This window comes from Pseudonaja textilis, chromosome 6 (genome assembly GCF_049901715.1).
Source record: "Pseudonaja textilis isolate UNSWEBS1 chromosome 6, rPseTex1.2, whole genome shotgun sequence".
Taxonomy (NCBI): domain Eukaryota; kingdom Metazoa; phylum Chordata; class Lepidosauria; order Squamata; family Elapidae; genus Pseudonaja; species Pseudonaja textilis.
The window spans coordinates 55,692,780-55,764,868 of NC_141995.1; the positions used below are offsets into that span (position 1 = coordinate 55,692,780).

Sequence of the window (72,089 nt, forward strand, 5' to 3'; positions counted from 1 at the left end):
TCTCATCCCTGGTTAACAAGTTACCAGATCCATGTTATGTGCCACTCAGACTTTTCCTAGCTTCTGTAAAACAAGAATTTCAGACTTGTAAAATTTTGTTAATACCGTATTTCCCCATGTATAAGCACCCCCTTTGTATAAGCCACCCCCAATTTTGGACTGTGAAGTTTTGAAAAAAATATTTTATTAGAGAAACAAGTTATGAAGAAAGAAAATTTACAAAGAAACAAAATTCGACGTCTAGATCTACAACCGGTCATGACGCCTCGAAAGCGGTGCGGCAACGCTAGCAATCTACGCATCGGGCGAGTAGGAACGAAGCATTCAGGCCGATGCCTAGCGTATGCATTTCTATCGCAGTGACTCGCACTCGTAATCGTATCATCACGCACAATTTTTACAAAAAAGTATAGCATACTGCTGGAAAACCAGTTTATTCCTACTTTATTATTTTATGAATTTTTCACGTATAAAAAGTGTACCTGCTTTGTATATGCCACCCCCCTACTTTTTGGGCTTGAAAATTTTGGAAAAAAGGGGTGGCTTATACATGGGGAAATACAGTACTTGCTCTTTCAGAAGAACTCCAGCAAAGGTAGTTGAATGAGGAAAAACATTCCCTTGAGAGCAGAGGTGGGTATTCAGCAGTTTCTGACCAGTTCTGGAGAACCGGTAGCAGAAATTTTGAGTAGTTCAGAGAACCGGCAAATCCCACCTCTGACTGGCTCCGCCCCCATCTATTTGCTGCCTCCCGAGTCCCCTCTGATTGGTTAGATCTTCTTTGGTTACCCTGCACAGGAGAACAGAGCTGGAAAGCAGGTTAGTGGGGGTGGGGAGGGAATGGGGATTTTGCAGTAACCTTCCCCCAGGACTGGGGAGGGAAGGGAGATTTTATAGTATCCTTCCCCTGCCACGCCCACCAAGCCACATCATGCCCACTAAGCCACGCCCACAAAAAAATTGAATCCTATCACTGCTTGAGAGTCAGTTTTGTGGCAATCTGATTTTAGCAGAAACTAGACATATTTGAGGAAGCTAGAAGTAAACAGTCCTGTAAGCAGGATCAAGCCATTCTCAGTACAGGTAAGTCCTCGACTTAGAGTCACAATTGAGCCTGCCCATTATGGTGGTAAGTCATGATGGTCATTATGCAGATCCCCATATGACTGTATTCGTTTTTATGACCTTTTTTGTGCCAGTCATTAAGCCAACATTTCGGTCATAAAATGTTCACTATATGATTCACTTTTGCCAAAAACCAAGTAAATGATAATTTTGAGGGAAAACATTATACAGGTAGTCTATAACTTGCAGCAGTTCATTTAGTGACCATTCAAAGTTCAACGGCACTGAAATATGTGACTTACGACCATTTTTCACACTTACAACCTTTCCAGCATCCCCATGGTCATGCGATCAAAATTCAGATTCTTGGTGACTGGTTCACATTTATGACCGTTTGCTGTGCCTCAAGGTCATGTGACCTTCTGACAAGCAAAGTCAATGGGGAAGCCAGATTCACTTAACAACCGGGTTACTAACTTAGCAATGGCAGCGATTCATGTAATAAATAAGGCAAGAAAAATTGTAAAATGGGGGCAAAACTCACTTAACGAACGTCTCACATAACAAGAGAAATTTGGCGTTTCTCATTGTGGTTGGAAGTTGAGGACTACCAGTAAAACTTGGTCACGTGACTAAGGGACCCTGCAAATTTCTGCAAAGATAGGCCATGTTCTGACCCAGGCTTCCTAAACCACAATTACATACACACTTATTTTTAAAACAAGACTTATTTTAATGCAACGCTGGGAATTGTTTTCATTCCCAGCTGGAACTAAACAGTCCCCCGAGATAAGCACCCACCTTTCAGTTCTGTGAAGTGCTGCCAAAAACAGAAGCGTCAGATGAACTAGAAAAGAAACCAATCGAAGTACAAGAAAAAACAACCTAAGTACAAAAGAGCTTCAAGGATGACTTGGAACCAATCAAACTACTTTGCTTCCTGCAAAGGTTTCCTCATCTTAGTCTGACTTTTATCCCTTATGGGAAGGGCAATCACCTCCCAGCCTTACTCCCGAGTTGCCCCTTCTGCTTCAGCTACTCTCGCCTTCTAGTAGCTCTGCACATACGCACACTGGTAACAGGCTCCCCTTGTTCCTCTGCTTCGCTGCTGCCAGACTCCTAAGGCTCCAGAGTCAGCACATAACTCCCAGATGGTCCTGGCCCCATTTCTGCATCGGATGCAGGACCTCATCCGAGTCCTTTCCAGACTCCTGGACTGGTCCCTGTTCTTCCCACTGTCTGATTCTGCTGCCGTCTGCACCGGCTGCCGATGAACCACAACAGGCCAGTGCTCGACATACAGTTATGTGACAGGGAGTGGAGCAGTCAGAACTTTGGAACTGGGCCATAAATACTTTGGAGAGCATGGTTGCTAAGCAACTGTTATATCAACTATCTGTATTGTACATGCAATTATTGTTTCTAAATATTTAATGCAGTTTAAATGGGTCGATGGCTTTGGCAGCTTTTTTCCTAGGTTGCAGAGCAGGGAGGTAAGGGGTTCAGCATTTCTGATCCTTTTTCGCGTATTTTAGTATTTTGATAGGGCAAGTGGCCAAACAAAAATGAATGAAAAATGAAAAGGAGCAATCCTTTATGTATTTTTTTCCTTCTTTCAGTGACTCTCGGGCTAGTTGTAATCCTGACTTTTCCACTGAATGGGATCTCAAAAGGATGAGGTCACACAAGTTACTACAACGTTAGGCAAGGTTTAGCACCACAGAAGGCGAGGAACATATCCTAACCAGCTAACAGCTGTAATGAAGACAAATATTATGTACACAAGGCAAGCTGAGCTCTGCTTCTTGGTGACTATTTCTGCCAAGGCGCTAATTTGCACAGGGTTCACTCCTTTAGGAAAGGCAATTAAGCAGCATGGTAGGAAAGAGCCATGCTGGATAATATAATCAACATTCCAATGAGTTATTTATGCAGAATTGAACTCACTGTGGAAAAAAAAAAGAAGAAGATCTAGCTGTGAATGAAGGCCAATCAATTCTTATCTGCAAAATAGGTTAACCCATTTTGCAAATTCAGCGATAGCTGGCTCAGTTGGAGAGATATGGGCCAGAGGTGGTATTCAGTAGGTTCTGACCAGTTCTGGAGAAACGGTAGCGGAAATTTTGAGTAATTCAGAGAACCGGCAAATACCCCCTCTGACTGGAAATATTACAGTATCCTTCCCCTGCTACGCCCACCAAGCCACGCCCACAGAACCGATAGTAAAAAAAAAATTGAATCCCACCACTGATATGGGCTGCCACAGATGTTTCAAACCCTTGAATTTCTAAGCTAATCAAAAGCAGAAACATCTCTGGCAGCTCTCCTTTAATGTGTGTTTTTTTTTAAAAAAATATATGAGCGGGGATAACAAAATGGCGTAGAGCCGTGGTGGGATTCAAATTTTTTTACTACTGGTTCTGTGGGTGTGGCTTGGTGGGCATGACAGGGGAAGGATACGGTAAAATCTCCAGTCAGAGGTGGTATTTGCCGGTTCTCTGAACTCCTCAAAATTTCCACTAGCGGTTCTCCGGAACTGGTCAGAACCTGCTGAATACCCACCTCTGGTATAGAGGCAATATGGAAGACCATTGGTATTTTAAGGCAGGGGTATCAACCTTGATTTCATTTAGGGCTGCGTCAGATACATGTTTGACCTCGAGAGGCGTGGCCAGGGTGGGCGTGGCCAGTTCGACGTCACTCATCGAGACTCTGTTTTCAGCCACAACGGCTTCCTGCAACCCACTGCCAGTGAAAACGGAGCTCCAGGAGGCCACACACAGCCTCCCTGAGCTCAATTTTTATTGGTAGAGGGTTGTAGGAGACCATTTCAGCTGAAACGGAACCCAGGCAAGCCTGCGCATAGCCCCGAGCTCCATTTTCGTTGGCAGAAGCACTGCAGGCCAGTTCTTTGCTACTTCCAGAGCGGGCCCACAGGCCATATCTAAGCACCCTGCGGGCCAGATCTGTCCCACAGGCCTTGCATTTGACACCTCTGTTTTAAGAAGTTTAGTGGCATATTTTGATTTCTCCTTTGTACTAAGAAAAATAAATGAATAAAATCAGGCCATACCCACCCCAGCTCCGCAGAAAAAAACATTATGATACATTACAATACGGCCCGCGATGCGATCGGGTTTGACACCACTCTAGATGTTTATCAGTGGTGGGATTCAAAATATTTTACTACTGGTTCTGTGGGCGTGGTTTGGTGGGTGTGGTGTTGCTTGGTGGGTGTGTCTTGGTGGACGTGGAAGGGGAAGGATACTGTAAAATCCCCATTCTCTCCCCACCTCACTAACCTGCTTTCCAGCTCCATTCTTCTGGGCAGGGCAACAAAAGAAGACCCAGCCGATCCGCTGGGACTTGGGAGGCAGAGAATTGATGGGGTTGGTGGGGCCTGTCAGAGATGGTATTTGCCGGTTCTCCGAACTACTCATAATTTCCACTACCGGTTCTCAGAATTGGTCAGAACCTGCTGAATACCACACGTCTGATGTTTATATCTTGTTCCTTTTTTCCTCTTGCTTGCCGAATAAAGGAAAAGGTGAGAGAACCTTCGTATAGCTGCAAACCCATGAAATCATAACACTTTCGGTTCCAGAGTTGTGTCACTCAATCAAGATCAGATCTTGAAGCCTGGTGACTACAGCATATCTTTGCTACCCCTGGGGTATCTCTGCTGTCCTGACAAGTTGCTCTTGACAGCTTGTAAGAGATTTGGATATCATCCTGCTTGGTCTGTATAATTTTTGTGTTATGCTTTTAAATCTGTTTGCCTGAATTCATAACAAAGCTTAGAAACTCTCGATTCACTGGAGTGCTCATTGTCTTTGGATCCAAAAGAGCCAATTAATTCCTTGGACACTTGATCACTGCCCTGACCTTGGCAAAGTAAGTGGATGTGGAACAATAGAAATTTCACTAAAAGGGAGCAAGAAAGATACTGTCCTAGGATGCATAATACAGGGAAAGTGTTCATTAAACTCAGCTGATGAATCCATGAATAGAACCATATTGCTTTCTTATTTTGGGATGTTTTCCCAACTAGCCAGTCCAATTGTCAACCAGGTTCAACCTGACTAGGTGTTTTGTTTATTTATTTGTTTGTTTTTTTGAGATCAGCCAAGGTTGGCTGAGTGCTGCCACCTTTTGTAAAAGAAAAAAACTCAAATCAAGGCCAAACCTGGGTTTTTAAAAGTGTGACCAATGCTGATTTGGGTTATTTTTTAAACTAACACATCAGAACAGGGCTTATGTAAATTCACTACCAATCACTGAGGAGTGAGTTATTCACCTTATTTCTTTCTGTTGTTTTTTTTACAAGCTCTATATATAACCTAACTGGATCTGCCATTCTCTTCTGACTTGTCAATCTCTGCCCCTGGTCAATCAGGGTGATGGATTGATAAATTAGTGGGATTTATTTATACATCACCTTTTGTGGAAGCGGCAAATAATACACTGTACTATCTCTTACTTTTCTCCACAATAACCAGAGGTGGGATTCTACAGGTTTGCACCTATTCGGTAGAACGAGTTAACATTCTAAGCAGTTCAGAGAACCAGTTGTTAGAAGAAATTACTGGCCTAATCCTGTAAGGAAGGCAGGAAGGAAACATTCTGGTATTGCTTACAGAAATTGCCTCTCCTTCAACTCTTATTACATTCTTGGCAGGACTAGACTTCCTGTCTCTGGAACTTATCTGGAGGTGTTTTTCCCTCCTTTGCTGGTACTTTGCTTGTGTGGAGTGACCATTCAAAGTTACAATGGCACTGAAAAAAGTGACTTATGACCATTTTTCACACTTACAACTGTTGCAACATCCCCACAATCATGAGAGGCCAGGCGAGAAGATGCGTGCCTCGATGTGAGTGATATTAAGTTGGCCACACCCAGCCAATAACATGACCACCAAGCCACACCCACCAATTAAGTCTCACCCACTGAACCAGTTGAATCCCACCCCTGATATTTGATATTTGATGGGATGCCACAGAGAGGAAGGGGTCAACCTATTTTCCAAAGCACCTGAAGGCCTGACAAGGGATAACAGATGCAAACTGATCAAGGAGAGATTCAACCTGGAAATAAGGAGAAATTTTCTGACAATGAGAACCATCAACCTATGGAACAGTTTTGCCTTCGGAAGTTGTGGGAGTTTCATCACTGGAAGTTTTTAAGAAGAAACTGGACTGCGATATGTCAGAAATGGTGTAGGTACTCCTTCTTGGGCAGGGGGTTGGACTAGATGACCTACAAGTCCCTTCCAGCTCTGTTATTCCATTCTGTTCTGAGATCAATAAATGGCTGGAGTAAATAAGTGATTGGTGAAGGATGGCACATCAATTGGGGGTCGATTAATTTGAGGGGGTCTCTGTAGAGCTCCATGCCAATCTATAATCCTGAAGGTGAAATGGCTGGCAGCAAAACAGTTGCCTGGGGTTGAATGAAAATGACCTTGAGTTGTCTCTACTCTAACATTATTATGGTTAGTCACACAGCCAAAGGTCTTGGGAGAGGCAGATGTTGTTCAATAATATTATTGTCATATGATGCAAGCTATTCAAAATAAAGCTGCCTTTTGCAATTGACTGGTAGTGATTTTATCAATGCTGGTAGAAGTAGTCCAGGTGTTTTGAGTGCCATTCCAAAACACTTGTTACTATTGCAACTTTGCTTTCTTTTGCCAAATTGTTCTCCTCCTTTTTACAGTTCCTTATACTTTGTGATTTTTCTCCAATTCTTTCTCTTTTCTTCTGCTGTCGCTTCTCTTCTACTGAAAGCTGAGGACTTTGAAGAACCCTGCTCCCATTTAGATATAATGAACTTAAAACTTAAGAAATTCCAGGCTAGTAAGATCTTTGGGCATGCTGGCTAAATTTTGGGAATTGAAATCCATTCTATCTGCCTTATAATCTTGTCCTCCATTTCCAAGTTAAACAACTTTTTTAGTATTTTTTATTTGATTTGTCAATCGCTTACGAGATACAGGTATAAGGATAAATATAGTTTTGAATACATGAGATAGATACTTATAAGAAAAATAAAAAACAATAGGACAGGGACGGTAGGCACGATTGGTGAGCTTATGCACACCCTCTACAGGCCTCTTAGGAAGGAGATGAGGTCAATAGTAGACAGTCTAAGGTTAAAATTTTGGGGGTTTGGGGAGGAAACCACAGAATCAGGTAGAGTATTCCAAACATTGACCACTCTGTTGCTGAAGTCGTATTTTCTGCAGTCAAATTTGGTGCGGTTAACCTTGAGTTTGTATCTATTGTGTGCTCTTGTACTGTTTTGATTGAAGCTGAAGTATTTGTTTGCAGGTAGGACATTGCAATGTATGATTTTATATACTATATTTAGATTGGACCGGAGGCAGCGTAGTTCTAGATTTTCTAGGTCTAGAGTTTCAAGTCTGGTGGCATAAGGTATTCTGCAATGATTAGAGGAGTGGAGAACTCTTCTTGTGAAATATTTCTGGACTTTTTCAATTGTGTTAATATCAGATACATGATATGGGTTCCAGACTGATGAGCTGTACTCAAGTATAGGTCTAGCAAATGTTTTGTATGCTCTAGTTAGTTAGTGTGATATTACCAGAGAAGGATTAGATTAACAACTCTTAATGCCTTTTTGGCTATGTAGTTACAGTGGGCTCTAGCACTTAGATCATTTGAGATGAGTAATCCAAGGTCCTTTACAAAGTTTGTATCCTCAACAAGGTCTTGACTATTTAGCTTGTATTTTATTTTCTGCTTTTTTCTGCCAATATGTAAGACAGAGCATTTATTTGTTGAGATTTGAAGTTGCCATTTGATTGACCATTCTGATACATAGTCAGGGTCTTTTTGGAGGGTAGTAGCATTGTCTGTGGTGTTGAATAGCTTTACATCATCAGCGAAGAGAACGCAGTTGCTCTTAATATGATCACAGAGGTCATTTATGTAGAGTATGAGTTTGGACCACAATTCTCAGATCCTGCTAGCTACCTTGGAGTTAAAACCCAAATCATCAATGAGCTGTGGAGTTTGGAGTTGTTGCAGCTTACGTTAACCGTGATAAATGATGTCACTTGATTAATTGGAAGAGATGGACTGAAGGCAACCTGAATTGAGCAATACACTAATAGCAATGTCAGTTAAGCTGGACAGCAATCTAAACTGTTGGCATTTCCTTCATCCACAGTATAAAGCAGAAATTTTATGGTAATCATGGTTTGGATTTGTCACCAAAGGGATCAGTAAACCCCTAAAAGGAAGAGCAATACCTTTATTTGACCTTTCAGTAGAATTATATAAGCACTGCTGAGATATATATACTTCTTCTGCCCTCACCGCAGAAACACAGGGCTGTTTGTTTGTTATGAAGGAATACAATAGGAACCATTGTTCCGTGTTCTTAGCCTCCCAACTCTTTCCGAGCATTCATTTCCCAATCATTTAAAAAAAAAAAAAAGAGGAGCAGAGAAAATAGAGCAGTGTAAGTTATGTCGTGCCCTGCCTGTTTTTATCATGACTAGTTATCCAGGGTATTCCTTTGCAGTAAAATTTGCAAAAAGTCATATGCACTCTAAAAAAAAAAAAATGATGGTAAAGTTAATTGCTGTGTAAGCCATTGTAGTCTCCAAGTCTATTTTAACACTTTTGAGATAAGATAAGAAATTATCTCCGGCCATTTTCCCAGTATGGCCATTTTTAAAGCAGCATTTTCCAACCTCATCAGATTCTGAATAAATGGAATTTAACTCTCCAAATTCCCCAGTCAAGAATTCTGGGAATCGAGGTGCACATTCCTAAAAGTTGCCAGGCTTGGAGAATATAGTTTTAGTCCAGTATTTCTCAGCCTCAGCTATTCAACTCCTAGAATCCCCCAGTTAGAATGGCCAGCTGGGGGATTCTGGGAGTTGAAGTCCAGGCATCTGTAAGTGCCTCAAGTTGAAAAATGGTGAGGTAGATTTTATTCAACCATGGTTGTACTGGTGCAAAAGTGCAGCTAGTCCTCAACATATGACCACAATGGAGCCCCAAATGTCTGTTGCTAAGCGAGACAGTCGCTAAGTGAGTTTTGCCCCAGTTTATGACCTTTCTTGCCATGGTTGTTAAGTAAACCACTGGAATGGTGAACTTAGTAACATGGCTGTGAAGTGAATCTGGATTTCCCATTGACTTGGCTTGTCAGAAGGTTGCAGAAGGTGATCACATAACGGTCATACTAGTCAGTTACCAAGTGTCTGAATGTAGATCATGTGATGCTGCAATGGTCATAAGTGTGAAAAACAGTCATAGGTCACTTTTTTCAGAACTGCCTGAGGGGGGCACCAGAAGAGACTATAAGTGACAAGGCAGAGACAAATGACAAGGCTTGAAATACCATCAAACTGATAACAGATAACAGATAATCAGAATTGGAAGGGCCCTTGTAGGTCATCTAGTCCAACCCCCCGCCCATTTCTGACAGATGGGAGTCTAGTTTCTTCTTGAAAGCTTTCAGTGATGAAGCTCCCACAACTTCCAAAGGCAAGCTGTCCCATTGGTTGATTGTCCTCACTGTCAGAAAGTTTCTCCTTGTTTCCAGGTTGAATCTCTCCTTGTTCAGTTTCCATCCATTATTCCTTGTATGGCCTACAGGCACTTTAGAAAATAGCTTGACCCCCTTCCTCCTCTCTGTGACAGCCCCTCAACCATTGGAAGACTGCTCTCCTGTCTTCCCTGGTCCTTCTCTTCACTAGACTAGCCATGCCCAGTTCCTGCAACCATTCTTCATATGTTTTAGTCTTCAGTCCCTTAATCATCCTGGTTGCTCTTCTTCTCTGTACTTTTTCTAGAGTCTCAGCATCTTTTTTATAATGTGGTGACCAAAACTGGATGCAGTACTCTAGGTACGGTCTTACTAAGGCTTTATAGAGTGGTATTAGTACCTCCCTTGATCTTGAACTGCAGAGAGATTTTTCTGTTGTGTTCTTCCAGGAAGTTATATCCAGTATTCATGATGATAAAAATTCTAAACGTTAGTGGAAAAAAAGTCTGAGAGGCCAAATGAACAAAAGAAGTAAGCTCAAAGATTTCCAGAGCTGGCTTGAATCTTTTTTTAAAAAAAATGTCAGATTCATGCTTATTTATTCTTTTGCATAGAGCAAAATACAGATAGCCCTGTTTCTGACCAGAAGTGTGGGGCCTGAACTTCGCCTGTTAAGCAAAGCGGTCACAAAATGAGTCAGATCCAATATTACTTTGCTAGTGGAGTGAAGAAGCAATGGGTGGAAACTAATGAAGGAGAACTAAGGAGGAATTTGCGGACAGAACAATTAATCAGTGGAACAACTTGCCTTCAGAAGTTGTGAATGCTCCAACAGTGGAAGTTTTTAAAAAGATGTTGGATAACCATTTGTCTGAAGTGGTGTAGGGTTTCCTGCCTAGGCTGGGGGTTGGACTAGAAGACCTCCAAAGTCCCTTCCAACTCTGTTATCCTATTCTATTCTGTCCTATTGTATTGTATTGTATTGTATTGTATTCTATTCTATTCTATTCTATTCTATTCTATTCTATTTCCTTTTCTGTTCTGCTCTGTTCTATTTCCTATTCTGTTATTCAAATTCAATTCAGTTCAATTCAGTTCAATTCAATTCAATTCAATTCAATTCAATTCAATCCTATTCTATTCTATTCTATTCCATTCCATTCCATTCCCCTCCCTACCGTACCCTACCGTACCCTACCCTACCCCCCTACCCTACCCTACTCTACTCTACTCTACTCTACTCTACTCTACTCTACTCTATTCTATTCTATTCTATTCTATTCTATTCTTTGTTCTGTTCTATTCCATTCCATTCCATAACTATGTGTTTCTTAAGGAAACCTGGTCTTCCCCAAGAATCTGTTTGTTGGTAGCCCCCTGGAAAGATCACATATATTGATCCTGTGACTCCCAGGATGCTACAACTGACACTATATATTTTGATGACGCGATTGATGTCTGCAATGGTCATAAATGTGTGGACTAGTCACAAATCTCTTTCTGCAGCACTGTCATAACTTTGAACAGTTGTTAAACAAACGGGTTGAGGTTTCCCTGTGGAGAAAAATGCTGTGGGCAGCATATCTTATGTTAACGTCTCAGTTATAAAACCTGTGCTCCGGTTCTACCTGTTGGACTGGAAGGAATGACTAGTCAAACATTTTATTCTGGCGCAACACTGGCAGGCTGAGCCGACAGCATGAATGTATACTCTTGTTTAGCTGAAAGAGGATGGCCGGTGCCCAGAAACTGAAAAAGAAAAAAACTGAATTAGGAATCCCTGGTTATTGAGTACAATTCCAAGTTTGCGTCTGTGACATGCTATATATATGGAAAAGTACAGTAGTCCTCGACTTACAGCAGTTCATTATGTCATGTTGGAGTCTGAATCTGAGGAGGAAGACAATCAACCGACAGGGAGTGGAAGTGTGGCTCAGTTGGCTGTGGAGGAAACTGGGGAAGGGCAAAGTCCGGCTGGGCAGAGCAGGATAGAGGTAGAACAAGGGAGACGGAGTTCAGAGGATAAACCAGGACCATCCCCTCTTCATCCTAGGGCATGCAGGGAGGAACGGAGCAATGTGGGTTGCATGGCTTATGGGGGAGGAAAGGGCCCTGATTCCCTTCATTAGCTGCAGCTGGGAACCCAGTTTATGAAAAAGGCAAGCTGTATGCAGCAGGCTATTGGGAGCAAACACGAGTTTATCTTATGTAGTCGTGGCTTATCTGTATTCCTAGCATCTTCCCAACTGTGCGAGTTTTGCTGTGTTTTCAAGTCTCCAGAACCCAGGGGAGGCCATTTTCACCCTCCCAGAGGCCCGAGGGAAGCCTCTGGACCCTTGGGAAAGCGAAAAACAGCCTTCCCGGGAATGTTCCAGTAGGCCACACCCACCCAGCAACTGGGCCGCGAACCGTTTGCTGGCATTTTTGAATCTCACCTCTGAGCATCTCCGGTGACCTGGCCAGGGGCTCCTGTGCCGTTGTGAGAAAAAATCTTACTTATTCATGCAATCCTGGTTAACAGGAGAGGCTTTAGGTTGCTTCTAAGCGGGAGCTTCCCACGGTTTTCCAGGGTTCGATTCCCAAAAGGCGAATTGCTCTGGAATGTCGGGGGAGAAGCGGGGAAAAACTGTCAGGAGGGATCCTGCCCAGCAGTCAAAACTTCAGCTCCAGGCTTCAGGCGGGCCTAAGGAGCCACCCAATGTGTGCATGTACCAGACAGTCCCCAACGTACAACCCTTCGAAGTTACAACGGCACCGAAAAAAGCAACATTTCGTACACTTGTGACCCATTTTGCACACTTAACGACCGTTGCAGGAGCAATCCTCACGGTCGCACGATTTCCATTCGGATGCTTGACAAACTGATTCACATTTACGACGGCTGCAGCGGCCCAGAGGGTCAGGTGATTTCCCCTTCTGCAACCTTTCGACCAGCAAAGGAGGAAGCCACAATTCACTTAACGGCCTTGCAGTGATCCAGTTTAGCAAACTCCTCACATAACAATGACCTAAATTGGGGGGGAGGGGCGTGCGATGGAGCGCTACAAATTACATTTGTCTGAAATCGTATATAGGGTTTTCCTGCCTGAGCAGGGGGTTGGACTAGAAGACCTCCAAGGTCCCTTCAAACTCTGTTATACTATTCTATTCCAGGGGTCGCTAACCTTTTTTGACCTCAGGGACCACCCAACTCATAATTTTAAATCCCGAGGACCAGAGACCCTGGGAAAATCCCCCAAAAGGTCTGCAGGGAAATTCCTCACCCCATTTTCCACCCCAGTGGCCAGATCAATCATTCTTTATTTGGAATTGTTCTGGGGGGGTGAGGGGGGGGGAACTTTTGGCTTCATCCAAGGAAAGCAGCAGAAGCTGCAGAAATCTTTCTTTCTCTCCCCCAAACTCCGCCAGAAATGACTCTTTGTGAGACTTGTCACACTCACACAGCCTCTTGGAGCAGGAGGCCTTGCAAGGTCCCAAAGACTCATTTCTGGCAGAGTTTGGGGGAGAGAAAAAAAGACTTTTGCTGCTTTCCTTGCATGCAGCCAAATGCAGTAGAAGAAAAAAGAAGCAGAAAGAAGCAGCCCCGTGGCCAGGTCAGGTGTGTGGGGCGAGTGAGGCAAGTTCCCACCCTCCGCCCTTTCCCCCCCCCCCTCCCCTCACTACCTCATGTTGTTTGTAATGCAAGCGACGCAAGCCTTGTGTTCCTGCGGGCCATGTAGGCTGCACAGCCTTGGGTTCCCATGCAGTTAGAAGGCACCCTGGAGGTCTTCTAGTCTAACCCTCCTGCTCAGGCAGGAAGCCCTGTACCATTCCTCTCCCCCCAGCATCGCTTGACTCAGCCTTCTGAGGGGAGTAAAACGAGGACCTCAGATTGTTGGGAGCAAGAGGCTGACTCTGTAAACCCGCATGGAGAGAGAGCTGTTTAAAAAAAGCACTGCAAAGCGGCATATAAGTCTAAGCGCTATTGCTATGGCATCTCTAGGCTGGCCTGGTGGGCGGGCCTTGCCTTTGGCCTTGCCCCCCCCTCCACTTCTCCCCTCCCGCCCGCCCGCATTGGCGTTCGGCGCCGCCATTCCCGAGAAGCGTCGCGGCGATTGGTCGGCGTCCACGTCACCCACGGCGATTGACCGCCCGTTTCTCTCTTTCCCCCCCCCTCCACCTGCAAAAAAAAAAAAAAAAACCCGCCGCGGCCGCCGCTGTCAAAGTGGATCCCGGGCGCTGCGCTGCCATGGAGGGACGGGAAGCGGAGTGGCCGCCGCGAGGGAAGGAGGAGGAGGAGGAGGAAGCGGCGGCGGCGGCGGCGGGGAAGGAGGAGGAGGAGGAGGAGGAGCGGGAAGAAGGGGAAGAACGGAGGAAAGCGGCCGAGTGAGAAGCGGGGCAGGGCAAGGCAAGGCACCCGAAGCGCCTCCGCAGCGGAGCCCGCGTTGTGCGCGCCTCCTGCCGCCTCCGCCAGCTATGCTGTGCCCGGCGCGGGGCAGCTGATCCTCGCCCGGCCAGGCCGATGCCCTTCGGGCGCCTGCCGCCCTCGGCCTCCTCTTCGTTGCTGCTGCTGCTGCTGCTGCAGCCGTCGTCCGCCTGCGGGGCTGCTCCTTCTCCCCCGCGCCGGCTCCTCTCCCGCCTGCGCTTCTCCTCCTCCTCCTCCTCCTCCGGCCGCGGCCATGCCGGCTTTGCCCTTCTAAAGATGGCGGTGGGCGATCGCTGCTGCTGCAACCTTTAGACTCATGACTGTCAGAAACATCGCCTCCATTTGTAATATGGTGAGTGTGGCGGTGGCCCCGGGAGGAGGACGGAGGAGGACGGAGGACGAGGGGCGCTGCTGCGGGCCCGGGAGGACGGAGCCCGGGGCTGGGGGGGGGCTGGGCGTAAGACGGCTGTTTATAGAATAGAGAACCCCGGGGTGGGAAGGGACCTCGGAGGTCTTCTAGTCCAGCCCCCCCCTGCTCAAGCAGGGGAGCCGGACCCCCCACCCCCACCCCAGGAAAGTACCGACTGCCCTCCTGGTCGTCCTCGACTTACAGCCACGGAAGTGCGGCCGTGAAGCGGTTAAAGCGATCCCGGGTCCTCCCCCGTTGACGGTCATTATGCAGAACCTCAGGGGTGGGGGGAGCCCCTGAATCGTTGAAAGAAAGGTCGTAAGAGGAGGATTATCTGTATGTCCTCAATCCACAGGGAATCCTTGATTTATGACCACAGTTGAGCCCAGAATTACCATCGTGAGGTTGTTTCTGTCGTTAAAGTGATCCCAGCTCTCTCCATTATGGTCATTATGCAGAACAAGGTGCCTCGAGGGGGGAGGAGGCCCTGGGTTGCTGCTAGAAGGGTCGTAAATGGAGGATTACCTGTACATTCTCAATCCACAGGGAATCCTTGATTTATGACCACAGTTGAGAGGAGAATTACGGTCATGAGGTTGTTTCTGTCGTTGAAGCGATCCCAGCTCTCCCCATTACAGTCATTATGTGGAACGGGGTGCCTCAGAGGTGGGGGGGGAGGCCCGGTTTGCTACAAGAATGGTCATAAGTTGAGGACCTGCTTGTACAGATGTTGTGCATCCCCAGGGAGTCCTTCACTTATGACCCAAATTGATATTGCTGGTTCATTTGTTAAAGTGAGTTTTGTCCCATTTTCTTGCGTTGGTTGTTAAGTGAACCCCTGTGGTTAAGTTAGGAACACAGTTGTTAAATGAATCTGGCTGCCCCATTGACTTTGATTGCCAGAAGGTTGCAAAAGAGGATCACGTGACCCCCAACACCCGGGACGCTGTACCTGTCATAAATGTGAGTCAGTTGTGCCAAACATTTTTAATTTTGATCCCATGACTGTGGGAATGCCGCAACGGTCATAAGTGTGAAAAAATGGTTAAAAGTCACTTTTTTCAGAGCTGTTGTAACTTCAGTCACTAAACAAACTGTTGCTGGTCGAGAACTAATCCTCTGAGTCATTTAGGGACCGTTCAGAGTTACAACATCACTGAAAAAAGGGACTTACGACTATTTTTCATAGTTACAATCTTTGCAACATCCCCATGATCACATGATTAAAATTCAGGTGCTTGACAGCTGCTTCATATTTAGTGACCGTCGCATTGCGACCTTCTGACAAGCAAAGTCAATGGGGAAGCCAGATTTCACAACCATGCTGCTAGTTTAACAACTGCAACTGATAGAATAGAAATAGAAATAGAATTCTTTATTGGTCAGGTGTGACTGGACACAAAAGGAATTTGTCTTGGTGTAAATACTCTCAGTGTATATAAAAAGAAAAGATACATTTGTCAAGAGTCAAGAATCATAAGCTCCAACAATGATAGTCATAGGGTACAATAAGCGATCAAATCATACTAGGAAACAGTCAATTGTAAATTGTAAGGATACAAGCAACAAAGTTATAGTCATACAGTCACAAGTGGGAGGGGATGGGTGATAAGAAGTAATGAGAAGATTAATAGTAATAGTAGTGCAGACTTTGTAAATAGTTGGACGGTGTTGAGGATATTTGTTTAGCAGAGTGATAGCATTTGGGAGAAAACTGTCCTTGTGTCTAGTTGTTCTGGCATGCAGTGCTCTATAGCGTCGTTTTGAGGGAAGGAGTTGAAACAGTTTATGTCCGGGATGTGAGGGGTCTGTAAATATTTTCACAGTCCTCTTTTTGACTCGTGCAGTTTACAGGTCATTGATGGATGGAAGGCAGGTTGGTAGTAATTGTTTTTTCTGCAGTCCTAATTACTCTCTGAAGTCTGTGTCTGTCCTGTTGGGTTGCAGAACCAAACCAGACAATGATAGAGATGCAGATGACAGACTCACTTAACAACTGTGATTTCCCTTCACAACTGTGGCAAGGCAGGGTCGTAAAATGGGGCGACACTCACTTAACAAACGTCTCATCGAACAGCAGAAATGTGGGGCTCAATTGTGGCTGTAAGTTGAGGACTTACCTGGACTGGGCGCTGGGGGTATGGAGCTGCAGTCAAGGAGCTGGGATGCAAAAGACAGCAATTTCCCCATCGGTCGAATGCAAAGGTTTCCAAGATAAAAATAAATAAGTAAATGAATCATGAACTCAAATTGGACGGTGCGCTTTGACCTCTGCCTCTGCTGCAGAAGGAGCTGACCCCAGACTAGCAACTGGGGTGAGGCAGGAAGGTGGCTTTAACCCCTCTTCGTTTTATGAAATGGCTCCAGGCAGGGCTGAGCCATTTTTTGTTTATTTATTTTAAAAATGACACCTCTCTATTTGCATTGTTAACAGTATTGTGTCATCAATAATACATATATTTACATTTATTCCTATATATTAATCGTTATTCCCAAATTCCGCCCACTTATACCATCTATCCCAAGGGTCGCCAACCTTTTGGACCTCAGGGACCACCAAACTCATAATTTTAAATCCCGGGGACCGCTAACCGGTTTTGTGGACGTGGCCTAATTTGTGGGTGCGGTTTGATGTTCATGTGACTGGCTGGTTTGGTGTTCATGGCTTGTATGTAAATATTATAAATATTTATATAAATATTGAATTTTTTTTATAAAAAAAGAGCAACTTTTACCTAAAATCAGGCTAAGCAGGCAGGCAGATTAAGTTGCTCACAGAATCACAGATTCACTTAGAGATCTGGGTTTCTGCCATCAGCTAGCTCAGTCTGCACTGCTTCAGTCCTACAGAAGGTCTGGCTCATCTAAAGATTAGCTAGAAAGCAAGAAATCCAACAATTTCCTGCTTTCTTGCTAATCTAAATCTCCCGGCACAGCAGAACAGCTGATGGTCGGAAAAAGGAAAAATAGCAATTTAGCAGGCAAGTTTGCCGGGTAAGGAGTGAGTGGACGGGGAGGGTTCCCACAAGCCATGTGCCCACATGGGCACAGCCTTGATTAATTACTTTGGGGGGTGCTCTTGGGGTGGCATTTCTCTGCAGACCACCAAAATTTTCTCACGGCCCACCAGTGGTCCCCGGCCCACCAGTTGGTGACCACTGATCTATCCCAAACCATGTAGTATTCTAATTCCTCCTTGCCTTTCAGTTCTGTTGTAAGTTTGTCCATCTCAGCACAATCTAATATTTTTTGTATCGACATCTCTTCGGATGGTATATTTTCTGATTTCCAACCCTCTGCAGAAACTGTCCTCACCGCTGTTATCATATGCAGTATGATGTATTGGATTTGTTTGCTAAATTTCCCTTTTTCACATGTGGTGGCAATGCCCAAAAGCTAGAAAATATTTGGATGAAGATACAAAGATGGTTACAGGAGATAACAGAACACCAAATAGAATTTAAACCTGAAATATTCTTATTGGGAATAATTAAAGGGAAACTTAGCTTTTTTTTTTTTATTGCCCCTGGCTCAGACTTCACGTTTTGAATATCTGCTCCCCATCATCAAGATGCTCTCCTCTCTTTTTTCGTCCCTTTTCAAATTAGAAACTCCTGAATTTTGCAGCAGGAAACGTCCAAAAGCTTTGCTTTCGAATGGATGAATGGAATAATGAGTCAAAGAGGGCAAGACGCGTCCTGAGAAAATTAGTCACTCTTTAATGACGTCCGGAGTTTTGAACGGAGAGTTTTGAGTGGCATTAGAGTAAAGCGTTAAGCAGAATGTTGAGAGGTTGTGTTGTGATTTTGGAAACTTACTGCCGCATTAAAGAACTTGGATATGTAATGCTGTGGCCTTTCTTTTATTTGGGAGCAATTTGACTGACTTCCAGATGGGTGAACTTTGGATTCCAAAAATTCCCCAGCCAGCAATTCAGTTCAATTTTTAATTTTTATAAATATCTCAAGGCAGTGAACATATCCTGCCTGCCTTTTTCCTCCTATTTTCTACACAACAACCATTGTGTGAAGTGAGTTGGGCTGAGAAAGAGTGAGTGGGCCAAGCCTTCAGGGCTAAGGCAGGACTAGAACTCACAATCTCCTGCTTTCTAACCATTCAAACCAGCATACAGCCACGTAGGGAAATCTTAGTCCTTAACCTTGATTAGCATCATCTTGTTTTATTGATGTCCAATAACAATCGGAGAAGCCCATGTGAATCTTTAGCAATGATATCTGGCTGTGATAAGACTTCTAATCTGAGGCAGTATCAAGTCCAGAGGTTATTGCTAGGAAATGAACACAAGACTGGCGTCCTCAATCTTACAGATATGCAAACATTGGAGAAAATGGAAAAATACTCTCCGGCTATCTGTGATGCAGTTGAAAAATGGATGGTGGAATATATAATTAAAAGGGACTAGTGGAATAAACAGGGGTGGGATTCTACCAGTTCGCACCTATTTGCTAGAACTGGTTGTTAACATTCTAAGCAGTTTGGAGAAGTGGTTGTTAGAAGAAATTACTGGCCTAATCCTGCAAGGAAGGCAGGAAGGAAACATTCTGGTGTTGCTTACAGAAACTGCCTCTCCATTAACCCTTATTACATTCTTGGCAAAACTAGACTTCCTGTCTCTGGAACTTTTCTGGAGGTTTTTTTCCCCTCCTTTGCTGGTACTTTGCTTGTGTGGAGTGACTATTTAAAGTTACAAAGGCACTGAAAAAAGTGACATGACCATTTTTCACACTTACGACTCTTGCAGCATCCCCACAGTCATGAGAGGCCAGACAAGGAAATGCGTGCCTCGATGTGAGTGATATTGAGTTGGCCATGCCCAGCTAATAACATGACCACCAAGCCATATCCACCCACTCACATGACCACCAAGCCACGCCCACCAACTTAGCCACACCCACAGAACCAGTTGTTTAAAAATTTCAATCCCATCCCTGGGCATAAATGTGATTGTACATCGGGATTAGCCTCAGAACTGTTTATAAACAGGGAGTGTAAAACTGCATTCTCTTCATTTTGATTCACTATTGAGCCATTTGTGAAATGGAATTGTAATAGTGTCTGTAGTTGTGGATATGTTCACAATCACAAGCAGGCTTGTTTCAAAAACAGGTTTTACGGTGAGTTACCTAAACATAGCGTTTGAAATCACAATCTTAATTTTATATCTAGAATTATCCTATTTTAGGGTTATGTTCCTTTCATCCAAAAAGTATGTTGATGCTTCTACTAGGAAATTAATAAAAATATAAGGCCAGCTTTGGCCCTCAGTCTGAATTCTCAGACTCCCACAGTTGTATCTAGAACCAATTCATTGATAACTTTTTCCTGTTTTTGGAATTGTTGTGAATCACAGCACATCTGACTATAATGAAAAATATACTTCGGGAAGCCAAACCTTAAAAGTATTTACATAATATTTTTCCTGTAGCCTGAAACCTCTTCTCTCACAGTAATCTTATGACCACTTTAAACAATGGTGGGTTAATGGCTTGCCAGCGCAAATATTTTGCTTTTTCCTTAAATCAGCATCTGTTAACTATAATACAACAGAAGCTTTCATAGACTAAAATCCATTTCATCATGTGTATGGTTCTGCTCTTTACACCTCTTGCTCATGTCTTTCACATACACATGCGTGCAAGTACACAAGGGTATACAAGCACAAACACATAAACAAGCCATAGGAGAGGGAAAAAACCAGTCAAATGGGAGAATTATCTGTCAGATTGAGTTTAAAGGCGGAGATACGCAAAATAACCATGACTAAAAGGAGTAAGATAGTGCCTGCAGGTAATCCTAATATTTCTGGTAGAACAAGCATGCAGATTTTTGTTTGAACATAAATGGGTGGAACCTAATGTGACGTGAAGTACAACAATAAGTGAAAGTCCCTGCTCACGAATGCTATAATTATAATTTGGCTTCCATTTTGCTGCTGTGCTCATACTATACTTATGTCTCTGGGAATTATCCCAGTCTTACAGTTGGGGAGGGGATTAGGTGTTTAATGTAATATAATTGATCATATAACGTATAATATATATCAACTGAAGTACAGTAGACTCTGTAGTCTAGGCCACACAGGTTTAGGATATAATATATTTGTTGATTTTTAAGGGGTTGTCACATTACTCAAAGCCATTCAGAAATATCACGAGAGGTTTAAATAGAATATATTCCACTCTATTAACTCAGCAGAGAGAAATCTGTTATCACGATCGGCTTTATCTTTGGCTTTCCCGATTTCATGGACTTTTTTTGTCCAAGATTCATGTTTTGTATTTCTGGCTAGATAATTCTAGGAGTTGAATGCACCTATCTTAAATTCGCCATGGTTATGAAACACCTTCTTAGGATGCTGACCTTGATCAGAGGTCTCCAAACTTGGTAACTTTAAGAAGTGTGGATTTAAACTCTCAAAATTCTCCAGCCAGAAGAGCTGGAGAATTCTGAGAGTTGAAGTCCACAAGCCTTACAGTTGCCAAGTTTGGAGACCCTTGACCTTGATCATAAACATCCTTCTCTACAGGTGTCATGCCCCTGTCAGAGTCTGAATCCGAGGAGGAAGCCAGAGAGCTAACAAGGAATGGGAGTGGGGCTCCGTTGACTGTGAAGGAGGCTGGAGAAGGGTAAAGTAGGGCTGGGCAGAGCAGGGAACAGGTAGAACAAGGGAGAGGGAGTTCAGAGGACAAACCAGACCCATCCCCTCTTCATCCTAGGGCACACAGGGAGGAACGGAGAAGAGAGCAACGTGAGTTGCATGGCTTATGGGGAAGGAAAGGGCCCTGATTCCCTTCGTTAGCCATAGCTGGGAAGACAGAAAGGCAGGCTGCATGCGAAAAGCTGCTGGGAGCAAATGTGACTTTATCCTGTGTTGTCGTGGCTTATCTATATTCCTGGCGTCTTCCCAACTGTGTGAGTTTTGCCGTGCTTTCAAGTCTGAAATTCTTGCTCCTGCCCTGCTAAACTTCAGTTTGGCTTGTTTGGACTTTAAGTTACAGTTTGTGTTTACCCTGTTTTGGACTTAATTTTCTGCAGTCAAAGGCTGTTCCTGGGAGAGTTTTTCTCCAGCCAGAAGGTAATCATGGACATAGGGGGCAAAGTCAGAGATAATAAAAGGACTCTTATTGCTTATCTGACTGTGTTGCCTTCGTGCCACACCCCGGGTCATCACAACAGGGTTCCTTGTTCTTGTCTGTATATCATCAGTTGCAAACTGTATAATCCTGGTGCTTTAGTGCTTTAGTGCTTCAGTCTTTGGTGTGCCTGGCAGTTTTACCACAGTAAAACAGTCAACTTTCTTCTTTTGAAGCAGAAGAACGAAATCTTTGAAGTGGTAGAAGGACCAAAGCAGACTTCAAGGCCTTCCAGAAGGCCAATAGGATACATGTGCTATAATCACACACATCTCATGTGTATAAGGTTGCATGTAGATTTGAGTGGAGATACTGAATGTTCAGAGCAAGACCCAAGTTTGATGTAAACTCTAAGACTAGTTCGTACCTTCTTCTCCTCTAGCGTAGAAGACTTTCAGATGTGTAGAGCTAAGCTTCCATATCTCCTCAGCCAGTTTGCTGGAATTCTGGGAATTGAATTCCACACATCTTAAAAGAGAAACATTGGTGTAATAGTGGATTAAAATTAAGACATTGTGGGACAGAAATGCCTTTGGGTAATTGGATTTTTTTTTGGCTGATTCTGAACGAGCTGTTATTTCTCAATGTTTCATCCCTTTTTGCTTCTATGAGGTGGCACTGGTTGTTGTTGTTGTTTTTTAATCTGCCCTAAAGGGTTGTACTAAAGCAGCTTTTCCCCAGCCTGGTACCATCCAGGTGTATTGAATCTATAACTCCCAGAATTAATAAGCCAGTATTAATGAGATCATAGATCATTCTAAGGAAAGGGCTATCGAAACTTAACTGGACATTATTAGGCCATGACTAAGTTATTCTGTTGTGTTTAGGGGAGCGTATGCATTGTCTTTTAATTTGCCCAGTGTGTATTAAATTGGTGCAAGAAGAGAAAGACAATGTAATTATGAAGTGTTATAATTGTGCAGTCAACACAGAGCTGTTGAATTCCTTTCTTTAGAAATTTTACTGCACTTGAAGCAGCCTCCAGAAAAACGTTTACTGTCTAGACATTCTTCAGGAAGGTGAGAAAATCACTGTTGTCATCATTGTTATGGTTATAAAATTTAGCTGGCAGAGGGATAAGAGACGGATGCTGAAGCAGGGCAAATACTAAAAGTGTTTAAGCACCCAATCAAGTATTTCTGGCTTGAGGATCTGGTTGGTAGAGTATTTTAGCAACTGAAAGATGACCAACCACCTGGAAGTACTCCACAAAAACTGGATGTTCTCTTCCCTAGAAATCATGAAGCAGTGAAGGGACAGTAATAGTAACAGAGTTGGAAGAGATCTTGGAGGTCATCTAGTTCAACCCCTGGCTCATGCAGGAGACCTGTACCACTTCTGACAAATGGCTGTCCAGTCTCTTCTTAAAAGCCTCCAAGGATTGGGGCACCCAAATCTTTTGTTTGTTCCACTGGTTGATTTGTCCTCACTGTTAGGAATTTTCTTCTTTCGTTCTAGGTTGCTTCTCTCCTTGATTAGCTTTCATCCATTGTTCATTGTCTTTATTCGATTTGTTACAGCCATGACAGACTCTGAGCAGAGTTCAAAAACCATGAGAACATAAAACCACACAGGCCAGATTAAAATTATCTTCCCCTGGCAAAATAATAAAGTTTAACAGAGAGAGCCTGGATCTCTTGGGGGGAAAAGTATATTTTATGAACATCCGATATTTTTTTGTACTGGACTAATTTTAAAATTTATTTTTTGCAAAAAAAAAAAATCTAGGAGGAAATCAACTAGAATAATGAAGTAGTGTGATGTTATCAGTGGTTTCTATAAAACTGAATTCAAATTCAGAGATTTCCATATTATACTTAGTGGTTTTCCAATAAGACTGTTCGGCCCTTGTAGGAAGAGGATTGGAGAGATTGTATCAGTGGTGGGATTCAAAAAATTTTACTACTGGTTCTGTGGGCATGGCTTGGTGGGTGTGGCGTATGGATACTGCAAAATCTCCATTCCCTCCCCATCCCACTAACCTGCTTTCCAGCTCCGTTCTTCTGTGCAGGGCAACAAAAGACCCAGCCAATCAGGTGGGACTCAGGAGGCGGAGAATAGATGGGGGCGGGACCAGTCAGAGGTGGTATTTTCTGGTTCTCCGAACTACTCAAAATTTCCGCTACTGGTTCTCCAAAACTGGTCAGAACCTGCTGAATACCACCTCTGGATTGTATGTGTCACAGTGTTCCATTGTTCCTTGATTATCATCTCTTGCAATGTGTGTGTCTTTCCATCACACATAAGCTTCCAGTTTGTTACCGTGTTATGTGATTGCTGAAGATCAGGAAAATTATATTTCACTGTTACCAGCAATCTCCTCTTGAAGAAATCTGCATGCCTTCCCCATTACCCTCTTCCCTTTGGAATCGGAACTATACCTAAACGTCATTTATTGGAATTCAGTGTAAAAATGTCAGCATACTACCATTAGTTTCAAATGGCATCTCATGTGTTAAAGCTATATGGGGGCTGAGATGAACCATTTGTCCAGCTTCCCACCAGGCACAGCTGTAAATCTCATGACATCTCCAAACATATAATCCCTCATTCAAGATTTGCTCTACTCGACAAAAAGCTCAAACAGAATACTAGTCGGCAAAAATTAGTCTCTTTACTGCAAACAAGAATAGAGCTGAATAAGCACTGAAGATACTGCAGTACACAGAAGTCAAGGCCTATAATAGGACTGGACTCTAGGATGTAAAATTTAGACTTTTTCCTTCCACTTTTCCAGGAGAATAGATACTTGGCTGTTCTCTCGATGGCTTTAGAAAGCATCTCATCTATGTTTTTGTTTTTATTTTATTTTACCCTGGGAAGCACTGATTCCTGCCTCAACAGCCTTGTTCCTACAGTAATGTTTGCCATTTCTCTTGCCCGTGATAGCAATATAAATAAATCCCATAATGTTTTGTATAAGAGACCTAAGGATGGAGTTTGGGGCCTTTGAGATAGACCAGACCAGACAAGCCAAAATTATGAATGCTAATGCTACTTTTATTATAAGGTTATTGTAATAGAATTTTGCAAATCTGAATGCATGTCCCAACCCCTCTCTGTTCTGACCAAGGCTTCCTGAGACCATAATTAAGCACACGCTTAGTCCAAACAACTCTTGTTTTATTTCAACGCTGGGAATTATGTTCATTCCCAGCCCATAATGAGTCCCAAACAGTCTCTCGAGATAAGCACCCACCTTTCTCTCCTTTGAATTGCTGCCAACAACCAACGTGCCAAATTAACTGTAAAAAAACAACCAAAGTACAAAGTCGACACAGAGCTTCAAGGTTTAATCCGAACAGAGTGAATGACTTTGCTTCCTGCAAAGGTTTCTCTACCTTTGCACTTCCTTTATACCTTAGGGGAGGGGCAATCACCTCCAAGCCTTACTCCTGAGTTGCCCCTTTTGTCTTAATTGTTCTTGCCTTCTAGAAGCTCTACGCACACCACACTGGGAACAGGCTCCCCTGGTTCCTCTGCCTCGCTGCTGCCAGAGTCAGCACCCCACTCCCAGATGGTCCTGGCCCCACCTCTGCATCGGATGCAGGACCCTCATCCGAGTCCTCCCCAAACTCCCGGACTGGTCCCCATTCTTCCCCACTTTCCGATTCCGCTGCTATCTGCACAGGATACCGGTGAACCACATCACTCTCCCTTTATGTTTGTGAGAACTAGAGAGGGTCAGGGCTGAGGCACTATCTCAAATTATATTTCTGCCTTGGATTTAAATTGATATTATCCGATTGCTGCCTTATTTGCGACTCTTCCTCCTGTTAAGGTTATATGGAGCCTCTGAATTTTCCTCTCTCTTCCTTGTAAGAATTCTTCCAGCTCAGAAACATCCTTCATGTGCTGCATGTCTAGAACTTAGCAAACCATATTTTTAATAATAATAATAAAACCTGAGGACCGTGAAAGCCATTCTAAAGAGATCTGTTTTTCTTTAAGGACTTGATGGTTGTTTTAGAGCTATGTTTTGGGTTGTTCTTTTGTTGAATACTCTCTTAAACTTCTGTTCATCACTCAGGGAATTCATTCATGCATACAGTTTTGCCATGCAATTCTGCTTCTGCACTAACCGCAGAAGTGGAATGAATTAAGCCTGCCTGGTTCTTCTACCAGCCAATTCATTCACCTGAATCCAATTCTGGATTCTTTGTTTCTTCCAAGCTAGTAGGTAAAAATAAAGCTCACTGTGATTCTTTTGCATGAATGGGAAAGATAGAAAGAAACGGTATTCCTAACTGCATCCCTTCCTCCTTAAAAACCAATCTCTTTCTTGAAACTTTTTTTCTCTTGAATTATAGTGCCCCAAAAGTGAAAAACGTGTTTTCGAGATTAGCAGTCAAGTCTCCAGATGTAGATATTTGTGTGTTGTGTGTTGTTGTGTAATATAGCCATTCAAAAGAAGAGAGAGGGGCACCCAGAAAGGGAACTACTTAAAAAGAACAATGCTGCAAGTGACGAAAAGGAATGAAATAATAAGCTAAAATAGCTGCAGTGCCAGAAAAGCTACAATAATAAGAAAAGGAACAAATGAAGATAGATTGACTTCGATTTTGGTATAGTTTAAGTTAGCTAATGATATAAATGGGACAGAAATGGAAGAAAAGGATGCTAATTTGCAATCCTGATCTTAGGATAGATAAAAATTTCCCCCAGAGGAGTTGTCATAAAACTTATTTTTTTTTGGACGGTATAATTGGATCCATTAAATATTATCCACAGTTGATGATTATATTTCCTCCAGGTCAAAATCACCACAAAGCAATGACAGCAATTATGCCATAGAAATGAACTGTGGTTCTTTTGAAGGTGGATCATTGTAATAAATGCAGCAGAAATGTCTAACAATGGCAGTTAGCCTGACTGCATTAGCTGCTGTTTTTAAATTATTATTGTTATTTATTAGGATGATTATGATGGTTATTATTATAAACTTTTATTCATTAAACATGAAACTCAGTCAACTGAACATTTAAAAATGTATCACAAATATCATTGACCGTGGCTCTGATGGTTGATACTGGTTGCTGCCAGCATCCTAGGTACCAACCATGTCTCTTCTTAAAATGTGTGTTGTTCCGAGTAGTGGAGTCCAATGGTAGGATTGAAATAACAACCGGTTCTCTGGCTGGGTAGGTATGGACGGTTGGTCATGTGACTGGGTGGGTGATATCACTCATCGCACCTAACCCTGCCTCTTGACCACTCACCTCAAAGGCAGAGGTACGATTCAGCCGGTTGGGGCTAATCCCACCTGGCTGGCCCCACCCCTGTCCGTTTTGGGGGACGTTTTCAGGGCGTTTTTCGGGGCATTTTATGTCAGGTGTGTTATGGGCCAGATGTCTATGTGTTTGGATCCAAAAATCCCACAGGATCTTGACTTGCTAATTTTCAAGAACTTTGTCAATTTTTGTTGTTGCTGTTATTGTTGATTTATTATTACCATATACAAAAATAGAAACTTATAAATGCCAGTTTTTAAGTTGGTGTTGGCCTTCATTGGCATTGAGATCTTCCCAAGAATCTAGGATGCTGTAATGTATTAGCATATTATATGCACGGATCTGGCCTTTTGTAATTGACAGATGGAAATTTTATCAATGCACAGATATTTTTAAGTGCTGTCCAAGAATTTTTGGTATGGCATCTAGAGTGCTGATAACCATTAGAATCGCCACAGCCAGTTTATGCCATAATCTTTCAATTTCTCAGATCTTGATAGTTTGGGATCTACCCCAAGTCTTTTATTGTACTATCTCCTGATATGGCTGCATTAAATTATCCATACTTTCTCCTTTTCAACTATAGATAAATATGGTGTGTAATAAACGAAGAAGTTATCGGTTTGTATTTGGAAACCCCCCAATATTTTAACCTGCTCATTCTTGGCTACATTTTCAACTCTGACATTCCGATCAATTAAATTTAACCTTCATTGATGGGAAAGTTATTGTTTTTACAGATAGAATCATTTTGGCGACTGTTATGTCATTGTTAAAATCAGTTTGTGTGATCCTTTTCCACAAACCGTTCGAATTAATACAATCAGGGCCGGAACTAAAAAAAAAAAATCAACAAATAATTTGTTGCTTCGTTTCTCTGATTCATGCCAATTAATGATCATGTTGTGGAACATGGCAACCCAACTATGATAGTCTTATAGGAAGCCAAGCCTACGAAGAATATCCACAATGGGCTGTTTTGGTGTGCTGTCAGCTCTTTGAAGTAGACCAGGCTCAAAAATCAACCCCACAAGTGGCTAAAATTACTTTTACTGAGAGCGGCGATAATGGCAGAATCTTGCAAGTCTTATTGTATTGTACCTCATCCTCCTTCTAACGCTAGTTCAACCAATTGGGGAGGTGCTGTCTGAGCCCATTCCAAATACTATCTAACAGATAACAGATAATCAGAATTGGAAGGGACCTTGTAGATCACCCAGTCCAACCCCCTGCCCAAGTAGGAGACCCTACACCATTTCTGACCGATGGGAGTCTAGTTTCTTCTTGAAAGCTTCCAGTGATGAAGCTCCCACAACTTCCGAAGGCAACTTCCGTTCCATGGGTGGATTGTTCTCACTGTCAAAAAGTTTCTCCTTATTTCCAGGTTGAATCTCTCCTTGTTCAGTTTCGATCCATTATTCCTTGTCTGGCCTTCAGGTGCTTTAGAACAGGGGTCTCCAACCTTGGCAACTTTAAGACTTGTGGACTTCAACTCCCAGAGTTCCTTTGCTGGCTGAGGAACTCTGGAAGTTGAAGTCCACAAGTCTTAAAGTTGCCAAGGTTGGAGACCCCTGCTTTAGAAAATAGCTTGACCCCTTCCTCCTCTCTGTGGCAGCCCCTCATCTTTTTTTGGGCGTACTTAAAATATGTCTTGACTCCCCACTTTGGACTGGGCATCACCCCATCAAGGTCCTCTTCGTTACTTTCTATATGAGGCCAGCTGTGACTTCTAGCAGCCGGGGCTGGGAGGGGAACTCAGCAGAATGAAGATTGTATAGTTTGAAGATAAACTGTGTGTAAAGGCTTTTTTTTCTTGGAACTACTGCAAGCATGGGTGCCCCATCAGGTGCAGAAAATCAAGATCCTGGCCAGAACATTGCAGCTGAACTTCCATCCAGTGGGTTTTTAAATTTTTATTTTTTTTACCTTCCCTTATGGATGGCCCGGTTTAGCACATGTATTTGTTTCTTTTCGTCTTTTTTTTTCCAATTCAGAATAGAGCTGGCAAGAATGACACATGTAAAAGCTTGGGTTAGCCTAGATCTGACAGATCATTTCTGACAGCAAAATGAAATTTAAAGTGACACATGACATCGTATGTTGAGCTCCCACCTACAGGCAAGTTGGTTTTATTTTTTTAAAGCAGCCTGAACGCTTTCTGCAATTATCTGGTTTCACTCTCATTCTGCCCTTCAAGTCTTCTGAAAACATCCTCTTACTGGGGAGGGGGGAAAAAAGTCAGAGTTTCTCTCTTAATCTAAGCAAGAGTGAAAACCCTCCCATTCCCCTTTCTCTTCCCTTGCAACTTAAGACAAACTAAAATAGTAGATAGGAAACAATTTGATAAGATTACAAAACTAAATAAACCTGGATAGCATCGGTAAAACTTGGGGAGTGTTTATTTTGGTGTGTTATTCTGGGAAATGATTGATGGCAGGTTAATGGATTTGGTTGTGGAGGGCAGGCAAATAAACCAACTTCCTTAAGCGATTTATTTCAGTTTCTTTCTTCAGAAAGAACAGATCTCGTTCCCTGCTTCCAATTTACAACTGCTGGCATTCCTGTGCGCTCTATGGTTATGGCAGTGGCGCTTAGACTTATATGCCGCTTTATAGTGCTGTACAGCCCTCTCTAAGCGGTTTGCAGAATCAGCATATTGCCCCCAGCAATTTGGGTCCTCATTTTACCCACCTCGGAAGGATGGAAGGCTGAGTCAACCTTGAGCCTGGTGGGATTTGAATTGCCAAATTGTACGCAGCTGGCTGCAGAAGTAGCTTGCAGTACTCACTCTAACCAATGCGCCACAGAGGGTCCTTGATTATATCATAACATTGTTATGATGTGGATAAAAAGCCCGCTTCGTGAGTTTTTGGAAGATCATCTTTTCGAGCATCAAAAAGGATGAGAGCATCCATAACGTTTGCAGCAATGTGCATTGCAACTCCAATGGAGTCGAGGGAGGGTGTGAATTTGCACAGCTCTCTAAAGCCTTGCCTGTGAGAACCATAATGTTTATTTATTTTATTTATTTATTTTGTCAAGCGATTATTAGATAACAAGTATAACTATAAACGTGGTTATGAATACATGAAATGGATACCAGTAAGAAAGAAAAGAAACAATGGAACAGGAATGTTAGGCACGTTGGTGCGCTTTTGCACGCCCCCTACAGACCTCTTAGGAAAGGGGTGAGGTCAATAGTAGAAAGTCTAAGGTTAAAACTTTTGGGGGAAGAAACCACAGTCAAGTAGAGTATACCAGGCATTGACCGCTCTGTTGCTGAAGTCGTATTTCCTGCAATCAAGTTTGGTGTGGTTTACCTTGAATTTGTATCTATTGTGTGCTCTTGTATTGTTGTGGTTGAAGATGAAGTATTCATTGATAGGTAGGACATTGCAATAGAAATTTTATGTACTATACTTAGATTGGACTGAAGGCGGCGTAGTTCTATGTTTTCTAGGTCTAGAATTTCAAGTCTGGTGGCATAAGGTATTCTACAACGAGTAGAGAAGTGGAGAATTCTTCTTGTGAAATATTTCTGGACTTTCTCAACTGTATTAATATCAGATATGTAGTGCGGGTTCCAGACTGATGAGCTGTATTCAAGTATTGGTCTAGCAAATGTTTTGTATGCTCTAGTTCAGCGGTTGCCCACTGGTGGGCTGTGATAAAATTTTGGTGGGCCGCAGAGAAATCTCACCTCCAGAGCACCCTCCCACACAAAGCAATTAATACAGGCTGGGCAGAAACAGACGGCTGCTCAGCCCACATGGCCCGTGGGCACCCTCCCCGCCCACTCACTCCTTACCCAGCAAAGTTGCTATTTTTCCTTTTTCCAACGATCATCTGTTCTGCTGTGTCGGGAGATTTAGAATCGCTAGGAAGCAGGAAATGGTTGGATTTCTAGCTAAGCACAGCTGAACCTCCCTTATGACTGAAGGTTTGCTTGCAAGCAAATTCAATGCAGACTCACGTCAAGCAAATTTGAGAGACTGAGCTAACCGATGGCAGATAGATAGATTTCTGACTGAATCTGTGATTCTGTGAGCAACTCAATCTGCCTGCCTGCTTTGCCTGATTTTGGGTAAAAGTTGCTCTTTTTTATTAAAAATTCAATATTTATATAAATATTTATAATATTTACATACAAGCCATGCCCAGACAGTCACATGACCACCAAGCCACACCCACAAATTAGGCCACACCCACAGAACCGGTTAGCGGTCCCTGGGATCTAAAATTATGAGTGTGGTGGTCCCTGAGGTCCAAAAGGTTGGCGACCCCTGCTCTAGTTAGTACTGTGATATTACCAGAGAAATAGTTACGCAGGATTAGATTAACAACGCTTGGTGCCATTTTTGGTGAAGCAAGAAAAACTGTCCTTTCTGGAACTCATTTGTCCCTCTCTGATCTTATTTGAATTTGAATTTGTGGAAGAATAACAGCCTTTTTCTTTTTTTTCTTCCAGGGCACCAATGCCTCCGCTCTGGAAAAAGACATTGGGCCAGAGCAATTTCCACTTAATGAACACTACTTTGGACTGGTCAACGTAAGTATTATCACTCCGTTCTGCCTTCCCCTAACTTGGTGCCCTGCAGATATTTAGATATCAGCCTGTCACTTCCTTAGTAGCCTTTAGCCAAGCCGGCTAAGGATCATAGGAGTTAATAGCCAGCATAACTGAAAGAAATTGGGCTGGGAAACCCTGACATTTGAAAGAGTATTGTATTTGCAGATATGAGGGAGAAGCCTGCAAGTTAAAGAATCTCTTACAAAGTTGTAAAGGGGTTTGACTAAATGTGGATCGGTGCAGTTAAGACAGTGGATGTAGTTGTACACGGAATCTGCATTCTCATGTCCTTGCAAAGAATCTGCTGTACTTAACCCCAAGGTGCTTTTTGCAAGAGGCAACTGGACTCTCTTGTTTTTCTTTGAAGACATCTCACTTCTCATCCAAGAAGGTTCTTCAGCTCTGACTGGATGGCGGGGAATGGAAGGATATTTTTTACACCACTCAGGTGACTCTGGGGACACAGATAAACCTCCAAGTGGCCTCAACAACTCTCTACAAGGAATTCCATTCCCCACCATCCAGCGAGAGCTGAAGAAGCTTCTTGGATGAGAAGCGAAACATCTTCAAAGAAAAAAAAAAGCACCTTTGGAAATGTAATCAGACTCCGGATACTTATTATCATATGTGGTGGACATGTGTGAAGGCAAGAAAATATTGGACGTACAAACATGGTTGGAGAAGATGATTAAGCAACACATAAATTTTAAGCCAGAAATATTTTTGCTAGATATAATACCAGAAAATAATGACAAAGGGACTATATACTTAATGTTACATGTATTGACAGCAGTGAGAATTGTATTTGCACAATATTGGGAAAATGAGAACACCCCACCAGATGAAAATATAATTCGTAAAATATTGGATTGTGCAGAGATGGATTGACATTGAAAATAAAAGATAAAGGAGACACAGAATACTATTTAACATGGAATAGGTTTTATCAATGGTTAGAGATAAGAGGGAGAAATTAGATGAAGAAAGAGTATTGTTATGTTTAAGTAAAATATGCATGTAGTTTATAATTTATATGTCTGCCAATATATTTAATAGGAACATAAATAAGTGAATATAATTAGAAATAGGATAGGATAGGATAGAATTCTTTATTGGCCAAGTGTGATTGGACACATAAGGAATTTGTCTTGGTGCAAATGTTCTCAGTGTACATAAAAGAAAAGATACATTCGTCAAGAATCATAAGGTACAACACTTAATAATAGTCATAGGGCAATAAGCGATCAAATCATACTAGGAAACAGTCAATATAAATCGTAAGGATACAAGCGACAAAGTTACAGTCATACAGTCACAAGGGGAGGGGAGGGGTGGTAAGGAGTAATGAGAGTAATGAGAAGGTTAATAGTAATAGTAGTGCAGACTTTGTAAATAGTTGGACAGCGTTGAGGGAATTATTTGTTCAGCAAAGTGATGGCACTTGGGAAAAAACTGTCCTTGTGTCTAGTTGGTGTGCAGTGCTCTATAGCGTCGTTTTGAGGGAAGGAATTGAAACAGTTTATGTCCGGGATGTGAGGGGTCTGTAGATATTTTCACAGCCCTCTTTTTGACTTGTGCAGTATACAGGTCCTCCATGGAAGGCAGGTGGGTAGTAATTGTTTTTTCTGCAGTCCTAATAACTCTCTGAAGTCTGTGTCTGTCCTGTTGGGTTGCAGAACCAAGCCAGACAGTTATAGAGGTGCAGATGACAGACTGAATAATCCGTCTGAAGAACTGGATCAACAGCTTCTTGGGCAGTTTGAGTTTCTGAGTTGGCGCAGAAAGAACATTCTTTGTTGTGCTTTTTTGATGACGTTTTTGATGTTAGGTGTCCATTTTAGGTCGTGTGATCTAGTAGAACCTAGAAATTTGAAGGTCTCCACTGTTGATACTGTGTTGTCTAGTATTGTAAGAGGTGATAGTATGGGAGGGTTTCTCCTAAAGTCTACCACCAAATGTAGTTAGAATTATTTTGTTATATTATTATTATTGCTATCAGTATACGTGTTATTTTTCCCCTTTTCTTTTTGTAAAATGGACAATACACTGTATTCAAAATACTTATATATGTACAAATAAATAAAAACCGACTTAAAAAAGAAAAAGAAAGAAAGCACCTTTGGGATAACCATGACCTGGATAACTGAGAATCTCCATGGAGATACTGTACTTAATGTAAAATTCTTGAAAGGACAAAGCCATTTACTGCTTTATTACGAACTCCTTTGATTCAAAATGGAGAGCAACTGAATTGCCATTTGATTGCCAGATCAAATTTAATTGCCATTTAATGCCAAATCAGATGGCAATTAAGACACCTGCAATCTTCATTCATCATTGATTGCTTGAGTAGTGATTAGCAGTGGTAGGATGGTAAAGAGCAAGCTGGATTAATAATCAGATGTTGCAATAGCCATTTTTTTTTCTGCCATCCCTTCCTTACCTGTATGCTTATTTTCAGTTTGGCAACACATGTTACTGTAACTCCGTCCTGCAAGCTCTGTTCTTTTGCCGGCCATTTCGGGAGAATGTGCTGGCGTATAAGGCCCAGCAGAAAAAAAAAGAAAACCTCTTGACCTGCCTAGCAGATCTTTTCCACAGCATTGCTACACAGAAGAAGAAAGTTGGGGTGATTCCTCCCAAAAAATTCATCTCCAGGCTACGGAAGGAGAATGGTATGTGTAGATCCAAGCTATGCAAGCCAGTGGTGAATGGAGCTGTCCCTCTCATTTTTTCAGGGTGCCGTCTGATTTTAGTCATATAGTTTACGTATTTCATATGTGTTCTGACCAAAGGCTTCCCGAGACACCAACAAACACAAGTTAAATCCAAAACCCTTTTATTTTAGTTCAGCAGCTGTGAGTTATTGTCATTCACAGCCCATAATGAGTCTCAACCAGTTATAAATAGTCCCTTAAGAAAGTTCAAAACATTTTCAAAGATCCATCTCATCCTGGGCACCCTGTTTTTGAACTATTACCATCTGGAAGACAGTACAGGATAATAAAAACAAGGACAAAGAGGCTGAAAAACAGCTTCTATCCCAGGGCAGCAGCTCTTTTGAATTCTACTGTATAGTGCAGCGTTGATGTAGTGTTGGGGTTTTCAATTCAATGTGTGGAGCATGAAAGATGTGTGTTTGTGTTTATTTTCATGGTCATGATGTGCACTGAAGATCGTGTTTGATTTTGTTGTATGAGGTGGAATGACAATAAAGTAAAGTAAACCATGGAAGTCTGCCAAAGTTCTTTGGGAGAAGTCTGATAAGAATGCAGCTTTATCTTTCTTGAAGTGCTGCCAATGACTAAGGTACCAGTTAGTCTTTCAAAACCCAACGGAACACAAATTCACCACGGAGCTTTCGGGTTCCAAACCGACCAGAGCAAACAACGTTGCTTCCTGCAAAGGTTCCTGTCCCTTTGCACTTCCTTTATATCTTACAGGAGGGGCAATCACCTCCCAGCCTTACACCTGAGTCACCCCTTTTGTCTCAGCTGCTCTTGCCTTCTTGCAGCTCTCTGCACACATGCACTGGGAACAGGCTCCCCTGGTTCCTCTGTCTGGCTGCTGACAGATTCTGGAGACTCCGGAGTCAGCGCCCCACTCCCAGATGGTCCTAGCCCAACCTCTGCATCGCACGCACAACCAACGTCCGAGTCCTCCCCAGATTCCCGGACTTGCCCCTGTTCTTCCCCACTGTCCGATTCTGCTGCCGTCTCCACAGGCTGCTGGCGGACCACAACAATATGTTGATTGTTTAATGACCCCGTAATCCCTTGCAGGGTGGAGTTGGGGCAACTGAATGGAGCTGAGTTTTACTGGCCAGATGCCCTTCCTGTCGCCAATGAGGAGTTTTGTTCAGCAGATGCATTCTCATTGTGCCCAGAGAGAGAAATATCTGCCTCCACCTAGGATCGAACTCACAGCCTCCTGATTGTGAGGCAAGAGCTCCACCTCTAGGCCACCACACCACTCTTTACATATACCATATCTTGAGATGCAAAAATCTGGATGGTTACCAGTGGAAGCCACGGAGTTTTCTCTTTTCTGCCATATAGTCGTTGTCTGTGCTTTTACAGCCCAGTTGTTGTGTTCTACAAGCCAGTGTTTTGAAGCCTGACCACTGTCTGAGGCTTGAGTGTGACTGACCTAAGGACACCCAGTAGGCTTTGTGCCTAAAGTGGATCTAGAGCTCACGGTCTCCTGGTTTCTAACCTGATCCCTTAACCACCACACCAAACTGGCTCACCCATAGCAGCCTAGAGCCCAGGTGTGCTACTAATACTTCTCCATTGACTTTGTATATAACTTCAGCCAACTCTGATGGGTTTTAAATGCGTGCACCAGTCTAGGGGGATGAGAAATTCAAGGGCAGGGAATGACTGCTGCTTCAGGGAGCTGCAGTTTGTGCTTTCCTATTTTGGGGGCCCCGGGCCTCTCTTCCCCAATGCCCTTTGAGGAGAGTTAACGGAGGGAGAATTTTGCACTGTCTCTCATTGGGTGGCATGCTAGATCCCAGCTGTATAACATCTTTGCTATATAACATACAGGTGATTGTTGTTAGTCGCAAAGTCGTGTCCGACCCATCGCAACCCCATGGACAACGTTCCTCCAGGCCTTCCTGTGTTCTACCATCCCCCGGAGTCCATTTAAGTTCACGCGGACTGCTCTCAGTGACTCCATCCAACCACCTCTTTCTCTGTCGTCCCCTTTTTCTTCATTTGCTCTCAATCGTTCCCAGAATTAGGCTCTTCTCCGGTGAGTCCTTCCTTCTCATGAGGTGGCCAAAGTCTTTGAGTTTCATCTTAAGGATCTGGCCTTCTAAAGAGCAGTCAGGGTCGATCTCCTCTAAGACTGACTGGTTTCATTGCCTTACAGTCCAAGGGACTCGCAGGAGTCTCCTCCAGCACCAGAGTTCAAAGGCCTCAGTTAGAAAGCCTCATATATAGTTATATAAAGCCTAACATATAGTTAGGATTTAAAAAATGTACTAAACCACAAATTATGCTAGATCTTCTCTATTTAGATCCCTGTTGGGACAAATCTTAGCAGAAACAAATCCGTGTTTGGCCTGCATAAGGTCACACATAACTTCTTGTGGTTCGTCGGTAGCCTATGCAGTCGGCAGCAGAATCTGACAGTGGGGAAGAACATAGGCCAGTCCAAGAGTCTGAGGAGGACTCGGAAGAGGGTCCTGCATCCGATACAGAGATGGGGCCAGGACCATCTGGGAGTGGGGTGCTGACTCCAGAGCCTCAGAGTCCAGCAGCAGCAAGGCAGAGGAACCAGGGGAGCCTGTTCCCAGTGCGCGTATGCGCAGAGCTGCTAGAAGGCAAGAGCAGCTGAGACAAAAGGGGCGACTCAAGAGTAAGGCTGGGTGGTGATTGCCCCTCCCCTAAGGTATAAAGGAGGTGCAAAGGTAGAGAAACCTTTGCAGGAAGCAAAGTTGTTCGCTCTGTTTGGATTAATCCTTGAAGCTCTGTGTGGACTTTGTACTTCAGTTGTTGTTTTTTACAGTTAATTTGGCCCTTTAGTTATTGGCAGCAATTCAAAGGAGAGAAAGGTGGGTGCATATCTCAAGGAACTGTTTGGGACTCATTACAGGCTGGGAATGAACATAATTCCCAGCACTGAAATAAAACAAGAGTTGTTTGGAATTAAGCATGTGCTTAATTACAGTCTCAGAAAGCCTTGGTCAGAACATAATTCCTGGGTGAAGGACATATTTTTGTACCAGAAGAAAAAATGTCCTAAGTCCACCTGCATTTCTTCCTCCTTGTATGAAAAATGTCCTTCAGTCAGGAGTTGCCTCACTCAGGGCACTACCTGGAATGATCATGACCCCTCAAGGAATCCTGTACAGAATCCATGAAGCGACAGCTGTTAGAATCCTCAGTTTTGCTAACTGTCCTGACTGCCAGTGCCAGCCACAGGCATAGGAACTGGCCTTAGGATTGTAAATTAAAGCCTGGGGACTGAAGAGATAAATGGGTATAGTTTTGGGCATCTGGTTTTTCTTAAATTTGATTTTTTTAAAAAATTCCTTTCATTCTTTTCTTTCTGTATTGGTTTTTACTCGTGTCTTTATCCCTGAATCCCAGAAATAGTGCGCACTACAAAATGGGTGGCTCTAGCCATCTTTTACATAAATAAAGATATATCCTTTCCTCTTTTTTTTTTTTTAATAGATCTTTTTGACAACTACATGCAGCAGGATGCTCACGAATTTTTGAATTACTTGCTGAACACGGTTGCTGACATTCTACAAGAGGAGAAAAAGCAGGAAAAACAAAATGGCAAATTGAAAAATGGAAACATGAACGAAGCAGAAGAGAACCATAAGCAGGAGCTCACGTGGGTGCACGAGATCTTTCAAGGAACCTTGACCAATGAAACGAGATGCTTGAACTGTGAAACTGTAAGCACTGGCAGGGTTAAAACAAGAATTACCTGTAAACAGCTGGATAATCCTTGCACGGTCAAAGAAAATTGTACATTTATGAAAGTCACTGAAATGAGAATGGTCCTAGTAGTTGGTAAAGAGGTTTATTTATTATGTCTGTGTTTGGGGCCATTTATCTGTCCCCATTTATTGTGAATGTGTTAGAGTTTGCAGCAGAAATTCAAATCCAGAAGGCACGCACAGATGACTGATTCAGCAGGACTCATCAACTTCTTTATATACATAATAAAATTTTAAGTAAATGTACAATACCCATGTAAGTTCTTCCAACGTGGTAGTAGAAAGTTACAGGCAAAACACAGGCAGAGGAGAGAACAGCAGAGAACAGTTCACCGATGGGATTCAAAAATCCCAGCAATGGGTTCACTGTCCGGTTGCTAGGTGGGCGTGGCCATGGTGGGTGTGGCCTACCGGAACTTCCTATTTCTGGCTTCCGGTAGGCCTCCGGAGCCCAGGGGAAGCTGTTTTTGTGCTCCCAAGGGTCTGGAGGCCTCCCCCCCGGCCTCTGGGAGGGCGAAAACAGTCTCTCCCTGAGCTCTGGAGGCCCACCAGAAACAGGCCTGTTTCCAAACTTCCGGAAGATCCGTTTTTCCCCTTTCAGAGCCTCCACACAGACCCTGCACTTACCTCCATTGAAAATGGGTGGCTTGAAAAATGGGCGAAAAGGAAACACCAGGGAGGAGAAGGGCCAGCCAGTCGGTTGAAGTAGCAGTTCGGCGAACCAGATGTAACTTTAACATCCGGTTCACCCGAACCGGTAGAATCCGAGCCCTGGAGCAGTTTCAGTTTTCATTCATAGTTGCACTTTCAGCTTCATAGCTCAGAGCTTAATATAGAGCCATGCCTGGCCTCCTTTCAGTTTCCAAACAGTCCTCATTGGCTGACTTAGTTGCTATGCCTATTCATTGGCTGACCTTGTTAGCATGCCTCTGCCAGTTGATGAATATTCAGACAGAACATTATTTTTTAAAAGGACCGCTGATCTCTCAGTCCAGTTTCTTTATATATGCAAAGAGCACTGGGGGCATAATTTTAATAGCAGTAGCACTCAGACTTCTATACCCCTTCACAGTGCTTCACAGCCCACTCTTAAGCGGTTTACAGAGTCAGCATATTGCCCCCAACAATCTGGATCCTCATTTTACTCACCTTGGAAGGATGGAAGGCTGAATCTTGAGCCTGGTGAGATTTGGGTTAACAATGCTGGAAGATGAATTGGGCTGAGAGAGAACGATTGACCCAAAAGTCACCCAGACAATTTTCACAACTAATGATAAACATATAAAATAAAATCCTGCCTTAGAGATATGCCGAATACACAATCATAGTTACAAAAACTAAACCACGATTAGATGTTACCCCTACATTGGACCACAAATGCCTGAGCGGGGGGTGGGTGGGTAGGTTGGGAGGGTTGGACTTGAAGACCTCCCAAGGTCCCTTAACAGCTCTGTTCTTCTATTCCAAATGCAAATCTGTGGTTGTAGAAATTCATTTGGTAATAATTTGGATTGGGGAAGTTGGCTGCCTCAGTGTTTCTCTAAGATTCAGTGAGGCCTTTCTGGTGTATTGACAGGATAAGAATCATTCTTCTCGGCTAAAGTAATATGTTGCAAGGCTTTAAAATGCTATTAAATCTTGTTTTTGTGGCAGGTTAGCAGCAAAGATGAAGATTTTCTTGATCTCTCTGTTGATGTAGAACAGAACACATCCATAACTCACTGTTTAAGGTAAACACGTTTTCACAATGGCCGGCATTGTTTTCGCTTTATGGTTGTTAAAGATTAGTGGATAGTGAAAAGAAAAAAAGTTATATAGGTGTTTCAGAACGACGGAGCAAAAATCAAATAAAGAAGTGTCATTAAAACTTTTCTTGGCAGGCAGGAAGTCAGAATACCTGGTGTAGCAGAATATTTGACAAAAGGTGGATGTTTTTGAATGCCTCTGTTATTTGCTTCAGAGAAGTCCCATTGGTTGTAATAGGATTAGTCAGAATCAAATAGATTGAGAATAAGACACACAAGAAAGAAACCCAACCGTGAAAGTCGTCTATTATTTGTCAGGCCACAAGCCTTTTATTTAATAATACAAAGCATTGCTCTTTGTCCTGCCCTGTTGTGGTTAGCCGGCAGCAGGTGCGGACAGCTGAGGAGAGCGAGGACTCAGATGAGGGGACAAGACCATTAGAGAGAGGACTGCTGCCTTCAGAAATTGTGGGGGCTGGCAGCAGCAATGAGGAGGTTCCCGAGGAGCCTGTGCCAAGTGCTCATGTGCTCGCAGGAAAGAGCAGTTACAGCAGCACGGGTGACTCAGGAGTAATGCTGCAAGGTAATGGCCCCTCCTTCAAGAAGATAAAAGCCAGCTGTGAATCGGACCTTCTTTGCAGGAAGCAAAGACATTTTGAAACTCAGCCTTGTGGACATTACAGTATCCTAAGTTGGTGTTTGAAGACCATTGTGTTGTGAAATATTTCTTAATCTGTTATTCTTGGCAGCCTCGCACAGTTTTGGCGAGGCTTCTGTTTATCAAAGTTAAATAGTTTGCAGCAGCCTTTTAACCGGGGATTCATAAGAATCATTAAAAGCTTTCTGTTCCATTTGATTCGTGTTTGTTTTATTGGAAAAGGGTTTGGGTCAGAACATGCTCAAACCTTACCGTTTACCAGCTAACATTGCCTTTTTGGAAAATGTGATACGCCTAGCTCTTATAAAGACTGTGTTGGGAAACTAGGGGTGATAGTAACAGACGGTGTGTTCATGTCGCACCGATATACCAGGAAGATGCAGTGGAGATTATTTAACTTTCTTTCTAACCTTTTCCCCCCCTTTCCTGGACTCCATTCATGCTTTTGTAATGTTGCCCCATCGTTTTTTCCGTGTCGTTTCTAGGGCTTTTACATTTTTGACAGTCTTAGGGAAATGCTAATGATTCTTAGCTGGGATATTTTATTGCTTTTTACTGTTTTTATGTCCATGTTTTTGTTTTCGTTTGCTGGCTGTGCTGATTTGGGTGGCCATATGTATTTATCCAATGAGTGAGCTCGTAAAGAAATTGCAGGAAGGAGGAAGTGCACCGACATTTGTGTAACAGCAGCATCCTAGGTTTGCTGTTTATGCATGCAATCGATATGAGTGCCTCAAGATAACAGCAGGCATGAAGCTACCATGAAGCCAGGCGTAATAAACAATTCACCGCCATGTCTGGGCTATTCAAAGACATCTAAAAATCGGTACCCCTATTACTTTTCAGAGACTTCAGCAACACCGAAACATTGTGTAGCGAACAGAAATACTACTGTGAGACCTGTTGCAGCAAACAGGAGGCTCAGAAACGGTATGTAAAAAGGGTTGTCTCATCCCTGGGCAGCTTCTTGGATAGATTTTTTACAAGCAGCCATTAAAGCAAACTGACCTTCAACCTGTGTTGGAATAACATTTCAGATAATCGCAATAGCACTTAGACTTATATACAGCTTCACAGTGCTTTACAGCACTCTTTAAGACGTTTATATAGTCAGTGTCAGGGCTCTGGTAGTTATCCCCATTTAAATCATGAGTCTCTAGCCAGATTTTCAAAACTTAAAGAAGATTTATTAGGAGTAAACATGCCGGCACTGCCTGCGTGTAGCCGACTCTGAGGCCCATCATTCGTTGTCACCCTTGACCCTGGTTTTCCCTCCAGCCCCTGGATGTATCGTAATTCCTATCCTCCAATGGGACACCTCCCTAGCCCAAAGTCATCAATCACGCTCTCCAGTTAGAATTTTGCACGGCAGAAACCTCGGTCGCCTAGAAACTATCTTTGAAAACATTTATGGGATGCCAGTTGCCCATTTGTTCGCAATGCAAACGCAGTGCAACTCTGAAAAGGCCATAGACACGTATTTGATGAGTTGACAGTCAGCACATTTCCCCCCAACACTCTGGGTCCTTTGGCTTTGCAGGATGAGGGTGAAGAAGCTTCCAATGATCCTTGCCTTGCATCTGAAGCGGTTCAAGTATATGGAGCAGCTACACCGGTACACCAAGCTCTCTTACCGAGTGGTCTTCCCCCTGGAGCTGCGACTCTTCAACACATCGGGAGAGGCCATCAACTTGGATCGCATGTATGACTTGGTGGCTGTTGTCGTTCACTGTGGCAGGTAAGTTGCACTCTGGGCTCTGCCAGGAAGTTAAACCCGACGTGAGGTAGCCTGCTCTCTGTAGCTCACCCAGCTGATCAAGTGCCTATCAGTCCGGAAGCCAAAAGAAGGTTCCCTTCTATTGCTCCGAAGAGCTTTTATATACCCAAATAGACCTTGAGGCATTCATAAGTAGGCAAGCTTGTCAGGTTAAAATAATAATCTCTTTCGATGGTCCTCGGGAGGTTCTAAAATTCATACATTCAGATAACAGATAATCAGAGTTGGAAGGGACCTTGTAGGTCATCTAGTCCAACCCCCCACCCACCCAAACGGGAGACCCTACACAATTTCTGACAAATGACAGTCCAATCGCTTCTTGAAAGTCTCAAGTGATGGCTCTCCCACAACTTCTGAGGCAACTTCTGTTCCATTGGTTGATTGTTCTCACTGTTCTCAGAAAATTTCTCCTTATTTCCAGGTTAAATCTCTCCTTGATCACCTTCTATCCATTATTCCTTGTCTGGCCTTTGGGTGCTTTGGAAAATAGCTCGACCCCCTTCTCCTCTCTGTGGCAGCCCTTCAAATATTGGAAGACTGCTAACCTGTCTCCCCTGGTCCTTTCTTCACTAGACTAGCCACGCACAGTTCCTGTAACTGTTCTTCATATGTTTTAGTTTCCAGTCATCCTGGTTGTTCTCTGTACTTTTTCTAGAGTCTTAACATCTTTTGTATAGTGTGGGGACCAAAACTGGTCACCACATTATAAAACTGATCACCACATTATTTTTATATGAATGAATGAATGAATTCAATTTTGGTCACCACATTATAATGTGATGACCAAAATTGAATTCATTCATTCATTCATTCATTCATTCATTCATCCATCCATCCATCCATCCATCCATCCATCCATCTATTCATTCATTGCAGCAGAAAAGATTGGTTGTGTAGAAAGAAAGAAAGAAAGAAAGAAAGAAAAGGGAATCTGCCTGCTCAGATTTTGGGAAGGAAGAGATAAGGCTGCTATATTGATCTTTTTTTAAAAAAATCTCATCTCCATTCTAGTCAGAATAAAAAGAATAAGAAGGTGTCTTCTCTTTTCCATCTAGTGACTATATACAGACTGTGTCACTATTTTGTTCCTTGATTTTTGCATATAAGAGGCACAATTTTGTGCATACTCTAGCACAGGGGTCGCCAACCTTTTGGACCTCAGGAACCACAAAACCCATAATTTTAAATCCCACGGACCAGAGACTCTAAAAATCCCCAAAAAAGTCTGCAGGAAAATTCCCCACCACGTTTTCCTACCAATCGATCATTCTTTACTTGGGATTGCAGAGAGACTTTTGGCTTCATGCAAGGAAATCAGCAGAAGCAGCAGAAGTCTTTCTTTCTCTCCCCCGAACTCCACCAAAAATGAATCTTTGTGTGACTTGTCATGCTGGCACAGCCTCTTGGAGCAGGAGGCCTTGCAGGGTCCCAAAGATCCATTTCTGGCGGAGTTTGGAGGAGAGAAAGAAAGACCTTTGCTGTTTTCCTTGCGTGAAGCCAAAAGCAGAAGAAGACAGAAGCGGAAAGAAGCAGCCCGGTGGCCAGGCCAGGCGCGTGGGGCGAGTGGGGCAAGTTCCCCCTCTCCGCCCTTTCCACCCTCCCCTCACTACCTCATGTTGTTCGCAATGCAAACAACGTAAGCCTTGTGTTCCCGCGGGCCATGTGAGTGCCATACCCTTGTGTTCCCGTGCAGCTTGGATTAATTGCTTTGGGGGTGACATTTCTCTGCGGACCACCAAAATTTTCTCACGGATCACTAGTGGTCCCCAGCCCACTGGTTGGCGACCGCTGCTCTAGCGGCTGCGCATCGTGTTTGTGTAGGAGGAGTATCTGTCTGGAGGCTTTTGCTTCTTTGCATAAACACAAGGTCACATTAAATGCATCTCGTGTAACCTGAGCACAACTCCCACACCGACATAAAAATATTCAGGTGTGGAAATGACCTATCTGAGAAAACTAGCTGACTCCTTTTGCACATTTCCCCAAAGTTGGGCAATTTGTCCCATCAGGAAAGCATCAAATGGGGCCTTCTGCCTATCGCAGGAGCAGAGCTTAGCTAATAACAGCTGTCAGGGAGATGTTTCTCCATCAATGCTATCTTATCTTTTAAAGAACCACAGATTGACTTAGTGAAGGAGGAAGGAAAGAGTTGTTGTTTTTTTCCTGTGCTGGAGACATATAGCCTAGGAAAGATACACTGATTTTGTGCTTTGTTTTTAAGCTTCTCCAGACAAATGATGATTGATTGCTTACGTGCAAAACATTGGGCTAGATGTTCTGGTCTCATCCTGACAAAGAAAGGAAGGCAGCTATTTCCAAGCAGTTTGTTAATATAGGCACAGTTCTGATTCAAGTCCCAAAACACCTGATTTTTCTACAGATCACACATTTTTCTTCATTTCCTGCTGTGGGGTTCATGGGCTTATGAAGTCCTGCAAATTAGCCTCTCATCCTTCGGATAGTCACTCATATTGTCGGTGTCTTTAATGGCTGGGATTAAGATGGCGGACATTCAAATTCGTGAGGAGCCCTTGTTAGAAAATATGGTCCTGTGTAAAAGCTGGGGGCTAAAAGATTAATGAGTAATGAAGTTGCAGAACTTCCCATTAAAATTTAAAAACAAGATGCTTACAGTAATAACTGATCTGGATACAGGTAGCTTACTTACCATTCAATCGTGTCAGATGTCCATTGTATTCAGAGTCCAAACTAGGTTTATGAAGAGATGCCTGAAGACAGTGAAAACTCACTGCTGTCTAAACTATGGGAGGGAAGCCAAACAAGGACATTTCCTGTGTTGTTAAATCCAGAGGTTCCTTTCACCAACAATAAGCCAGGTGAGAAATAGTCACATGAAGCTCCTGCCCTTGAGCTGTCTCTCATCATTAACCCTGTCAGTCCAAATAAGCGCAAAGACATGATTCAGTCCCCCATAAAGATTAAAATGTCATTTTTTTAAGAGGGATTTTTTTGTTGTTGTTCATTTTAAATCGTCTTTTTAAAAGGTCAGAAAGTCTTTTTTTTTTTAAAGAATTTTTATTTGTTAGGACAAACATACACATACAAAACACAAAACCATCTTCCATTTTGTATACATACAGTGTGTCAGTTGGTTACAATTTTTTTGTGCTATCCTTTTGCAGTTATTACAGTTTATATCAATTTTCACATTGTCAAACTAACATATGTTTATATATTTATCAGTTATTAATCATCCATGACTAAACTATTTATTCCATCATTTTATACGAGATATTCCAAATTTTATCTTAAAATTTATGTTATATTTTCAACCAATGGTTATATATGTCTATATTATGTTTTATATCAATCTATTAAATTTCTATCACAAAATTATCTAATCTATTACAAAAGACTTTACCATGTCTTCTTGTCCAACCATTGATAAAACAAATCCCATATCATATAAAATTGTTTATCTTCTTGTTCTCTAATTTCAAATGTCAATTTACTCATTTCAGCACAGTCCATAATTTTCTTAATAATTTCCTCCTGCATAGGTATTTTATCGTTTTCCCAATTCTTAGCAAATACAATCCTAAAGGTCAGAAAGTCTTATGACCTGCCATCATCATCCTCTTCTTCTTTTAATGACTCCATCCCTTGTGGGGTGGAGTCTGAGCAACTGAATGGAGCTGGATGTTTACTGACCGGATGCCCTTCCTATCACCAATGTGGAGTTTTGTTCAGTAGATACATTCTCCTTGTGCCCAGAGAAAGAAATACTCTCTAAAATGGCTCAGTGGCTAAGACACTGAGCTTGTTAATCAGAAAGGTCGGCAGTTCGGCAGTTCGAATCCCTAGCGCTGTGTCGCGGAAGGAGCACCCGTTATTTGTCCCTAGCAGTTTGACAGCATGTAAAAAATGAAAGTAGAAAAATAGGGACCACTTTGGTGGGAAGGGAACACCATTCCATGCTGCGCCTTCGGCATTTAGTCATGCTGGCCACATGACCACGGAGACGTCTTTGGACAGCGCTAGCTTGTCCAAAGCGCTAGCTGGAGATGAGCACCGCCCCCTAGAGCCAGGAATGACTAGCATGTATGTACGAGGGGAACCTTTACCTCTACCCAGGATCGAACTCACAGCCTCCTGATGGTGAGGTGAGAGCTCCAGGCCACTGCTCCACTCTATGGCCAGCCAGCATGACATGGCGAATCAGCAGTGGGTAGGGAACCTTGAAATTTTTTTGATCCCTCTCCCTGCAAGCAGTCCTGGTGGTAAGCAAAGAGTGGATAGAAATAATGGGAATGCGGGGAAATACATTTGTTTGATGTATTGTGCAATTTTCTATGCCACTTGCTTAAAAGTGACATCAACGGATGACGAGGAACAGCTTACAGCTCCAGGGGCAAGGAGAGGCTTGTTCAGTGCCAACTTCCAGCTCTGGACAGAAAACAAGAATAGCAAACAGCTGAATCTGTTTGCAAATGGTTGCTTCACCCAGTAGGGTAGATGAGAGGCAGCTGGACTCACAGCTTTGGCTATGGGCATTGTTTAAAAAAGGGTGGCTGAATGTGCTGTATAAAAACATTCCTTCACACTGGAGACTAGATGTTAGATACAATATTTAAAGAGCCTTTTGTTTTTGTTTTATTTTTCTGTAGCATACTGAGTCTGGACTGCCCAGCGTAGCCGTCCCGAACTGTCAATCCCCTCTCCTTACTCAGCTCAGCCTAGCCGAGCAGTCCTGAAGCTGTGTTTGGGTGATTTTTTTTCCCCCAGACCCTTGAAAAACGTTGCTTCTTGCAGATGAACCCTACTTTAGTCTGCTTGCATCTGTTTAATACATTGAGGGGACCGTTTGATAGGATTTAGTCCTGTGAAAACCCAAAGAAAAAAGGAATCCCTGTCTGTTTCCAACACCACCCTCCCGTCCCTGTTGTCTAAACATCTCCTTCGAAGTATTTGAAAGAGCTATATGTTTACTCCGTGGAGCTCATTATTGGAGAGGGAGGAAGAGAGAGGTGTGAATACGAGCTCTCTTGAGCTCATACTGGCAAGATGGCAGCAAGAGAAGAAATCAACAACCCTAAATGTTCTGGAGCAGTGGTGGAATACAAAACAGAGGTGGGTATTCAGCAGGTTCTGACAAGTTCTAGAGAACTGGTAGCGGAAATTTTGAGTAGTTCGGAGGACCGGCAAATCCCACCTCTGACTGGCCCCGCCCCCATCTATTCCCCGCCTCCCGAGTCCCAGCTGATTGGCTGGACCTTCTTTTGTTGCCCTGCACAAGAGAACGGAGCTGGAAAGCAGGTTAGTGGGGTGGGGAGGGAATGGGGATATCCTTCCCCTGGAGTAGGGTGGAAATTGAGATTTTGCAGTATCCTTCTCCTGCCACGCTCACCAAACTACGCCCACCAAGTCACGCCCACAGAAACGGTAGTAAAAATATTTGAATCCTATCGATTCAAAATATTTTACCACCAGTTCTGTGGGTATGGCTTGTTGGGCATGGTATAGCTTGGTGGGTGTGGCTTGGTGGGCGTGCAGGGGAAGGATAGATGACCTAACCAATCAGCTGGGACTCGGGAGGCAGAGAATAGATGGGGGCAGGGCCAGTCAGAGGTGGTATTTGCCAGTTCTCCAAACTACTCAAAATTTCCGCTACCGGTTCTCCGGAACCGGTCAGAACTAGCTGTATACCACCACCTCTGCTTCACCCAGGTCAGCTTCAGAGTTGACCATGAGTTAATTGGGTTACTTTGGACCAGTCACACTCTCTCAGCCCCAGAAGAAGATCATGGCAAGCCACTTTCAAAAATGTTGCCAAGAAAACTTCAGGGATTTGCCCAGGGAGATGCCAGGGGCCAAGGTTAACTTGAAGGCACATATGCGCACCCATTCATACATACACAAACGCCCTCTCATACATCCTTCCCCCCCCGTGTCTTCCCTTTTTGGCCCACTTGCCATTGGGACATTGGTGGTGCCAAATGAACACAGAGGCTGGTATGAAGAACGTTCACCTGCAGAAGTCCTCACTTGTGCGTGAAAGAAACAGCGAGAAAAGGATTCAGTGTCACCCTTGGCTTCTAGGAAGAAGAAGTCGACACAGATGTTACTTTCATTACTTTTGTGTTTAAAAAATTCTCTGGGATTCTGGATTTTTTATTTTAATTTGTGAGTTTTTTTCCTTCCTTCCTTCCTTCCTTCCTTCCTTCCTTCCTTCCTTCCTTCCTTCCTTCCTTCCTTCCTTCCTTCCTTCCTTCCTTCCTTCCTTCTCAGTGGGCCTAACCGTGGACACTATATCACCATCGTGAAAAGTCATGGCTTCTGGCTCCTGTTCGATGATGATATTGTAGAGGTGAGTAAATCGACAAATTGTAAGGAAACCTACCAAGCCTTAATTGAGCCTGTTTTTGTGTTACCGCATTTCATTTGCTGAAAGTAGAATCCTTATTATTCTAAGGCAAAGTTTCTCCATCTGGTCAGCTTTCAAGGTGTGTGGATTTCAACTCCCAAAATTCCTCAGCCAGCTTAATAGACATAATAATATCATTCTCCCCCTTGTGATTTGGAGGAACTCATGTCTTCCATGTTTTTTTTTTTTCAACAGTGCCTTCAAGGATTGATTTTTTTAAAAAGTCAAAATGGCAGCTAGAATACAGGCAGTCCTCAATTTACGAACCGTTGCTTAGCAACCATTCAGAGTTCGAACAGCTACTTCCCTTCCCCATTATGTAATCACATTTTGGGCACTTGGCAACTGGCTCATGTTTCTGGCCCTTCGTACTTGATCACGATTTACATTTTTGCTGGAAATGAACATTTAATTTGTTTTCCAGCAAAAACAGCCCTTGGCGGACATGGATTCGCTTGTATTTACCGTATTCCCTTAAGCACCCATGGCATTTGTTTAATGACTGCAGTGATTCCCTTACTGACCACTGTAAAAAAAAAAAACATTGCAAAATAGGGTGTGGTCATTTGTTGACCCTCTTAATAACCAGCCTAACCTGTGACCATAATTTCAGCCTCATTTACAGTCATAAGTCAAGGACTATTGGTTGTGCAGTCAAACCCAGATGGAACTTTGATCAGTTGTTGCACTCATACTGTCACAGCAATTTTTTGTTACACCGCTTTTTTTTTTACCATACCATGTGAAGGACTTTTAGTCCTTCACAGCAGTTTGTAACTCATCCTTATAACTTGCTAGTTTTCTGACCCAGCCTTATCAGGCCCTTGCAATAATCGCAAAGCCGTGAGCTCCCAGCCGAAAGGCTGCAAATTAAGTTCTGGCAAGCAGTCTCTGTGGCACGAAACACTATGAGCAAAATCTTCAGAAAGATTAACTGTTTTCTGCTACGACAACCTCTCCCCTTTCCTTCTATTTATTCCCCATCCAGGGAGGGGCCCATTCAGTGTCCAAGTGTGTTTTGTTTCCCAAGTTGACTCCTTGTCTTCCATTGTTCCCCTCTCCTAACATATGTGCGCATATGTGCGTCTGGAACAGGCTCCAGCTGTTCTTCCTCCTCACTCATATCAGCCTCTAAAGGCAGCTGCCTCTCCGGTAGCTGGGAAATGTTGGATGGCTCTGGCTGTATCTCTGCATCTGACACAGACCCTTCCCCAGACTCCAGCACTGGCCCAAATTCCTTCCCAACCGCCTCCTCAATTCGAATCTGCCACCAGCTCCACTGGCACCTGGCGGGCCACAACAGCTAATCGCTTGCTAATCGAAGTTCGATCTTGGAAGTTTTGACGATGATTTTGTTTGCTTTATATTTATCTGATCACAGACTGAACATCGCATGCAGAAGAGCTGCAAAATTTCCTACAGCTGCCATTGTTTTAGAGTAATATTTTAATTTGAGGACTATTGTTTTAAAAAAATGATTTTTGTGTTGTTTTTATGCCTTGTCGCATGTCATGGGCCACAATGATGTTATTGAATCAGGAATCATTATGCAGGTAGTCCTCAACTTATGACTCCAATTGAGTCTAAAATTTATGTTGTTAAGTGACCTTTCTCCGTTTTTACGACCTTTTCTGTCCCCGTTTGTTAAGTGGATCACGCAGTTGTTAAATTACTGTGTTTCTCAGAAAATAAGGCTGGGCCTTATTTTTTATTTTTTGAACCCACCAAAAACGGCTAGGCCGTCTTTTCGAAGGGTGACTTAATTTTCCCCCGCGTGCAGCCTTGGCTAGAGTGCCCCGCAGGCAGCCATACCTCGCCATCGGGCCACTTCTATCAGCCGATAAAAGCAGCCCGGTGGCGAGGCGTGGCTGCCTACAGGGCGCTCCTAACGGCCAATAGAAGCGGCCCGGTGGCGAGGCGTGGCTGCGCATGGGATGAGTTCGACAAGTTTTTTCCCCCCTCTGCCCTTCCCCCCCCATGTCTCTTCACCTCGTATTGTTCAAGCAATGTGATAAATGGCGGGGAACGCATGCACTTAAATAGGCCCAAATTTTGGTGGCAGGGCTTAATTCCACTGTATGAGTACAAAGCAAAGTGCTGTACGCGAACGCCCTTTTTAAATCCTGTTTTCCCAACTGCAGCTAATGAAGGGAATCAGGGCCCTTTTCTCCCCCGTAGCCCCCATAACTCACATTGCTCCCTTCTCCATTCTTCCCTGTGTACCCTAGGATGAAGAGGGGATGGCTCTGGGTCTTCCTCTGAATGTCCAGCCGGACTGTGCCCTTCCCCTATTTCTTCCACAGACACCGGAGCCACATTCCCACTCCCTGTCAGCTGCTCAACCTCCCCCTCAGAATCAGATTGCAACAGGGGCATGACAGCTTAATAAAGTTTGACTTGTAAGACTTTTGGGCCAGAAATAGTCCAAAGATCTCAGCTGTTGTCTATCAATGGAACATCTCAGTTATGCAAGTCATGGTTGTCCCAAAAGTGTTTTTTTCAAGAGGCAACTGGACTTTCTGGTTTTTCTTTGAAGGCGTTTCACTCCTCATCCAAGAAGCTTCTTCAGCTCTGATGTTCGCAATCTCTCAGCTGCTCGTAATCTTTCCAAAAGTGAGGGAGAAATAGATGCACGCATATTGCAAGTACAAAGTATAAGGAAAGATATTATAAGAAAGTATAAGGCTCAAAATAGCCTGGTTGTCTAGCTTGCTGAAACCTGAGGCCAAATCCCATTGCTTATAAACATGATGTCAATTTCAGCATTCCTGTTTTGATAGCTTCTCTCTTTTCTTTTCTCCCCTTTAGAAAATCGATGCACAAGCTATTGAAGAATTCTATGGCCTGACGTCCGATATATCAAAAAATTCAGAATCTGGATATATTTTATTTTACCAGTCAAGGGAATGATTGGGAAGACTTGTGACTTTCTCCATACTAGAGTGGATCCTGACCAACGCTGTTAACCTGACTACTCTGTAGACCTGACCAATACAGCCCACGCAGGATCATTGCTTAATCGTTGACTAAAACTCCTAACTTATGTCTGGAAGATTCTCCCATCTTAAGTCATCAAGAAGAAGAGCAAATGTAGAGAGGCTCACATTCATCAGGTGAATCCACCAAATGGAGGTATAATGTTGGATAGATGCTTGCATCACCGTTTAAGGACCACTTCTTCTTCGCCCATTCCTTTTCAGCAGTGATTTTCAGACTGTGGAGTTGTGGAGTTTCTCGACAGATTCACGAGGATTCCTCAATAATAAGACCACTCAAAATGAGAGCAATCTACAAGATACCTACTAGAGGTCTACGACAGCTTGCCGCAACCAGCTCGCCATGGGAGAAGAGTTACACTAATATCAAAGGAATAGAAATAGAATCATTAAAGGAGGCTAAAGGAAGGACAATGAAATGTGAATGACAAAAAAATAATTTTTAAATTATTTTAAATAATGAAATTGAATTGTTGAGTTGTTGCATGGTGAGTTGGCCATGTCGGATTCTCCTGCGGTGAGTTGACCATACCGAATTGGTCATCATAAGTTGGCCATCGTGAGTTGGCTGCAGTAAGCAGTCTCATTCCATTACTATCAGACCAGGTGATTCATTGCTGATCCCTACAGGGACAGAGACAAGAAGGAAGAATTTGTTTGAAGAAGCAAGAATATATTCTCACAAGGAATAGCATCAGCTGAAAACAACTTCACTCAAGCCACTTCTCCAAAACCAGGAACCAGAGTTGATAGCCAATTCCTTAAAGCAGCTTTTCCGAGCCTGTGTATTTTTAGATGTTTTTTTAGGCTGCAATTTGCATCTTGAGCTTTTCACATGCTGTTCAGGGATAGTGTAAGTTGTTGTCTACAACATCTCGGGGCCTCTTGCTGATTTTTTTTATCTGTTCATCCCGTAACTACAGTATAGGTAGTCCTCGGCTTATGACCGTAATTGAGCCACGCCCAATTTTATCACCTTTTGGGGCAATGGTCATTAAGTAAAAGCGTTGGTTGTTAAGCAAACCTATTTTAGCCAATAGGCTAAATCCCCAAACTTGGCAATTTTAAGACTTGTGGACTTAAAGCTATCCTGGCTGGAGAATTCTGGGAGTTGAAGTCCACAAGTCTTAAAGTTGCCAAGTTTGAAGACCCCTGGGCTAAATGATAAGTTTCCTGCAAAAAAAAAAAAATTGTAGAAAATCACAGTCACCTGACCACAGGATGCCACAAATGGCCGGAAATGGGGACTGGTTTCCAAGCACCCAATCGCGTGACTGGGATGGCTCTCAGGATTTTGAAACCAGATGGTTAATAATTCTGGGGAGATCCATCATAACTTTGAATGGTTGTTGGTCATAACCGAGGACTCTCTGCACTGATGTTAGACTGAAGGTATGCTGTATTTTAAAGTGTGCACAATGCATTTTTTTTAATTGATGAATTCCAGGAAGCCTTAGCAGCCCATGCTATATAAAGTGAGTTTTTCAGGAGCCTTGTGATAAGTGCTTCTGAAAAGATTGTGAAAAGGGTTTTCGTGTTGTAGGAAATCTGAAACCATTGCTTTCAAGGTAATTGCCATTCACAGGAAGGCAAGATAAATACTTTTTGGAACTGGGCTTGGGCTATGAATTATTTCAGATGGGTGTTCTCCCTTTGAGAGCTGAGCCTTTTAAGCTTTGGCTTATTGAAAAAGAAATCAAGTTGGCAACGCCAAGCCGTACATTCCCTTAAAAGGATTTTAGTCTCACTTAAATCATGCTGCAGATCCACATTCCCTGTTCGTTGTAGGGCAGCCATTCACTGTCGTACACGGCCCAGAGTCACTTTTTTGTGTGGTGGGCGATCTGGCTCTTTGGATTCTAACAAACAATTAGGAGATATGGCACTGAAAAAAATGAGAGTCTATTTTTCTGGGTTAGTTTCATTGCAAAAGTTATAGTTTTGTTCTTCACCCAATGAGATGCCAGAAATTTGGTTCTTGCTTATTCAGATCTTTGTATCAATGTCACACCCATTATCCAAGAATTAAACACATCCAGTTAAGCAAATAGCAGCCACAATCCAAAGTTCCATAAGATTTAAACACACAAGCAGAATCCCATGTGGGATTTGTAGTTCTTTTCCCTCTTGGAAGATCGAACAAGCGTGCTTATGAGATCCTGCATGTTGCTGGCTTGAACAGTGGTGCTGAGGCCTACAGATTGCCACGTTTCAGTAAATTTCATGGACTGCAGAGAGAGCAAAACGGGATGGCATCTTCTGGAGCTTCCCAAACTCTGCAATATATTTTACATTTGCAGTAAGAACCAGTTCTTTGGGTTCTGTCCCTTTGCAATTGGGGCCGGGGTAGGCGTGGCCAGGGTGGGCATGGCCAGCTTGATGTCACTCAGGTCGGGGGTACCTGTGGTGATCCGAGCAATCTCCCAGCAAAAACAGGCTCCCAAGCTCCAGTTTTGGCTACAACGGCCTCTTGCAGCCCTCTGCCAGTGAATACGCAGCTTGGCCGAAAATGGAGCTCAGGATGGCTGCGTGCATTTTCAATGGCAGAGGGCTGCAGGAGGCTGTCGTGGTCAAAAATAGAGCCAAGCTCTGTTTTTGCTGGCAGAGGCACCGTGGGCTGGATCTGGTCTGCGGGCCTTGAGTTTGACACCCCTGAAGTAGAGCATAATTGGCAAGATCCAGGGGTGGGATTCTTCCAGTTTGCACCTATTCGTTAGAACTGGTTGTTAACATTCTAAGCAGTTTGGAGAACTGGTTGTTAGAAGAAATTACTGGCCTAATCCTGTAAGGAAGGCAGGAAGGAAACGTTCTGGTGTTGCTTACAGAAACTTACCTCTCCCTTAACCTTTATTACATTCTTGGCAGGTCTAGACTTCCTGTCTCTGGAACTTCTCTAGAGTTTATTTTCCCTCCTTTGCTGGTACTTTGCTTGTGTGGAGTGACCATTCAAAGTTACAATGGCACTGAAAAAAGTGACTTATGACCATTTTGCACACTTACGACTGTTGCAGCATCCCCACAGTCATGAGAGGCCAGGCAAGGAGATGCGTGCCTCAATGTGAGTGATATCGAGCTGGCCACGCCCAGCCAATAACATGACCACCAAACCATGTCCACCCAGTCACATGACCACCAAGCCATGACCACCACCTAAGCCATGCCCACAGAACCAGTTGTTAAAAAATTTGAATCCCATTACTGGCAAGATCTCTAAGTGTCAGCTGGAGCTCCATTCAAAATCCAAGAAAGAAATACTTAGACTCCTTTAATCAGAGAAAAGATATCTTTTACTGGAAATCAAGTGGTAGCAACAAAAGAATTCTGAATCTGAGAAAATGGACGCATAAATCACATATACCAAACTAATGGCAACGTTCCCACCCCCAATAGTTCAATTGGCTCATCCAATTAAAAGTTGTGTATATCATCATGTGGGCATCTCCAGGTGGTGATGAGGCTTCTGTCCATTGACCTTGACATAGTTTGATAAAGGGTTGCAGCTGCGCATAGCATAGGATAGAAACCTAAGCAAGAATGTAACCCCCTCCCCCCACAGTTTATATAGTTCTGGTTTGTAACACCCCCAGCTCACTTCCCATAACTACTCCCCCCTCTTCCCCCATTACTTATGACAGCCGAAAGATGCAAAGCAAAGGGAGAAAATCTTGAAGGCTGACATTCGGCCCTCCTAGAAAAGAGACGTTAGTCCTAAAAAAGATAAAAATAGAAGGTAATAGAAAATATACATGTAACAGCAACATACTAATTTTTTAGGGTTTATCCGGATATTTAGTACAAAATGCCTTGATAAGTGTAGGAGCTCTAACATCCTTCTCATTCACCCACTCAGCCTGGGAAGGAGGAAAGTGTTTCCAAACAACCAAATACTGGAGTCGACCCCTTCGTTTTTGAGAATCCAAAATTTCTTTAACTTCAAAATGTTATTCACCTTCAATTAGCAATGGTACAGGGGGATCAACCTGAGTTGGTCTCAAGTCGGAAGTATGTTCAGGTTTTAATAAACTAACATGGAAAACAGGGTGGATCCGTCAAAGAGTTTTTGGTAATTTCAGTTGGACTGCCACAGGGTTCACAATTAGTTCAATTGAGAAAGGTCCAGCATACTTAGGTCCAAGCTTTTTTGACTTTTGTGTGATCTGCAAATATCTGGTGGATAAAAAGACCTTGTCACCCACTTGATATGTTTTTTGTGGAGTTCTCTTTTTATCTGCAAATTTTTTATGAGCTTGATGAGCATCATCTAATGCTTTATGGGTAACCCGCCAGGTAAGCTGGAGCTGTGTTATCCATTCATCTAATGACTGAATGTTAGGTTTCTCCCATGGAAGCTCAGGTATGGGTACAAAGTCTTGTCCCGAAGCCACTTTAAATGGAGTAAACCCAGTACTACTATGTACCGAATTATTATATGCCACCTCAACGAATGGCAATAGGTCAGCCCAATTATCTTGCTGATAATTTAGATATTGTTCCAATACCGAGTTAATCCTCTCACAAGCCCCATTGGTTTGTGGATGGTGGGCGGAGCTTAAGCCCTGGGCGGAGCCCAATAACTTCAGGAACTCCTTCCAAAAGTTTGAGGTAAACTGGACACCCCTGTCTGAGATTATGCGTTCAGGAGCCCCATGTAACCTGTAGATATGTAAAATAAACAGTTTAGCCAACGTTTTTGCAGGTGGGATTTTTGGACAAGGTATGAAATGTACCTGTTTGGAAAACAAATCAGTTACTCCCCAAATAACTGTATTCCCCCCACTCTCAGGTAATTCCACTATAAAATCCATAGAGATTTCCTTCCATGGAGCCATTGGTCTAGCCACATTTTGAAGTAAGCTTGCTGGTTTACCAGAAGGCCGTTTGGCTGAGGCACAGATAGGACAACTAGCTACATAAGTCTCAATGTCCTTTTTTCAAGGTAGGCCACCAAAATTGTCTTTTAACCAAGTGTAAGGTTTTCACAAATCCAAAATGACCAGTGGCTTTAGAGTCATGAGCTTGCTGTAATATTTGGTTTCTCAGCTTCGCTGGCACATATAATTTGGCCCCCACCCATGCCAATCCATCTCTAATTGTACAGTTATTTGAGTGAGCAAGAAACCAATCATCAAGTTTTAGAGCATCTCTTAATTGTGCCGTCAAATCATTTGATAAATCAACCTCCTTCTTTTTCTGGGCTCTGGTAACCACTGGAGCTGCCAACTGTTTGGTTGGGACAATCAGCCATACCACTTCTTGGCAAGCACTATTATATTGAGGTAATCTAGATAAAGCATCTGCCATGAAGTTCTTCCCCCCTGGAATGTACTTCAATGAAAAATTAAAGCGCTTAAAGTACTGTGCCCAGCGAACTTGCTTGGGAGACAGCTTCTGGGGCGTTTTCAAAGCCTCCAAATTTTTATGATCCGTCCACACCTCAAATGGGTGTTTTGCCCCTTCCAAGAAATGCCTCCAGGTTAACAGAGCCCAGCAAACTACAAAAGCTTCTTTTTCCCAGATGGCCCATCTTCTTTCGGTTTCAGTTAGTTTACGGGAAGTATATGCACACGGTTGCAGAGTCCCCGTCTCATTTGCTTGTAGTAACACCTCTCCGACTGCTACGTCACTCGCATCGGCTTGGATTACAAAAGGAGCATCCATGTCCGGGTGCTTGAGTACTGGTTCAGCAGCAAACAGTCGTTTCAGCTTTTCAAAAGTGGCTTGACATTCCATGGACCACTCCAGTGGTTTACTAGGCTTTGGTTTCACCTCCCCTTTGGTTTTTAGGAGATTTGTGATAGGCATTGCAATCTTCGCAAAAGCAGGGATAAATTGACAGTAAAAATGAGCGAATCCCAAGAAACTTTGAAGTTGTTTCCTGGTGCAGGGAGGGGCCCATTCCAAAACGGCACGAACCTTCCCCGGATCCATTTCTGTGCCATCATGTGAGATGCGATAACCTAAATAGTCATTTTTTTCCTGGTGGAATTCACACTTGGACAACTTTGCATACAGCTCAGCAGCTCCAAGTTTTTCCAGAACTGACCGCACTAGTTTCACATGTTCATCACGAGTCTCCGTGTAGATAAGAATATCATCTAGATAAACCAATGCCCCTTTGTATAGATGTTCATGCAACACCTGATTGATCATTTGCATGAATACTGCAGGGGCCCCCTGTAGGCCAAATGGAAGAAGGTTGAATTGGAAACAACCCATTGGGCAGTTAAAAGCAGTTTTCCATTCATCTCCTTCCTTAATTCGAACCCGGTAGTATGCTTTTCTCAAGTCGAGTTTTGTAAAAAATTTCCCTTTGGCCAAGTGGGCCAACATGTCCTTCATTAAGGGGAGGGGGTACACGTTCTCCACTGAAATAGCGTTCAGGTTTCTGTAGTCAACACAAACGAAGGGAGCCATCTTTTCACGGAACAATACTGGGGCTGCTACCCGGGGTCTAGCGGGTTGGATGAAACCACGTGCCAAATTCTTATCGATAAATGACTGCAGCTCTTCTAGCTCCTGCGGTGTCATCGAGTACAGTTTCGGTTTTGGGAGTTTCATCCCGGGTAAAATTTCAATACCGCAATCTGTTGAACTATGGGAGGGAAGCTCATCTGAGGCCTTTTCACTGAATACTTCCTTTAAGTCCCAATATTCCTCCGGAATTTTTTCCTCCCCCTTCAGGTTCTCGGTGCCAGTGGAGGCCAGTTCAGTGGGATTTTTGAGTTTCGGTTGAGATTGCCCCATCCCTTCTGGATGCTGGTCAGTACGTATGCGCAATGACTTTCCTTCAATCAATGTGGGGGTTCCATTTCTGGAGCCAGGGCAACCCCAGTATTAGGGGCCGCTCCATCCCAGGAGCCACAATAAAACACAAAGTCTCTCTATGCTTCTCCATCGTCATTTCTATTGGTTCCGTTATGAAATGTGCAGGGCCACCCCCAGCTATCGATCCATCCAGTTGGCAAAAGGCTATGGGCGTTTTTAAAGTCTTTAGCCTTAAGCCCATTTTCTCCACTACCTCCGAGCTGATTACGCACCTTGTGCACCCAGAGTCTAACAAGGCCAGCATTTCCCCTTTGGCTCCCGACGTGGGTACCCTTAATCTCACTGGAATGGCCATAGGGCCCTTGTTTGGACTTACCAGTGAGTCGTCTTCCGATTCGGATTCACTCTCTTCAGAAGAGGTTGGAGTTCCCAGCTCCTCCTTTCGGAGGGGCGATCTCTACAACCTCCTCCGCTTTAAGCGCTGCTTCACGAGGCTTTGCTGGGGGGTTTTCAGGTTTTCTTCCTCCTCCTGGCGCCCCCTTTGGTTCTAGCTTGGCACAGCAATCTGCAGCCCAGTGACCTTCCTTCCCACATCAGAAGCAAGCAATGGTCTTGGATTTTGCCGCCATTACTCCCTTTTGAGGTTTTAAGGCTTCTCGAGGGCTAGTGGGGGAGGACTTGCTCCAACCAACCGCCCCCCCCCGGCATCTGTTTTGGGTCAGATCAATTTCTACCTCTGTTGCCAGCACGTACCACAGCTGCAGCTCCCTGGGGTCTCTTGTGGCAATACAGCTTTGATGTACATCTTCATTCAACCCATCTTTAAAAGCTTCTATCAGGGCTCCCTGGGACCAGCCTCGAATATGACACGCCAGCTCTCAAAATTCCTGGGTGTAATCGGCCACTGATCTCTGCCCCTGATTTATGGTCTTCATCCTAATTCTGGCCTTACGTTCAGCAAGTGGGTCTTCAAATCTGGCCCACAGCGCAGTCATGAACAGATCATAATTCATCAGCTGAGGGGCATTATCATTAGGCCAAGTCACCATCCACTCTGCAGCGGTTCCCTCCAGAGCCCTGGTAACACATCTAACTTTGGCTGCTTCTGAGGAAAATTCCCCTCCGTATTCCTCCATATGGCTCCAGACTTGTGCCAGGAAGAATCCTAACTCCTTGGGATCCCAGCCCCCTATATTTTACTTCCAATGGGGGCACCTTTGGAGTTCTACGTCTTCTGGCAATTACCCCTCCCGCTGGGGGCCCCTGGGCTGCTGCTGCCTGTTGCGCTAGCCCAGGTTGCTTTATGGGGTGGCTGCTCTGATTCTTCTGGCTGGGGCTGCCTCCCCCTCCTCTCCCTCATACCTTTGATCAGTTTGAGGTTCTCCGATAGCTTCATTTAGAAGATGCATGGCTTGAGTTAGTAAAAAATTCTTTCCTTCTCCTGCCATGGCTCCTCTCTTCCACGCCGGTGGATAGTGGTCACTCCTGGAGGAGGCTTTTCCTCAAGATCCTTCCAACCGACTCCCAGGGACCATTTGGGTTTTACAGCTGGTTTTTGCCAAGACTTAGTTCTGCTAACAAGTTGGCTTGCCCTGCTTCCTCTAGCAGCAGAGAATCTTGTCCTCCAGTTGTTTCCAGGTCTTCTTAGTCGCTGGCTGGATTTGATATTGTGTTCAGATCCCCTCGGAAGAAAATTTATTAATTCTCCTGGTGGGCTGGTAATGTGGAGATTCAGAATAATGTCAGCTGGTGCTCCATAAAAATCCAAGAAAGAAATACTTAGACTCCTTTAATCAGAGAAAAGATATCTTTTACTGGAAATCAAGTGGTAGCAACAAAAGAATTCTGAATCTGAGAAAATGGGCGCGTAAATCACATATACAAAGTAATGGCAACGTTCCCACCCCCAATAGTTCAATTGGCTCATCCAATTAAAAGTTGTGTATATTATCATGTGGGCATCTCCAGGTGGTGATGAGGCTTCTGTCCGTTGACCTTGACATAGTTTGATAAAGGGTTGCAGCTGCGCATAGCATAGGATAGAAACCTAAGCAAGAATGTAACCCCCCCACCCCAGTTTATACGGTTCTGGCTTGTAACACCTCCAGCTCACTTCCCATAACCATTCCCCCCCTCCTCCCCCCGTTACTTATGACAGCCGAAAGATGCAAAGCAAAGGGAGAAAATCTTGAAGGCTGACACAGAGTCACTGAGAGTTGAGGGTTTTTCAATGCTAAGAGGTAAGCCTAACATCTATTTTTGGTGTCTGTCCTTACAATCCTGCCTCAACTTTCTAGCTTAAGAAATACAGGCAGTCTTCGACTTACAACAGTTCTCTTAGTGACTGTTCAAAGTTACTGAACAAAAGTGACTTACGTCAATTTTTCACAGTTAACAATAGTTCCAGCCTCCCCATGGTCACATGTGTCAGCGATCCAACTAACCAACTTCAAACCAATAAAGTCCGAGAGAAGCATTTCCTCAAAGTTCCATTTTATTAGAGTTGCCATATTGGCACATCTGGGAAAACCCGAATCTGAGAGTTCCAGGCTTTCCCTTCCCGATTGAAATTCACAAATCCATCCCCTGCGCCCACCAGTCCACCACCTGTTCCAATCACCCTTCGTCCCAACTGGAGACATTCTTTCAGCCACTTCTTTCTAGGTGCAGGGTAACTTGTCCTTGACTCTCTGAGAAGAATGTTGTTGTGTCTAAACTTCTACCTCTCTATGAAATCCCCCCCTCCCAAATTCCCAGGCCCTTTAGATGTGGAAGCTTCTAAGTAAAATATGGCTTCCAAACCTGACAACGTGATCAAAATTCAGAGGCTTAGGAACTGACTCACATTTATGACCGTCGCTGTGTCACAAGGTCACGTGATCCCTTTTTGCAATCTCCTCATAAACAAAGTCAATGGGGAAGCCAGGTTACTAAGGTATCAAACTACAGTGATTCACCTAACGCCCAAGGCGAGAAAGGGGGTGGAATGGGGCAAAATTCTCACTTGGCAAATGCCTCACTTAACAACAAAAATTTGGGTCTTAGTTGTGGATGCTGACTATCGATCGATGACTACCTGTAAAAGGTCGGTTTTCAGTGGTCCCCATCAAGTTTTATGTCGTAGAATCAATGGGCTACAATTGGCTACACTTCTCTACCAGTCATCTTACAACCAGAGGTGGGTATTCAGCAGGTTCTGACCAGTTCTGGAGAACCGGTAGCAGAAATTTTGAGCAGTTTGGAGAACCAGAAAATCCCGCCTCTGACTGGAGATTTTACAGTATCCTTCCCCTGCCATGCCCACCAAGCCATGCCCACACAACCGGTAGTAAAAAAAAATTGAATCCCACCACTGCTTACAACAGTTTACAGAGTTACCTTGAATAATGGGTGCTTTATAACTCACAAAGCACTTCTGGTTGTCCTAAAATGTCATTTCCTCCCCCCACACCCAAGGTCCCATGATACCTCTACCTTTATTGATTGGTTGCAGTGTCCCGTGGTCACGTAACTGCAATTTTACAATTTTTTTGCTAGTTTCTGGCGACAAAAAAAAAAAAAACACCATTCAGAAAAATGGGTTCCCTTAACAAGACTCACTTAATGACTGTGGTGATTCACCTAATGACTGCTGTGAAAAACTGTTGCGGTCACATAAATGCCTCAACTCAACTACCAGATTTCTAGTCTCATTTGTTATAGGTTGAGGACAAGCTGTAGTGCAGGGGTCTCCAACCTTGGCCACTTTAAGACTTGGGGACTTCAACTCCCAGAATTCCTCAGCCAGTTTTGGCTTTGGCTTTGGCTTTGGCTTTGGCTTTGCTGGCTGAGGAATTCTGGGAGTTGAAGTCCCCAGGTCTTAAAGTTGCCAAGGTTGGAGAGCCCTGCAGGCAGGGCTATACAATTAAAAAAACCTATCTTTCTTTCAAATATTATGGGTCGCTACGTGTGCAGGACAGTTCTTTACCCCAAATATGTTCCTAGTGAACCTTTTCATTTTCCTCTCACAGAAGTGAGGAACTGGCAATTGGAAGAAAAAATTAAAAATAAAATGCTGTACTTTTAATGTGACGGCTAAATTTTGGTGATACCTATATCCATTCCCAGCCGAATCCATCATTTTTCTGACGTGATCATTTAAGGTCCGTCCTCTTTGCAGGAATGAAGGGTGAAGAAGAAAGGATAGTGCTTCTAGTTTGTTTTGGCTCTAAGAGTGGCTCGAAATTTAGGTGTCGAACAGTATTTTACTCCGAAGATTTAAATCTTAGGAGGCCGTGTACGGCATGCTAGGAACCAATGTTGATTCAAGCTGGTAGAAGTGTCCATAAGAGATCAAAAAACTAAAAACCTTGGTTTATTTATCCCTGGATGTCTCTGCCAACAAAATAAAGGATACAAGTGCAAAAGGTTGTTGAATTTATGGATCTTGGTAGGAATCTATGTATCAATTCAAGAGGAAATCCTGAAAGGGATTTCTGCCTGCATTTCTTTCCCCAAGGAAGAAAAGTGCATGCAGCTATTATCCCTTTTAATGATTTCTGACTAGAGATCTAACACAACACTGCTGTGCTGCTTATTCCCTTCTTAACTACTGTTGGAGCTTTCATTTTGGCTTCTCTTCTGAGAGTGAAACAATCTTCCTTTAGCGTATGCAGTAAGTTACCTTTTTCACATAAGTTGGATTTTTTATAGTGTTAAGTCTTTGCTATATCTTGCATTTTGGACAGCGGAAGAATTCTGTGAAGCACTTTTACTTGGGTGAAGAACAAAATCAGATCACTTTTTATATTTAAGATACCACCAAAAAAAATTTTTTTAGTCTTGTGATCCAGCAGAAAGTCTAGCTTTCCCCGTTCCATCCTGCTCTGTGTAGAGACACACCAATATACTGACTCTCAGCTCAATTCCAGGTCAAGCATAGTAAGATTTTAACAAGTATGACACATAGAGTATTTCCCAAAATGTCCACATTCAGAAAAAAATAGAACTATGTTTTTTTCCTATCCCCCCCCCCCCGCCCCCAAAAATAAATTTATACACCAATATACTAACTCTCAATTCAATTCCAGGTCAAGCATAGTAAGATTTTAACGGCACATAGAGTATTCCCCAAAATGTTCACATTCAGAAAAAACTAGAACTATGTTTTTCTCTCCCCCCAAAACAAATTTATACTTGGATAATTTTGGCAAAGATACCACATGCCAAGCGCAGAAAGTCCTTAGTGTAAAGCAGAAATAAAAGGATGTATTCATATCGAAAAGTTCTCAGATCTGTAGCTCATAAGACCCAAATAATCATCCCTATATACAGATGTGTCACTTGATTATTCGGTGTTCAATTCCTGGCAGCTAAGAATAGGAACTGACTCTGGCCTGCTTTAGGTAAAAAGAGAGAGGGAGAAACTGGGACATAACCAAGTTTGTAGCCTTACAAGGTTTGCAGCCTTATCAGTGCCAAAAAGAAGAGAAAAAAGGATCCCCAATCCAGTTTAAACAAAACATTTTCCCTGGATATAAAACTAAGAGTTCTAGTTTTGTTGTTTTTTAATTACAGTTTGGTACCAAATAAGATGATTTGATTCTGGGTTGAATTAAAATAGTTTCAAAAAAATCATTTTCTGAATTTGAATTTATAGGGCCGTGATGGTGAACCTATGGCACGCATGCCCCAGGTGGCACTCAGAGCCATTTGTGCTGGCATGTGAGCTACAGCAAACTTACCTCACTGCACATGCACATGCCTCACAGCTGATTTTCGGCTGGTTTGAGGCCTTTTTTGCCCTCCCAAAGGCGTGAGGAAGGCTTCTGCAGGCTTCTGCAAGTTTTGTAGGCTGAAAACTAACCCCATTTCATCACTTCCGATATTTTCAGAAAAACAGGAAGTGACAAAACGGGGCTAGTTTTCGGTCAGCAAAGCTTGCAGAAGCCTGCAGAAGCCTTCCTCAAGCCTTTGGGAGGTCAAAAGGCCTCAAACTGGCCAAAAATCAGTGTGAGGCACAGGGCAGGTAAGGGGGCGGTGGGGGGTGAGCGGGTGGGTAGGGGATTGCGCATGCATGTGTAGGGGGGGCGTGCATTGCCTTCTGGGTTCTTGAGCACGAGTGTGCAAGCGCGGGCACAATTTTTGACACAGGAGCCAAAAGTTAGCCACCACTGATATAAGAGGAACTATGCTTTGTTCTACTGAAAGCTGAACATGGAGGCCTTCACTCTCCAGTAAGAAGTATGTGTAAGAAAGAAACAGGATGATCCTACAGATTGATCCTGGCTTACTTACTTGGCAGGAAACCATGATTTCCTATGTCACCCACAGGCCTAGATAAGTATGTTGTATTTGGTTCAATGATGTGAAAACTGCCTCTGGCATCCATTCCCTCGTGCAAAGGAATTTTGATGCAGCAGTCATTGGGCGACCAGTAAACATGTAGTTCACAGCTAGTTTATTCCGGACGATATCTTGCATCAAAGGACATGGCGATGGGATGCTACTTCTTAGGAAGGTGCTGAAATGATAACTGGCAATGACCTTGTTTTTAACCAGGAACTGGAATCAAGGAGGGTCTGGACACTTAAAAGGCATCGAAGCAAACAGGCAGCCTAGCAGTGACTTAGGTGTGTGTGTGTGTGTGTCCTTTGGTGACTAAGGCCTTTCACTTGTGTTGCTATGTTGCACAATATTTTTCTGAGAGAAAAGGGGCCATAGTTTTTCTCACCGGTCAGCTCTCTGATGGTGATGAGTAAATGCACTTTCTAGTATGGTGTTGATCGGTGTAATACAGACGTTTCGTATGTTGAAAAGGTTGCTGCCAACCATTTTTAGAATATCTGTTCAACAATTTTTTAAAAATAATTTTTTTTTTAAAAAAAAGCTACCCTCAATATATGACTTGAAATATTGGGAAGCAAGTGTTTTAGGAAGAGAAGTTTTGCATTACTGGAGATTTTAAAAAGAAAAAAAAAACAGTGGAGGTAGTGAATATATTATTTTTGTGCTGTAAAAAAGAACAACAAAATAACACGTAAATATACCAATTCCATGTTTGTCTTTTTTTTATTTCACTTTCTCACAATTTGGGGATGATAAATTATGACATTATTGTTGTTATATACACAAAAATACGAAGTCACAACTGAAAGTTCTTTAGCTGGTCTTGCTTTTGTATGCACTGGGTTCTTTCTTTCTAAGAACTATGATGTCATAATATAGCAGCATAGTATAGGTTGGGGTGTCAAGCTTGGGTCATCACGGCATCTTCATGTGACATATCACAACTTTTTTCCCCTTTGCTAAACCAGGTGTGGGCATGGCCAGTGCATTATGTATCCAGCCCATGGGCTGCGAGTTTGACAGCCCTGGTGTCATGCCCCTGTCAGAGTCTGAATCCGAGGAGGAAGCGGGACAGCTGGCAGGGAGTGGGAGTGTGGCTCCATTGGCTGTGGAGGAGGCTGGGGAAGGGCAAAGTTCGGCTGGGCAGAGCAGGGGGAGGTAGAACAAGCAAGGGAGAAGGAATTCAGAGGAAGACCCAGGCCCAACTCCTCTTCATCCTAGGGCACACAAGGAGGAACGGAGAAGAGAGCAACGTGGGTTCTGTGGCTTATGGGGTAGGAAAGGGCCCTGATTCCCTTCATTAGCCACAGCTGGGAAGACAGTTAAGAAAGGCAAGCTGCGTGCAGCGGGCTACTGGGAGCAAATGTGACTTTATCCTGTGTTGTTGTGTTTTATCTGTGTTCCTCGTGTCTTCCCAACTATGTGAGTTCTGTCATGCCTTCAAGTCTGAAATTCCTTCTCCTGCCCTGCCAAATTAATTACTTCAGTTTGGCTTGTTTGGACTTTAAGTTACAGTTTGTGTTGCTCATGTTTTGGACATAATTTTCTGCAGTCAAAGGCTGTTCCTGAGAGAGTTTTTCTCCAGCCAGAAGGTAACCTGGATATTGGGGGCAAAGTTGGAGATAATAAAGGAACTCTTATTGCTTATCTGACTGTGTTGCCTTTGTGCCACGCCCCGGGTCATCACACCTGGTATAGGTGCAGATCAACGCAATCTAGCCTTTTGCAATTGGCAGATGGAAATTCTGTCAATGCATATATTTTCTAAGTGCCATCCAGATATTTTAGGTATGGCATGCAGTGTGCCAATAACTACTGGGGCCACCATGGTCATTTTATATCGTCTTTCAATTTTGTTTTCAGAACCCAAATATTTTGTGACTGTCTCCGGTGCTTCATCTTCTATTCTACTATTTCCTGGTTTTGTGACATCAGTTATCCACACCTCCTTTTCAACCAGAGTTAAATCTGGTATGTTATGAGCTCAAGCAATATATTAAGCTGTTCGTTTTCAACTACTTCAAATCTATGTTCCCACCAATTTTTTGTTACAATTATTATTAACTGGTTTTGTCATGCTCCTGTCGGAGTCTGACTCGGAGGAGGAAGACGAACAGCTGACAGGGAGTGGGAGTGTGGCTTCATTGGCTGTGGAGGAAACTGGAGAAGGGCAAAGTCCGGCTGGGCAGAGCAGGAAAGAGGTAGAACAAGGGAGAGGGAGTTCAGAGGAAGACCCAGGCCTACTTCCTCTTCATCCTAAGGCACTCAGGGAGAAACAGAGAAGAGAGCAACATGGCTTGAGTGGCTTACAGGGGAGGAAAGGGCCCTGATTCCCTTCATTAGGCATATCTGGGAAGAGAGTTTAAGAGAGATGCAAGCTGAGAGCAGCATTTTCTGGGAACAAACATGAGTTTATCTTGTGTTGACTTTGGTTATCTGCATTCCTGGAATCCTCCCAACCAGGTTGATTTACTGCCATTCCTTCATGTCTGGACTCCCTTCTCTTGCCCTGCCGGATTAATTGCCCCATCTTTCCTTGATTGGACTTATAGTTAAAGTTTTTGTTGACAACTTTTTTGGACTTGAATCTCTGCAGCCAAAGGCTGTTCCTGGGAGAGTTTTTCTCCAGCCAGAAGGTAACCAGGACATTGGGGGCAAAGTTGGAGCTAATAAAGGGACTCCTACTTATTATTTGACTGTATTGCCTTTGTGCCACGCCTTGGGTCATCACCAGTTTTGAAGAGTCAATGTGAACTGCTTGGTTTTCTTTTTAAAATTTCTCATAAAATCAGGATATAATCTTTCTAAACACTGGACAGCCTGACTGGATCAATGAGCGTGTGCATAATTAAGCACATGCTCATAGATCCAGTCAGAATATAAGATTGCTTGGGTACATCAGAGTTATAAATGGATCTGAAAAATGGATCAAATGGGAATATCCAGTCCCTTTCCATCTCAGATACAATGCATGAGACCTGCTTCTCCATGACTAATATGGTCTTTATCAGGAACATGGTGCATCTCCTTACCTTGACCAGCTTGCCTGCTATATATCATTTCTCTCTGGTGAACTCACCCATCATTTTTGATCACATGGGAAAGTGCAACACACATCTCTTGCTCCTTGCACAATGTTCTGCACGCCTACTTAGTTCAATTCTACAAACCCCAGTTTTAAAAAGATGATAGTATACCAGAGCAATTCCAGAGAAAGGTTACTAAGATGATGAAAGGATGGTAACACAGAGTCCTACACAGAATGATTAAAACGGCGTGGAAATGCTTACAGAAGAGAAGCTTGAGAGCACATGATGGTTGTCTTCAGATATCAAGAGGGAAGTCAGATCGTAGAAGGTTAGGACATATTCTTGCTTGTTGCAGAGAATAAAATAAGAAGTAATGGGATGAAACCAACAAAGATGGAAATACAGATTAAGTGGAACATTTTGACAATAACTACCCTCAAATCAGTGGAATAGGTTACTACAAGGAGGTTTTCACAAAGTCTTCAAACAGACTGGATAATCTTCTATCAGGGATAGTGAATGAATCCTAGAGTGTCCAGGAGTTGATGACTTCTTAAGCTCCTTCCACCTATGATTCTATGCATGACATATTGAAAAACAAATTTATGGAGGAATTGACTAGCAATGAATTCTGAATATAACAGCTGTTCTTGCAGTTTTCCTATGATGATATGTCTCTCTGCGTGTTTCATTCCATGATCAGCCCTTTTATTCGTAATTCTGCAGCTTCATCTAAACTAGGCCTGTTTGGCAAGGCTGTGTGGAGATGGGCTGAGCAGGCTGAGGGACCAGTTTGGGTGTTCCGAGAATAATTCTCTCCTGGGTTTGTCTGAAGGGGATCTGTTTTGAGCATGATCACTGGGATGATTCAACAAGGGGTGGTGGTGATCGTACTCTGAGGTGAAAACAGGCCTCAATTGCACTATTATCTAATCTGTGGTCAAGCATTCTGGTCTTCACCTTGAGATACAACTTTCAGTGAATGCACATTATTAAAAACCAGACTCTTAGCCAACATCTACAGTGATGGAGGAGATATAAGGAAACATTTAACAAGAAAACGAAATTGCACAGATAAATATTTCATTCACAAGGGCCAGGAACTTTGAGATGTTGATGGTTTAGTAAATTCTGCCACATCTGCCCATTTTATGAGTTGACATTTGGCTGCCCTCACTTCTTGAAGGTGACCTGTACAACACAAAAAGAAAACAAATTTATTGCAGGTATAGAGTAGGATTCAGGCTTGCTTGGGTTTTCTGCACAGAACCTCGTCACAAGGCGATCGGCTTGGATGTTCCTACTCTTTACCCAAGATGCCTCTGATAAGGGGTAGCCCTTCCACTTGATTAAATATTGGAGTTGTCTCCTGTGCCACCTCGAATCGATTTGCTGTACCTCATAATGGGTTTGGCCTCCTATGACCACAAGGTCTGGGGGCTCACGGGGAAGGGGGCCTCAGGATCAATCCATGGGTTTTAAGAGGCTACTATGCTGGCTAGAAGTGATTAGAACCAGAATCCAAAAGTTTCCCCACCTCCTTGCACAGGTTACCCTTGAGTTATGACTACTTATTCAGTGATCATTCGAAGTTAAGAACTAGGACAAATAACAAGCAGTTTGCAAAATTGCAGCTTGTTGCAGCATCCCCCCCTAAAGTCATGTGATTGCAATTCAGGTACGCACCAACCAACCTGCAACTACCACAGTGGCAGGATCCCGTAGTCATGTGATTGCTTTTTGCTACCTTCCTTGCCAGCTTCTCACAGGCAAAATCAATGGGGAAACTCACAGGAGGTCACAGGTCATGCCCACTCCTACCATGTTTTTCACATGCCTGTAACACCCACCCACTCACTCACCTGTGCTCAGTAATATCTATCCTTGGCACCCATGCACTCACCCGTAGCACCCATGTGTTCCCACCAAATGTTTGCACTTTGCAGTAAAAGACATGTATAAGCAGAGGTAGAAGCTGTTAAATGCTAGAAAAATGGCTAAAATAATAATTTAAACAAGAAATTATTTTTAGGGCATCTTTCTATAGATGTGACAGAGACCAGGTTCAACTCCCTGGTTTGTATAATCCCATCAAAAACCATGCACGCGCACACAGGCACACTTACATCCTTTCCTTGTTGGAAAGAAAGAATCATGAGATAAAATGGATTACAGGAGAACAGCCCTGTCAAACTCCAGGCCCACAGGCTGGACACATCACACACTGGCCACGCCCATGCCCACGCCTGGTTTAATGAAGGGGGAGGAAGTCCCGATACATCACATGATGCCGCCGTGATGACGTGAGTTTGACATCCCTGGTCTAAGGCAGGTGTCTCCAAACTTGGCAACTTCAAGACTTGTGGACCAGTGGCGGGATTCCAAAAAATGTATTACTGGTTCTGTGGGTGTGGCTTTATGGGCCTGGCTTTGTGGGCGTGGCTTTGTGACCGTGGCAGGGGAAGGATACTGCAAAATCTCCATTCCCTCCCCACTCCTGGGGAAAGGTGATTATCCTCCATTCCCTCCCCACCCCACTAACCTGCTTTCCAGTTCCGTTCTCCTGAGCAGGGCAACAAAAGTAGACCCAGCGATCAGGTGGGACTTGGGAGGCAGAAAATAGATGGGGGCGGGGCTGGTCAGAGGTAGGATTTGCCGGTTCTCTGAACTATTCAAAATTTCCGCTACCGGTTCTCCAGAATTGGTCAGAACCTGCTGAATACCCACCTCTGTTTTGGACTTCAACTCCCCAAATTCCCTAGCCATCATGGCCTCGCCGTTCTATTGTCCTCTGTTCCTCTTCTGTTGCCCAACAATCCCTGAGTAAGGAATAATTTTGTAAACAATTCAATCCCTACTCTTACTTTGTTACCTCCCATAGATTTCAGATGCTTGAATGGGATAGCTGTCATTGTTTGTAAAACACAGCTTAAAAACATCTGAACCATGTGGTGTCCCTATGGTTAAAAAAAAAAAAAAAGACCAAATGGTGGAATTTAAACTCCATCTGTGTTTTTTTTTAGGTGCATCGTATAAAACTGTGGCCACCATTTTGACTTATTTTAATACACTCTGTGGACATGCCTGATCTCTACTGAAAACATCTCCATGCCAATCAACCACCTTTTTCACACGGTGGCCTTTACCATGTAGATTCAGACCACTCACTCATGTATAACAACAACCCATTATGGAAGACAGGAGTAGACTGCTGGGGGTTTGCAGGGGTTCGGAAGAACCCCCTAGCTAGGATTCTGTGCAGTTGGAGGACCCCCAAATCTCACTCCTGCCTGGCCCCACCCACTCCACCCCGCCCCTCCCAGGAGTCCTGATGTAACCCGTTTTGAATACAGGTAAATGCAGGGTGTGCGCGGAGGCTCAGGGCGGGCGAAAAATGGGCCTCCTGGAAGTTTGGGAAGGCCGGAAACGGGCCTGTTTCCAGCTTCCAGAGAGCCTCCGGAGCCCGGGGAGGCCGTTTTCACCCTCCCGGAGGATCAAGGAAAGCCTCTGGAGCTCGGGGAGGGCAGGAGGCCAACTAGGCCACGCCTACCATGGCCACACCCACCCAGCAACCAGGCAGAGAACCCGCTGCTAACATTTTTGAAGCTCCCCCCAATGGAAGATCTTTCAGGGTACTTGATGGTAGGTAGGACAGCCCCCCTTCTCATAAGCCAATAGCGAAGATGACGGTTGGCAGGCAAATGGAGAGGACAGACTGCTTCATGCAATCAGCAATTTTCCCTTTCTTATATTTTTTGCATTTCTTGGATGGATTCATCTGAACTTGTACTGTAAATGTAGTAGATGGATGACAATCCAAAGGAACAAGATCTAGGATTTGGTCACTAAAAATCCGATGATGATTTTACTAAGATTTCTTTTACCAGGGCACAGCTGCATAATTTCAATACAGATTCTCTTAACTGTTTCTTTTTTATTCCTTCAAAACTTGCTCAATGTTTCCTGGTATCTCATAGGTAAATTGAAACATGGCAGGAAATATTTTGCCTTTGAAAAATTATGTTAAGAATGGTCCCAGTGCTTGCTACGTGGCATTTTATAAGGATTTTAAAAAGGGACTAAACTTTCAAGTATAACCACAAGCCACGGAATGCTTTTATCTTTAAGTGCACACAGTTAATTCAATATTTGTACCATTTACAATAAACTTTGGGCATTTGAGACCTGATTCCAGCATATGTTTACTTTTTATCAGCTCTAATCCATTCCTTAATGTTAGTGTTTGCTTGCAGTTTTGAGAGCAAAGAGTTTCAAACAGCATTTAAAGCTGAAGTTAATTTTATGTTAGATGTATATTATTTATCTATACTTGTTTGGCTTTCAATTTTCTATAAAATATGTTTTAGCAATATTTCGTTGGTTCTATGATTATTAAATTGAATTATTACATTGAATATGAAAATAATTATATCTTTGTAACTATTTTTATGACCCCTAACTTTAGCTTTCTGAATTCATAGGGGGAAAAAGCATAATATTCAGATGACATTTTACCAGAGGCTAATATGACCAGCTATTTGCTAAAGTTCTTACTTTAGTTAGATCCTGTTAAAGCTATGAAAGCC

The 72,089-nt window shown here is 43.3% G+C and overlaps 1 protein-coding gene across 1 annotated transcript; it reads left to right on the forward strand.

Annotated features, from left to right (window-relative positions):
* The first annotated feature begins 13,748 nt into the window (after window positions 1–13,748).
* Window positions 13,749–55,420, forward strand: USP46 (ubiquitin specific peptidase 46). The gene is made up of 9 exons (XM_026699896.2): window positions 13,749–14,346; window positions 31,257–31,337; window positions 33,820–34,033; window positions 37,547–37,776; window positions 39,475–39,551; window positions 41,071–41,154; window positions 41,765–41,962; window positions 48,251–48,329; window positions 51,195–55,420. Exons 1-9 carry the CDS (start codon window positions 14,311–14,313, stop codon window positions 51,294–51,296), a joined length of 1,101 nt encoding a protein of 366 aa, XP_026555681.1. The 5' UTR covers window positions 13,749–14,310; the 3' UTR covers window positions 51,297–55,420.
* The last annotated feature ends 16,669 nt before the right edge of the window (window positions 55,421–72,089 follow it).

Bases quoted from the DNA above. Each gene is read 5' to 3' on its own strand.
- USP46 (XM_026699896.2), top strand. From the start codon at position 14,311: ATGACTGTCAGAAACATCGCCTCCATTTGTAATATG. The intron at 41,155-41,764 runs GTATGTAAAAAG...TTGGCTTTGCAG, and splicing joins AAACAGGAGGCTCAGAAACG to GATGAGGGTGAAGAAGCTTC. The intron at 41,963-48,250 runs GTAAGTTGCACT...CTTCCTTCTCAG, and splicing joins GTTGTCGTTCACTGTGGCAG to TGGGCCTAACCGTGGACACT.